The sequence below is a fragment of the Ammospiza caudacuta genome, chromosome 1, assembly GCF_027887145.1.
Source record: "Ammospiza caudacuta isolate bAmmCau1 chromosome 1, bAmmCau1.pri, whole genome shotgun sequence".
Classification (NCBI taxonomy): Eukaryota; Metazoa; Chordata; class Aves; order Passeriformes; family Passerellidae; genus Ammospiza; species Ammospiza caudacuta.
The window spans coordinates 130,281,019-130,353,107 of NC_080593.1; the positions used below are offsets into that span (position 1 = coordinate 130,281,019).

General features: G+C 41.3%; 2 protein-coding genes across 3 annotated transcripts; both read right to left on the bottom strand.

Moving 5' to 3' along the window:
• Positions 1 to 8,096: 8,096 nt before the first annotated feature.
• Positions 8,097 to 33,011, bottom strand: FZD6 (frizzled class receptor 6). The gene is made up of 7 exons (XM_058804487.1): positions 32,979 to 33,011; positions 32,129 to 32,509; positions 15,130 to 15,326; positions 13,213 to 14,230; positions 10,733 to 10,881; positions 9,076 to 9,504; positions 8,097 to 8,595 (listed from the first exon to the last, which is right to left on the bottom strand). Exons 2-7 carry the CDS (start codon positions 32,306 to 32,308, stop codon positions 8,439 to 8,441), a joined length of 2,130 nt encoding a protein of 709 aa, XP_058660470.1. The 5' UTR covers positions 32,309 to 32,509; positions 32,979 to 33,011; the 3' UTR covers positions 8,097 to 8,438.
• Positions 33,012 to 45,526: 12,515 nt separating this feature from the next.
• BAALC (BAALC binder of MAP3K1 and KLF4) lies at positions 45,527 to 68,189 on the bottom strand. 2 transcript variants are annotated; one of them, XM_058814103.1, is made up of 4 exons: positions 67,912 to 68,189; positions 54,406 to 54,575; positions 49,092 to 49,211; positions 45,527 to 46,436 (listed from the first exon to the last, which is right to left on the bottom strand). In XM_058814103.1, the coding sequence occupies exons 1-3, from the start codon at positions 68,075 to 68,077 to the stop codon at positions 49,107 to 49,109; spliced, it is 441 nt and encodes a 146-aa protein (XP_058670086.1). In that variant the 5' UTR covers positions 68,078 to 68,189; the 3' UTR covers positions 45,527 to 46,436; positions 49,092 to 49,106. The 2 variants fall into 2 exon arrangements, with proteins under 2 accessions (XP_058670086.1, XP_058670077.1); XM_058814094.1 differs by having other exon boundaries at positions 45,527 to 49,211.
• Positions 68,190 to 72,089: the final 3,900 nt, after the last annotated feature.

The following is a 72,089-nucleotide window of genomic DNA, read 5'->3' on the forward strand; positions in this document are numbered from 1 at the left end:
GATCCTGTTTGTTAGCACACTGGTTTGACTTCAAGCAGTAAGTATTTGTTATTCAATGTAGTTGTTATTCAGTCCTCAGTCTTTACAGTGTGAAATAACTGCAGGGAACCAGGAGCACCAGACTTAGGTGTTCATAAACATTACAGAAAGTTCAAGGCTGAGGATCCTGAGACAAAAGAGGCCCATTAAGGTAAGTGCCAAGACTTGGACTTTTCATCTTCCTTTAACTCTTATTGCTTCATACATTTCCCTGTTCTGAGGATGTCTGGGGATTTTGACTTTGGCTGGCAGCCTGATCTCTGCATCACTCTGTTGTCATACCCTGGGTAACACTCAGCATCCTTGCCAACCTGTCTTTGGTGCTTTTAACTGTGGAGTTCATCCTTTTAGATCTTGTTCACTTTAATACTGGCATTTTAGGGTGAGTTGTAAGTTGGTGTAAAAGGCTGAGATCAGGGAAAACTGTTGAATTTTTCAAATGGCTCTTTGCAGGCTGCCTGTCTGATCAAGGAGACAAAGAGCTGTCTGTACTGCTGTGGAAGAAAACCAAAGTAAGATCTCTCATGTAATTTATTACAGATTTAAGAAATTGATTCCAACTTCCACCAAAGAAGCCTTTGGAACTGCATAAAAACCAATAGGATTGTGGCCTTAGTCCTTTCTAACACCTCTTAATTTAAATATATGATTGATATAGCATGAGTAAGATTTTTTAAAAAATCCAAAACATCTCTCTTTATTTTTTTACTTTTCTAGCACAGATAGACCTATTTAAAAAAAAGTTCCAGTAGCTTCTGCATAAATGATAAAAGCATTATAGCCCCAGCAGTGCTTTGCAGGTACACATATTAACATTTGAATCTTAAAATATATTTGGGGCATGTGCTCCCACTTCAGAGGCTTGTCTGCAGAAGAGAATTCCTGTGTTCACATACATGAGGACAGCATTTTTTGAGTGTGAGGGAAAAAAAATCATGATGGTAAATGTTAATTCTTTTTTTCTGAATAAGCACATGGCAGTTTTAATGTTACTATAGGAAATGTATTTTTACACAATAAAAAACATGAGAGAATCAACACTTTTTGTTATTCATATTAATTATGTTTTCTATGGGGAGAAATATTTAACATTGTCTCTGACAAGTCAAGACCAGGACATAGGTCAGATACCAGTGACAACTTATGGAAACAGTTCCTTCCATTGCCGGCTGGGGTTCTAGGCAGATCTGGTTTTTTCTGTCCAAGTCATCAGTTGATTTATAGTTGCATTTGCTTGTAGCTGTGTTTCTACAGTAATAATGGAGGCACTGAATATTGTAAACTAAACACTATTCACAAACAGTCAGAGAGAGATAAACTTTAATAAAACTATTTGGGAGAACTGTCTGCCTCACTGATAAAGGATAAATCAGGACATCCAGATGTTTCCATAGTGCAAACTTTATGATGAAAAGCCCATACTGTTTCCATTAGCTGCTGGTTGCAAATTTCAGACCCTGAAGGGGTCTGGTCTGTGCCTCTGCAAGGCTGCTCCCCAGAGCAGCTGGCACAATCCCAGCTGCAGTCACGAAAACATTTGGGTCTGCAGGGACATCAGGAGCACATCTGGCTGCAGCAGGTCCACTTGGGTTGGGTTGTTCAAGGACTTGTAGGATGGTAAAATTAAATTCACTGGGTGTCCAGTGAATCATCACGTGCAAGGGGAGAGCTGAGTCTCAGGAGGAACATTTGCTCATTAGAGCGGCTGGGAATCAGCCAGTGGTAGAAAAATCACTTGGCTACCTCATGAAACCTCAATGAATAGAAAGGCTTACACAGAACTGAAAAGCTAACTTTCCTTAAATCCTGTGCTAATAAAAGGTTATTAGGATGTGAAATACAGTGCTCCATTCAGACAAGAAGGCTTCTTCAAATGAAGGGCACAATCTGCATTTTTCTACACCATTCATCAAATGCACTGCCAGAAGTTTGTTCTTCCAGTTTTGGAAGGTAGTAGCTCGAATTAGTGATAATCCTGAAATTAAAGGAATAGACTTTAACTTTGAAGGTTTTATTTTATTTGTGTCCAGTAAAACCTTTGAAAAGAAGTTCCTCAGGATAAGCAAGCTATGAGCAGGGCTGAGGCAGGGCTCTGCAGCCCTTCAAGGTGGCTTACAGAAACCAGAGGTCTACAGCCACCATAACAGGCACACACAAAATGCACAGAAGTACATGAAAGATTTGGTCAAAGAAACAAACAAAATTTGGCCCATTTGCACAAAACTCAGAAGAGAGACAGATGAGCAGAGCCAGACAACAATGACAGAGGGGAGCACACGTGATCACTGCAGCTCTGCTTCTTGGATGTAGTGGTGGATCTTGAACCTGTGGCATTCCTGTCACCTGGCTCCCCATGCCCACACTGACCTCAGTGAAAAAGTGCCATGGCTTGAGGCAGGCAGGGCTGTGGAGCTTCTGGGCACCACCTCCAGCATGTGCTCACTCACGACCCACTGTCACTGAAAGGGCAATACATGGACAGGGGCTGCTGGGTCAGGCACAGTGAGGTTCACCACAAGTGGCTCAGTGAGGTCATCCTTCAGCCCTGAGGATACTGAAATAGGTAAACTCTTGTATTTAAGTTGTTTTATGTGCTAATATAGGAATCATATTTGACTTGCATCAACAAGAGACTGATACAGTGGCACTGGAAAGGATCAAGCACCTGAATCCCTGGCTCATGTGGAGATGAAATTGTATTTGGCCAGAACAGCAAAAGACCCGCCAGGTTCCTGTGAAGAAAAATGTGGTTTTGAGCCCTTCTTTAAGTTATATTTTTACAGCAGGTGCACATCTAACTATGCTTTTGTGAGGCATAACGTAGTGCTGGTTTCCTCGCTTCTATCCTTGTAACTTTGCTGTAATTACAGCACCTCTTGGTTGATTACAGATCTTATTTATGAGTCCATCATTTCCCATTGTCAAATAGAGCAGCTTTCAGGATGTGTGCCCTAAAAATGCTGTTGAAGTAATATTAATTTAAAAGGCAAATTCCTCCTTTTTTTTTCCTTTTGTCTGTGTGTGTGTGCGTGTGTGTGTGTATGCATGTGTGCTTTCTTGGCTTTTCCTGCAGGTTTGGTGACTGTCCATTTCTCTCCATAGAGAACCTCATCACAGCTGTCAGCATCTTTAAGTTTTCCTCAGGATAATCTTGCCTACTAAAATTTTGAGAAAAATGTTAGGAAAAGTTTTAGGAAAAATAAATTAACTTGCATGGTGAGCCTTGACTTCAGCCAGCCCAACACATTTGCATCTTATCCACCCACTGGCACATCACACCTGTCAGTGCCACATCTCCACATTTCACAGATTCATGTGTCTAGATTATTTATCCCTGCAGTGCATCCACTTTACTTGGAAGTCTGGATCACAGCCATGCCTGCAGGAATCTGGCAGGAGGAGAGCAAGTCCCAGACAGGACTGTGTCCAGTGGGCAACACCAGTGAATCAAACCCAGTGCTCAACTGCTTCAGCTTCATCAAAGCCTCCATCTTCAGTCATTCAAGACTTACCTGCATTCCAGATAGATACCTGCTACTGGATTTGGGTCTGGAGGGAATGCTTCCCAGAGAGATTAAGCCTTCAACTGATAAATAATTGACTATTAATTTCTTGTGATCCAATTTCATGTGGTAAGGTAGAACATCAGGAAGATAACTGGGACACACATTCTCTTCTTAGTCCTTCATACACAACCAACATGGAACATCCTTTTTCCCGTTAATCCTTTGATGGCCCTGTCTAATCATCCCCCCCTCACCTCTCTGACAAACCTACTCAATGGCAACAAAACATCTTCTTGTTGTTTCTCTTCACCATGTATGGCAAAAATGAGTCCTAAAATACCTTTCTCCTTAAAATACCTGATGTTCTCTCATGACTATCCTGCTGTACCATGAGAGTGCTCTCTGTGAGGGAAGTCAGCGTCCCTCCAGATCACCTCCACCCAGTACTGAGTGCCTGTTTAGCATTGCCCTTCCACAAAAAGTGCTTTCTTCCAAACAGCAGGAACTACTCTCCTCTCCAGCTCCTGTCTGTGCTAAGAAACCAGCTCTGTCCCGTTTAATGAAGGTAATTTGTTTAAATAGCTCATTGGCCATTACTTTATTTCAACTAAAAAAACTTGAAAGAAAGCAAACTTTTATTTCATATTTTGTTTCAGTGATCAAAGTTTGAAATGCAGGGAATAAACATTAACAAAGAGCTCAGATATAAATGTCCTGGCTTGTTTTTAATTATAATTTAAATTATAATTTTTTAAATAATTTTAAGATTATACTTTTAATCTCAAGTGCTTTTTAATAGGAACTAAAAGCCAGTTAATAAACAGAAGTGGATTTCATAGACATAAATCAGAAATACATTCTGAGCTCCACTTCTAGGTATACAAAGCAGAAAGCTAATGAATGCATTGTATAAGTTGCTTTAATTAAACTCCAGTCCATTAAAAAAATACAAGTATGATAAGTGTAAAGGCATGAAAGAATAAGTGCAAAAAAAAAAAAAAAGAAACTTGCAGGAAATAACATCTATACTCATGAGACTCTGAAATACCTTTGGTGCCAGCCATCTCAATTACTGCAAATACCACTGGTTAATACTGGCAGTGAGCTTTACCAGTGAACGCAGGCAGAGAGCAGCCAGATGCCTTCAAAGACTGATCCAACAAGTGGCCAGTGTGAAGGGAAGGATGCAGAATCTGTCCTTTGATGTGCAGCCTTCTGAAACAGCATGTTGAGACTGGGTGGTCAAACTCCACAGCAGAACAGGATTTTCATTCTCTTCAGCTACTGCATTTTTCAGAATGCTAAACTTATTAAAGAAGTTCAACTTTTCATATTACTTTTTTTTCTGTTTTGCTTCTGAATTGCAACTGGATTTGACTGTTTAAACCAAATATATTCTGTATCCTGTAAGGAAAAAGGAGCTACAGTTCTCTGTAAATCAGCTGAAGAGTTGTCAAAGAAAATTGTGTGATACTTCAGCTTGTTAGTGCTCCATCGCTGAATTGTTGGGGTTTTTACTCTAAAAAAACACCAGGAAGTTTTAAATACTGCAGGGTTTTGTGGTTTGTTTTTTTTTTTCTTCTCTGGTAATAACACATTTTAAATGTTACAAACATTATTTTGTTTACCTTTTAAAACTTAGACTTATTTTTTCAACTATATGCATAGATTTACCCTCTAGGTAAAGTCTACCCTGGTTTTCACCAAACACATTTAGCAAAATAGAGCAGTAAGATACAGTATAAACAACATGTACCATAAAAGTACCATATTGGTAATTTCAGATGCTGTTTATTTCACAAATCAAGTATTATTAGATATGCTAAATTTATCTTGTCCTTTGAAAGATTTTCTATGCAACCTGAAAACTCAGTGCAATGCATAATTTGAACTGCTTTATGACATCTTCATTCACAGAAAGACTCTTTGGCACACATAATTCCAGGTTTGGAGAAGCTGTCAGTATCCTGTAGTCTAGCTTCTTTCTAACAGTGGCAGCAAACAAGACTAAAATGGCTGTATCAGTGTAAATAGCTGGATTTACAGTACATCTTCCAGAAGACTGCAAGCCTCCATTAAACAGCTTCAGCTGATGGAGATCAGCTCCCTTCCCAGGGAGAAGTCATTCTCACAGGTTCAGAACCGCCCTTTGAGCATGAATGGTTTAACTTCATTCAGATAACAAGAGGAAAGCAAATAAATACCTTTTGTTAGAGAAGCTGCTTATGAGATTCTGCACTGCCCCTCACCATAAGGCAGTCAGTCTTCCAGGCCCTGACTCATCTCTGTGCCCCTTTTCTCTCAGTTTCCTTCTCCTCATCACTGCTGTGAGCATGCAAACAGAGCCTTAACTTCCCATTCACTGCTTGGGTACTTAGTGGTTAAAGCACCCAGAGAGGTCACAGCCTCTTTGCCTGCAAGGATCATCTGGGAATTCCGAGTCTGTTTTTTCTGGTGCAGCTGCCCTGGAACACACAAAGTGCTACAGTCTCAATCTAACACTGATGAGTTTCACTGCCAATGTTTTGATTATTGCTTCATATCTCACACTTCTTTGATAATTTACCTATTTTTAAGCCCACAGTATTGTTATAACTTCAAAATTATTTGATTTTTTTGTAGAGCAGTTACCACAAAAGGAAATTTGTTTCAGAGCTTCCTAAAAAGAGGGAATAGCACTAAAAATTAAAAATCAGTATTTTAAGAAGGTGGCAGCATGGGCAGTCTGGAAATACACATTCTACATAATCTAAAGGAGGTCTTTAGAGGTCATGAAAGAAAAGATGCTGTAAACATTAGGATGAAAGAACTAGTTCAAGTTCCTCACCGTGTTCATGTGCACAATTCCCAGCATTGTTCTCAGTTTCTCACACAGGAGAAATAAAAACATTGCAATACTTACTAACTCACACAGCCCTACTAAAAAATACTTGGGGTTTAGGTGCAAAAATACTACAGTAGTGGGTAGAGCAACAAACATGCCACATGTAGTTACTGAGAAATATCCACTCAGAAGCTCTTACTATACAACAGCATATTTTATTACTAACAAATACAATAAAAACTACTGAACATGTGTATAAAGTTACCTGGTTACAAACAGAAGTAGAAAAATGAAGGGTATTTAGTGCACCTTTTCACAGGAGGTTTTTCATATCTTTTTTACTGTCCACTCAGTAGCAAGAATTCTGTGTACTTTTAATGGGAAAATTCTAAAAGGAAGAGCATATCCCATTGATGACAATAAATTACAAATGCTAAAATGCAGATACTGTAATATAAAGGTAAAGAATTTTCATTTTTAATGCATGATGGATAAAACAAATAACTTTGGTTTATCAGAACCGTAGTTCCTGTTGTTCCAGCACTTACATGTCCTTTGTACCACGCAATTTTCATCGTTCCATGCATCACCATGAATGCTATCCCAGCTCACAGTAAATTCTCTGCCTAATACCATAACATCGAGACATATTCTTATTAGTGGTCAAATGCAAGATGCTGGACAGTTTTACAAAATGCACTGACATTTAGGTTTAGAAAACAGCAAAATCTGTCTCAAAATTATCTCAAGTAACAAATCCCATTGGGTCTTAAAAAAACATTGACTCAAAGTCAGACAATGAAATTGTTATCCACATCAGCAGTACTTCCTCCTGAGAACCACCTAGCATAGGAAAGACTATATGTATTAAGGCCTTTTTGATTTAGAGAAAATATATTGCTGTAGCATAATCAAAAATTAGGCTTTGTAGAAAATTAGGCTTTGGAGGAAAAGTACTAAGGCTGTCTTCTCTGTAAATAGATTGTTAAAGAAGCCTGCATATTTATAACTCACCAGTTATTTGCAGCAGTTATCTGGAAGATATTTCTTTATAGCATTTTTAAACAATGAAGTTACTCACATAGAAACAGCACAAGATGAGCTGTCACTGCAGCTCAGGACAAAAGCCCCAGGCCTGCATGTCAGGCTGTGCCCACTGAGCCCAGGAGTCTGAGGTGTCCCTTTGTCACCATGCCCTGGATCACCAGGCCAGGAGAGGCTCCAAGAGGCATTTTTCTGAGACAGTGCTGCACCTTCTGCAGCATCCCTGCAGCAGGGCCTGCCCCACCCCAAACATCAGTGCATGGTATGGGTAAAGGTCCAGCCTGCTTTTCTCAGAACTGTGTCACATTGGCTGATCACCAGGGGACTGCTGGCTTCAGCAACACCCTAAGGGGAGCACGGGAACTTTCCCAAGTTTGTACAATACATACAAAACAGCAGTTCTAAAGATTGACCTTATGCAGTCACTTATTTACAAAATTAATTTTTATGTACAAAATAAACTGCTATAATTTCAGATTCCCTTTCATATTCAGTGTACAAGCTACCATAAACCAGTGCTATAATTGATACAGCAGGATGTATAATTTAGAGTGTTTAGAAATTTGTGCATCACTTACTTAAGTGATACTGTTGTTTAAGAGACAGTAAAAAAAAGAAAAAATTAACAAGTTTTGAAAAATATTGAAGAGGCTGATGGAATTTTATACCTTGAGAAGTAACAGTGCTTTTGAAGCATTATTTTAATGCAATTCATTACAAAGTGTTCTTTATATAAGGAATAATATTTGTCTCCCATCTTTTTCTTACATTATTGCCATGTCCTACAGAACTTCAATTTCCATTAGTCCTGGACAGGATTAAATACAGTACATTATTGCTAGCTGTCCCCACAACAAAACATAGATTTATAAGTGCAAAGCAGGATATATGTGTTTTTTAATAAGGCACAGAATATCCATTATTTCCAGTGTAACAAAGAACTCATGTCAGTTTTATACAATGCAAATGTTCATAAAAATTTTCAGTCTTATGCAATACAAATGTTGATATTCATTGTCCATCTTTCAAGGATTGGAACTGTTTCCTGAATCCAACTCTCTTCTGGTGTCTGAAGCTGAGTAGACAAGTAGTGATATGGAAGGTGACTGTGGGACATCAGGTATTTGGGAACAGCTCCTTTGCAGTGAAGGAGATTCACTAAAATCATTTTTAGGAGTTATTCTGTAAGTAAAGAAAAATAAAAGACAGCAAATTTTAAGCACAGTTTAATTTCTATTACACTGGAAAAAAACCTGAGTAGTGAAATTGTAATATATATATTCAGCTGTATGAATGCAGTACAGTTCTGTACACTTTTCCAAGCCTGCAGTCATCATTGTTCTTTTTCAGACTCATCACCTCTCAAAGTGATTGCAGTGCAGACACAGGTTTCTTGAGGGTCACTGTTCAGCAAGGCAAGAATATCCTACAAGCTGAAGCTCCAGCACACAATGCTTAAAAGAAAAAGAAGAACCCTACAAAAATACAAAACAGCCCAGAGGCTAAACATACATGGCCACAGTCTGCAAGTTCTCTTGACAGCTACTGAAGGTCAGGTGCATCCTGAGAGTACCCTGATTCTTCAGAGAGAAGAAATAGAACACTTAGAGAAACAGTGGTAATATGTAGAAACAAAGAAAATACTGAGTTCAGGAGCCTTACCTTCCTTCACCTACTCTCTTAACACTCTCAGCCAAAGTACCCATGTGGCAGGTGCTGTCTGCTTTGTTTCTCCTTTCCAGCTGATCCACGGTCAGTTTAGCGCTGGGGAACATCTGATCTCCACTGGTTTCACCCTCCTCCACTCTTCTGGCAGATGCTCCATCTGCCTCCATCTCCTTCTCAGATGTCTCTGGAGAGCTTTTAATTTCTGCCACAGTTTCTTGGCTCAAGTAATCATGATTAGTGATTGCTACTGCAGAAGTTCCATGATTTGTTGTGCCACCTGTACTGGTCCCCATTGACTTTGAAATGACTTTCAGTCTGTGTGAAGTTGACTTGTAGTGCTTCTTTTTATGTTTAACTTTGGAATTGTGCCTCAAGAAAAATTCACATGATTCTTGCAGCACCCTTCGACTCTCGCTGATTGGACTGGAAGAGAGTACAAACACATCACTGAACAAAGAGGATAATGTTAGCTATAATATAATAAAGAGTAGCACACAAAACCTTGAAAGAATAGCAACCAGTGATGCAATCTGAGCTGGGTGTTAATGAACAAAGGGAAACAAATTGTATGTGAAAAGAGGAGGAAAAATCATAATGGCTCCAAAGTAACTGTCTGTGGAACAAATAAATAAAGCACATTTCTACATTTCTTAGTTCTGCAAATAGGTCCAATGTCTACAGTGAATTAATGATCTACTAGAGAGAAAAGAAGAATTAGCTCATAAGCAGTTGCATTACCAACTTTATATATGGAGTCAACCTCCTCCAAACGAAAAAATATAAGCATATTAAAAATAACTTAATTATTTTTAAATCCTTGTAGCTAAAAGCAATTAACATCTGAAACACAAGCAAAAATTATACAGGAAATGGAAAAAGAGGGGAGAGGGAAAGGAAGCTATAGATTCACCATTGAGGAATGGAGATGTAAAATAAAAAGAGCTTAGAGGCTACTGCCTTGGGAAAACCAAAGAAACAAAATTATCTAAAGCCACACTATCATTTATAAGTAACAGATAATCTGAAAAGAAATAATTAAGACATAAAAAAGAATTGAAAAAAGCAACAACTATAAGAAATGGAGACAAAATTTATAAGCTATTTAAATCCACAGATATAAATTTGCTTAAATTAGGTAATGAAACTGAATTCTTCTGTTTAATTAAAAAAAAAAAGGAACACTAGATTAATGCAATAAAAGTGGTAGTAAGGAGGGTTCAATGAATATTAATTTCAAAAGAAGACAAGCCTGGCAGAGGAGAACAGAGAATATTATTACTGCATGACAGTAAACGTAGTACTAAGTACTGTGTCAAATGAAGTGGTCACAACACATGAAAAGAACTAAACTGATGGCTGAAATTATCTTTCCTCCTTTGACTGTGAACCAGATCTGTATTAGCCAACACACCTTCTGCTCTACAAAAGAGAAATCAGCAGAGGAAAATATTTTCTGTCTTCTTGAGACTGTTGTTAAAGGGTCACTGTGTATTTAAAACTTCCCCAGATTCCAGTGGAATTCTGCCGATGCCCAAAGCAGCATTTATAGTCTGAGGACAACATTTTGATTATCTCAGCTATATATAAAAATACATGTCTGAAAGGCAAATTTAAGTATATGCTTTAAAAACAGAGAAAAAAAAATTCTTACTCTCTTTTGCGGTTTCTGTTGAAGAAATTGGCCCATTCAGAGCAGGTCTTTTTACTTCCCACCCAGAACACTGGAGATATGCCAACAATTAATGTCAGCAAATATTTCATCAGAAACAAAAATATTTCTGGTCTTGCTAGTGCCTTTGCCTAGAAGATAAAAAATTTAATAAATGCAAAGAAGAAAATATACTCATTGATTTATTTTTTTAAATGAAGAAAACAAATACATTTCTTAAACGAGAGACTTTCTCCTTATGACTGTTGCTCTTTGTTGAGGCTTGTACTGTGGACAAACATCAGACATGTACAGACAAGTCAGATGTGTTCAGCTGAATATACACACAGAAGAGATCCGTCAGAAGGAATTGTTTTTCTTTTAAATTGAAAGGAAAGGTAATTTGGGGAGTAATAGTATTAGTAAAAATATTCTCCAGAGGCAAGTGTGAAAGATTTATCCCTTCAACTTAAAAGAAACAATAAGTGGATCACTGAACGGTTTGGGTTGGAAGGGACCTCAAAGATCATCAACTTCCACCCCAGCTGCCACAGGCAGGAACACTCCCACTGGACCAGGCTGATCAAAGCCCCATTCCAGCCTGGCCTTGAACACTTCAGGGATGAAGCATCCATAACTTCTCTGGCAAACCTGTTTCAGTGCCTCTCCACCTTCAAAGTAAAGGTTTTCTTCCTAATATCTTCCTAATCTAAACTTACTCTCTTTTCAGTTCAAAGCTATTCCCCTGTGTCCCGTCACTACATGCCCTTGAAAAAAGTCTCTCTTCCTCTTTCTTGCAGGCTCCCTTCAGGTACTGGAAGGATTAGTTGGGAGTTAATCTGATTAGACAGCATCTTCAAGGAGCTGCAGGGAACTACACAGCAGTTGTTTATTGCAAAATTAATCCACCTATTTGCAGAGCTGTATCATAGGAGCTGAGACATTTAACCCAGTGAGAGATTATTATCTTTAGCTGTCATGCTGCAAGTTTAATTTATGCCACTTGTCTTATCTGCTAGACCCATCTATGAAAGCCACTATTTTTGTTAGCCAGGTAACATAAGCTACTTCAGTTTTTATTGGTTTTAATCTATGTAACAAAAGTCTACAAGCCAGCTCAAATAAGCCAAGGCCAAGCACACCACTTTGAGCTATTCCACAATTAGCACACACTGTCTATCATAGGGACAGATCCCACAAAGTAGATCTTTTTGTAATATTTAATGTTGATATTTCTTCCTTCCAATGGGTTAATTAAAGGCTAAAAATACATGCTCTGTGTTATTATGCCAAGCTGTCATATTTAAGCACCACAAAACAAATTTATTGATTATTTTTAAAGCATAAAAGTCTTGTTTTCAAACTTGTATATTCTGAAGCATTTAGGTTTATACAGAGCTCAGAATAAAACCCACTGAAGTCAAAATACACTTGTTAAGAAACAGCATTGGAAGCCAAAATAACCAAGTAGTCTGTGAGCTGTGCTACTCAGCCTACACTGACTTCAATCCAGAGGATATTAAATGGTGTTTAACAATGAAAAAGGTCAATCCTGATCATTCCATAATGCCTGTATTTCTATTCCTCATTTTTAATGATAGTTTATTCCAGCAAAAAAACATAGATAGGAAGTGTAATGCAATGAAAGATGACACCAGACACTTGCATTTTTTAGTGATGCTGTCTTCTTATGTATTTGTTCTTAAATGGAAAGAAATAATACTTGTCAGTATACAAAACTCCCTGCAACTGCAGCAGATTTAATCTACTGAACATGGGCAGATTTTAAATTAAAAGTCTTTCCAAAGAAGTTGGATTTTAAGAGGCAAATATTAAACACAACCACCTCCACAATTTTAGTTGAAGTTTTTTCTTTATTTGCTTTTTTTTTTGTTGTTGTTGTTGCTTTTTAATAAAGAATTCTTTGCATTTCTGAAAATCAGCCTGCAAACTACAGCTATTGTGGAAAAAACATATGGGAAATTTGTTCTATAATTTCACATGGTTTACACTTCTATACTTTAAAGAAAAAAAAAAAGTGATTCTAAATCTGTGGTTATAAGCAGCATTTAAAATCCAATTTAGTCTAAATTTTTAAGAATCCTTATTTCAGCTTCAATTAAAATTGATGAAAATTCAACTTATGTACTCTGATACTGAGCTTGGCAATGAAGTACTAAGCAAATGCTTTCAGAAGCAAATATTGTGAGGAACAACCCTCCTCCATCACAATTTCTAACATGAAGTTCAAAGATCATAAAAAGCTATATATTCTGTTAGAGCTGCAAGTTGAATTTAATTGCTGAATGCTACCAATTAGATTAAAATTTTCAAAGCAAAAATAATATTTCATTGTTTTTTGACTTAAAAAGGAACTAATCACTCCATGTTTCTGAACAGATTACTCACTGCATGGCAGATATGCATAAGGGTTTTTGCTAATTAACTTTACAGTATTATTTATAAAGGAAAACGTTACTTGCCTGGTAAGGGCAAGGAATATGGTACTGGTCACAGTGGTCAAACACCCAAGTGGTTTCCCAGATTTTCCGATTCACCAGCTCATAAACGTAACATCCAAGAAGGGCTACAAGAGGCACCAAGTACAGCCCACTGAAAACCCCAATGCGGATCATGAACTTCTTGAGCTTCTCCTGGTTCCTGCCGTCGTGCTGAATGACCTGCCGCACGTGGTTCAGAGAGATGATGCCGGCTAGAAGGAGGGAGAGACCGAAAAACACACAGAGGCACAGCGGCAAAAGCACGAAGTACAGCGAGGCGTCCAGGTCGTAGAGACCCACAAAACAAACTCCACTGATATTGTCCCCTTCCACTTTGTTCATTGCAAGGAGCATAATGGTTAGAAAACCAGGTATTCCCCAGGCAACTGCATGGAACCACATGGCCTTCTGTGCAATAGCTTCACAGCTCCATTTTCTTCCCGCCGCAAGGAACCAAGTGATGGTCAGAATCACCCACCATATAGTTCCTGCCATGGTGAAAAAGTACAAAACCATGAAAAGGACAGTACAGGCTTTGTTTTGGGAGCCAAGAACAACCGTTTCACCAATTTCTAACTTCTCATCTGCCTCATTACAGGCAGTCCTGTTCCCAAGTAAAAATCCAATAAAGTACATTAGAGAGACTATGCTGTAACAGACAGAATAATAGATGATTGGTCTCTCTGGGTATCTAAACCTTTTGACATCAATCAGAAAAGTTAGGAACGTGAACAGTGTAGCACAAAGACAAAAGATTGAAACTATTCCAATAAAACTTTTTGCCACATCCAATTCATAATTCTTGAAGTACATATTGGGACATGGGGGTGCACACTGATCAATTCCTAGAAACTTGTAGCCTTGTCCATTGGTAGTGTGTAGGTGTCGGGGACACCAGAATCCATAATCCCTTCGGATCTGGCTTGGGGTCTTCTGAGTTCCATGTACATTTGTGGTTACAGCAGCAGTGGCAGGAGCAGCCTCATCACAATTGATTAACCTGAATAAGTAAACAGAAGAGGAAATATCTCAATAGCCCTCATTCTCAACTAGAATTGATGCCTTAGGTTTTATATTTTTCAGACTCTGTACTGCTTTAGTGTGTAGTTCTGAGCTTCATATTATGAGACAGTAAGCTCTCTTCACAGAGCAGCTAGACAAAAACAATTCCTTTCCTAGCTTGGAACCAAGGACAACTACTCAAATTTCAGGCCCAAGAGCATAAACAACGTGGACTGAAGAGAGAAAAACAAGAAGGATGAGACTTCATAACCTAAATCTAAAATTGGACAATTAAGTCCCCAAATGAAGTATTAATTGTCCTCTATCACGTGAACACCTTTGAGGAAAAGGTGACACTTCAAAAAAGGGAGTTTTGGCAGGCAGCACAGGAAAAGCAACACAAGACTAGGCTGGCACATTTAAACAGTTAGGAGCAACGGAAGGTTTCTACTATGCAATGTTCTGGGTCTGCTGAAATACAGAATATTCTACATTCCATTATCTTATGAGCAGTTACTTCTAAAACCCCTAATAAAGTAAGCATGATCATCCCTAGTTTAGAGATCAGAAACCAAAGCAAAATCTATGCTGTAACATGTAATATTTTAAACTTTTAGAAATGTACAGTGAAAAAGCTACCTCTTGCCAGGATGTGATTATTGAAAAGAACTGCCACAGAGCTTTGTTGCAAAAACTGTCACAGGCAGAAAATGCAGGTGATAATTTGAATTACAAAAAAGTTTTAATAAAGAAATGGACCCGTGCACAAGCACTGCAGGGTCAGCATACTAAGGAAATTACTGTGAGGTGATATTTAACAGTCTGCCTCAGATTTTCAACTCAGTCTGTGTGAAACATAAAAATACCACTCCCACCACCTGTCAATATGAAAAATACCTGGTACATTCCAGCTCTTCAGGCCATGCAATTCCAAAAGTGTCCATCAACTGCTTACAGTCAGAATACACTTTCTCACAGAGGCTTCGACAGGGGTGAATCACATGAATCTGATCTAGGCAGGCTGGGACAAAGGCTCTGCACAGAAATGTGTGGACGTCTGGTGAACAGTGAAGATTCATAAGAATAAGGAAAGGCTACAGGGAAGAAAAAGGCTTTGGTTAGCAATTTTTAAAAGAAAATTCAAAGCATCAAAACTAACTTTCGTCACTAGGGCTTACATTTAATCCTATGTAGGTTTTGAAAAAATACTAGAAAATAGTGTTTGTTCAGCAGTTCTGAAAAAGCAAAACCCACTGCCTTGAGTGGCAAGAGGCTCTGTTGACACTTCCAGCCCAGCCCTTGTCCCAGGATCTTGGACAAGAATCTTTGGATTTGGCTATCCAAACTTCATTTTTCCTATGTGACAACTTTGGAAATCTGAAAGGTATTATGAATGCCCAAGATATTTAAAAATAAAGTAAAACATTGAATGTCTTTGTACACCAGTCAGCTTCTAAACAAATGCCCTGAGGTTTTCCAAGGTGTGTCTGTTCCTGTAGTTCCTGTTAGATTACATTTTCAGTCCTAAGTGGTGTGATATAGTCATCTCTCATGCTAATTAAATTTAGGGCTTTTTTTTTTTTGTTAACGAGGTCAAAACATTATTTCTCATTTTTAAACGTCTCATTTAAAATCTCTCTCAACATGACTGAGAATTTCTTTGCCTGGATTATCAAGTAACAGGCAGTGAGTAACTGATGACTGTTCTTACTAAAGAATTCATAGAATCAAGTTTAACTTTTTCTGCTCAATGCATTCAATTGCTTATTCACAGTCAGACAGGCTTTCAAGTAAAAAAACCCCAGCCTTTCCACTTTACATTTTCTCAGCTTTATTGTTAGGGCAAATTATTTTGCCCAAAATACTACTGTATGTGCAAATGTTATGTCTGATGTTAAACAGGGATAGTGCATGCAATTTTCAAAGTAGGCCAAGCTTTTAGTAAGATTTTTGTTTAGTAAGAATTTTACTTAATTATTTGCCATCAATATTTATGTCTTTCAAACATTCAACCAATGGCTACAAAAGGAAAGATTAGATTGAGTCCAGAACAGTATCCTTATTTTTTTCTAGCTTTTAAGCATTGCATATCTATCTATCTATCTATCTATCTATCTATCTATTATCTATCTATCTATCTATCTATCTATCTATCTATCTATCTATCTATCTATCTATCTATCTACCTATCTATCTATCTATCTATCTATCTACCTACCTACCTATCTATCTACCTATCTCTCCTTACTCAAGAAGCAAGTCTTAGTACTGAACATGCAGTTTAAAAGAAAAGACATTGCTAAATAAAATTCCCTTACAAAATGGAATACCTACAAGTCCTTAAAGGACCTTGGTAATAAATACAGGAATGTATAGGGAGGAAGGAAGAAGATAAGGCAGAGCAAGAATAACACACAAGTGCTTTATGACAAACCAAAAAATGCGGGCAGTACCCTTCAGAGCACTCCAGCTGTGTGCTGCATCTGCACAAGCCATTACAAGAGGCACACATTAGTTTGACCCCCTCTCTGAATGTCTCCTCTTGAGCTGCCTTTGCTGGAACCCAAGATTTGAGTATTTCATGACAAGGACAGAAGTGCAGTTCTGGTATACTGTGTTCCAGTTCCACAAATTGGATTATTTCCTAAAGTCTGCATCGCTTCAGATGAAAAAAGTACTCAGGAGTTTACCTTAAATGAATTAAATTCCCTTTGCATAATTATGATGCTTCTTTTCTTCTCAATTCTTAATTTGTATTTGCTCTGTTCTTCCTGGAACTTAGGATAAACAACATAGCCTGGGTAGTCATATTCAATTGTTACAGAAATTGAGTCTATTTTTGATATTGTCTTGCAGAATTTGTCTTGATTGTTCTGAATTCTTCCTTTTTGTCACCCACAGTTCACCTCATTCAATAAGAAGTAAAATTAATTTTCTAGAGCAAATTTTAGACTACCAGCCAAAAACTTTTTCATCAATCTTATCTAGAAAAGTAAAGGTTTTTTAGAATCTCAATATTTATATCAATGAAACTGAGTTTACCTACAGTGATATTTTACCAACTATTTTTATAAGCAACTTGACAGTTTCTAAATAGCATTTTCCAATACAGATAATAGGCTTACATATTTTAAGCCTGCTCCTTTGATACAGAAAATGAGCATGAAGAAAACATCCAGAGAAGAAAGTCAGGACATAAAACTAACCTCTACCACTCTAACAGAGTTTCTGTCATATGAAGCAACCTAAAAGCTAAAAATCATAACATGTATAATGATATTGTGTATTAGAGGCAGATAATGAATGACAAGACAAGCAAGAATAAAATGTTTGCATTTGCATAAAGAGTTTTACTAAAGCATATTGTCATTGTCTAAACACTCATTTAAAGAGTATATTTTATTTAAATGAAAAACCACCCTAAATTTGAAAATTTTTTATTTAAATGAAAAACCACCAGATAAATTTAAAATTTTTTAGGAAGAATGCCATGTTTAGCCTATAATGTAATCAGAGCAGTATTCCAAGGACTTGGCTGCCAAGAGTAACTGTTCTTACAATATTTCTTTTATTTCTTTCAGCTTGCTAAAAACATTTACCTTCTGACACTTGAAAGTATGAGCACAAGAGCAAGAAGTTTGATGCTCTGAAAACACAAGCTGACCTTCTGAGTCAGACCATTCAGCTGGACACCTCATTTTCCCCTGGCTGGGAGCAAGGGGGCTGTAATAAGACAAGCTGACATCTCTTCCAGTTTCCTACTAGCAAGGGTTTAGGAAACATGCTGCACATTGCAACACAGCCACTGTGTTGAAACCTTTCTTCCTAAAATGCATCTTCTCCCTTTTTCAATCATTTACGTTTGAACCCTTTGTTAAATACTACAGCAATAAGTTGCCCTGCATAATTTAAACAGACATTGGTAAGAAAATACTGCATTTTATGTTTATTGTAACTCCTGGTTTTGCAGCCTAATGTGTGTTTTGACAAACAGGTAAAAGATTGCACTATACTTTTTCCTTTCCATTTTGTCTTTCTGCAATAATTTTTATAATATATTTTTATATTAGTATAGTAAAGCTTTAAATTTTGATTTCTGCTCCTTTTCATAGTATACTTTGTCTTCTATTTGCCTTGACTAAATTTGAAGACTGACATCACATTTCCAGTGACAACAAAGACTTTCTGAGTGACAGTAACTGGTAAAATACTGTGCCCACCCAACTAGTACAGACAGTGGGTGTTACCCTTCCCCTATATTTATTACTCTGCGGGTTATTTCCCCCCAAACTTATTATTCTGCATTTCCCTACCCTAAATCACACCTATCATTTTATTGTCCAGATGCTTCTAGTACATGATCTCTCTGCAATTCTTTAATCCCATTTTGTTTTCTCAGCAAATTCAGTACCTATCCCTCTTCTAGACCCATTTATGAATTAGTTTGTTATCAGAAGTTTCAGTAAAAGTAACAAAGGGGAACCATTCTAGAGATTTATTTGGTATAGCATGAAACTATCAGCTCAGGATTTAATACCTCTTATTGGGAAAAAAACATTTATCTATTTATTTATACCTACTTTTCTTCTTGTTCTTTAAGCAGGCATTGGAAAACAAAGTCTACAATGGGTTACCAGCACAGTTTCTTAAAAAAATATAGGCTGTGAACATGCTTTTGGAAACTGAAGTATATATAATCTCAATTATCCCTTTCAACAGAAGCAGAGAGTCCATCAAAAAACTAATAGATTTTACAGCCAACGAGTTTTCTCAACTAAAAAGACCCCCCCTATAAAACGTAAAACTTTGCCTCAAGCACACACAAATGGGATTTGAAAAATACAGATATAATTTCAGCAACTGCCTACTTTTACCATTTAAGAACATCAGAAGTGTTAGTGAATTGTGCCTGGAACTCTGCTAAAATGAAGTATCTTTAAGTGTGGGCTTCACTTCCAGCTAGCCAAAATGGAAAAGTCTGCTCATAGAAAATAGTATGTCTGTGTTTCCTGATGGACCATAAAAGCAAATCTTACCAAAACCAAAGTATTTGCTCCTCCAGCTTCACAGTCTGGAAGCACAAAGTAAAGCCAAGATCACAAGCTCACTGACAGTAAAATTCAAGGACACTTTACCTGAACTGTGGATGTCCCAACCACAAACCACATTTTACCCACGTGGTCAGCTGGGTAAATTGCATGCATGCACATGCTGGCATCCTAAACCTGCAAGTCTGGGATTAAACTCACAATCTTATACCATAATCCTCCCCTCTTCAGGAAGTTCAGGGTCTGCATGTGGCACAAACAAACAAAATTCGCTCTTCCAGGAAACCAAGGCACTTGGCATTTTAAGCATTAGCAACCACTGCCCTGTCATATGAAGAAGAGATGAAAATCTGCACACTGGGTGATGAGAATGCTAAAAATAGAGTGAATCTACACTCTTGAAAAAACAGAAAGGGAGCCTCACACAGTCAGTGTATGTTCAAAAATATAAATTCCCATCTTCTTGACAATGGGAAACAAAACTCAGTAAATGTAAGACAAACTAGAATACAGTAACAATCTTTAAAAAAAAACAACAAAACCCAAACCAACAATCTAATAGCAGCTGTAAAGTCAAAGATGATGTAGCCTGTAACAGCAAGAGGGGCATGCCTCAAGCACTATCAGTGAAGAACCAAGGACTGTGGGATGCAAACTTTCCACTAACAAACATGAACATCTTATGAAGTCCTAGGATCCTTACAAGGTGTGTCTATGTTATATTATCTCCAGCAGCAAAGACAAGCTACCTCAGAAATCCAGTTATGGTGTGGTTCTGCAAACAGTAACACCACAGAGACAAGTGAAGACAAATGGAGCAAAATACAGAAAAAATGTCTGAGTGCAAACATGTCCTTAAATGTGCTTTGCCAACAAGTAAATTGCAACCTAGAACTATATATGGATCCTGTGCTCACCATGCTTCTCTGTTTTGTGCTTAGCAGGCACAACTACTAACTGCAAGACACAAGAGAAACAAGTTCATTATTACATGCAAACTTTTCAAATGCTCTGCTGTACCTCACTTCAGTCTGATCCTAGAGAGAAGCATTACCAGAGATGATCAGTCTCTGGGGCTCTGATGCATGATAACTACCAGCATATACCAAAACAAGTAAGTGAAAATACTCTCTCTGCTGATTAGTGTCACAGAGACACTTTCATAATATAGAAAATTGTGGACTGAAACATCAAGGTCTTTGTTACAATCATCCATGGCAAACCTTCAATGTAAAAGACAGGAAATACCTTGAATTGCTGAGACACACAGAGGACTTGAGCTTTTGTTCAGCCACTGGAGTCAGATACCTAAGACAGTAAAATCCTGCTTTCCCAACCACTGGGCTCTACCCACCATGTGAAAGCATTTAACTTCATTAATCTAGTTAACATTGAGGTTCACTGAGTTAAACAATGACAGACACTAACTGTCGTGGTGTTAAGCCACGTCACCTCTTTGATACACGTTTTGATTAAAGGAACAACACCACAACCTTGTTGCTTACAGAACTCTCTATTTCAGTCACCAAAGCAAAGGCAGGCTTAAATCTGTATTTCTACAATTGTACTCCACTGTGTACCTCAGATTCCTACCTATACTAAATATATAGTTCTATATATTCCTACCTATACTAAATAATACCTATACATTGCTACTCATGTAACTATGTATCTGCTTTACAGGGAATAACAACCACCTAAATAATGAATAATTAGAGTCATAGAACATCTCAGATTGGAAGGGGCCCAGAAGGATCACCAACTCCCTTGCTTCTTGCAGGGCACTTTCATGATTAATAATTAAAAATTAATTGTTAATAATTTACAGTACCATACAAACAAACCTACTATCCAGTCACTACAGAATTGAAGTATAGCCTCTAAACTCTAAACCAAATATATTTATAAACATGTAAGTTTTCAGATGTGATAGGAAATACAGCCACTGTCAATCACAGTGCATATAAACTATCTCAGAAGAGGAGACAGTAATTACTCTTTCTACTCCCAGAGCTACACTAACAATCTTCACAGTATCTTTAGCCACTTTTACAATGATAATCTGTTTCCATTAAAAACAGTGGAGCAAATATGGCACGGCTGATTTAATCCTACACTATTGTTACAATGGAGTTATTCTCAACTGGATGCAAACAAGATTAGCATCACACCCAGAGGGATTAATGCCTTCATGCAATTCCTAGACAGGCTGGCAAGGGTGGCAATTTGTGATGGCCATAGTGAATCAGCTGCCAAGAACCTCCGACTTCTAGTTCACGCACAATTAACTAAGTCATGATAAATAAATGTCCCAACACATGAAACTAAATGAAGGATGAAATGTACAAGTCCAATAGATTCACAGCAAGGTTGAGAAAAGACTAGGTTTTTCCCATTGGAAGTTACATTGAGAAATTTAGATCAAAGGCAAGTTAAATACACTTAATTTGGTATGTAAGGATTTTGCAGGAAGCTGAGGCAGTTTAAGTGTCAGTGCCTTGTTGCTACATGCCTGCTAAAAGCTGCTTCTTAACAGAACTGCAAAACAGGAACATGGGAATGCACAGAAACATTAGTGCAATGTCAACCACCCTTTAAACCAGCAAGGAACACGGTATGAGCTCATTTGAGAGCCCATATACACCATGTCTCTACCTGAGCTCTGAGTAATAATCAACTACTGCAGCCAGCAGCAAGTATCAGCTGTAATCTCTATTTTCTCAATTCAGTTAAAACTTCATGGGTAAACCAACAAAAGTTTTTCAGGACTAAAAGTCACCATTTATATTTTAGCTATAAATGCATATAAGATGTATATTATAAATCTGAATACTTTTAAGTTTAATATGCATTATTATTAAATGCATCTTGATTTGACAGAGGTAAAAAGAAAACCATCAAAACATACATGAATTTGACTTCTACTTTAATAAGCTGCTTTAAAAAAACAGCATTACTTTCTGCAGCTTCCACAATAAACTAAAAGTACACGAAGTTGTGTTTAATCTAAAAGCTTTTCAAACATTTTAAAAATGTAACCAACTTAACATTTACATAGATAAGAATGAAGTATTTTGTCAGAGTACAAAGTAAGTTGCCCCGTTAGTTTAAAAGACAATAGTTTGTGTTTCCTTCTCCAGGAAATCTGAAGTTCAAAGAGCTGGTAGAGGCTGGGGGTGGTGCAGAGAAAGAAATGGGCAGTAAACAAGCAGTGGGACAAACGATGCCGTTCTGCAGAAAGATGTTTGCAAAGATATAAGCTTATTTTTTTCCTTCAACCAAACAGCAAAGGCAAGACATGCACTTAGACTGTCAAATTATATATATATATACACACACATGTGTCTGCATATACATCCTGGTCTGAACTTTTATATTAGCTATTGAAAGGTTATGGGAATATGAATCAAAAATTCTACCAGGGCAAGGACAAAGCACATGGGGGAATGGTGTCAAAGGTTGACAGGCCAGTAAGGCACTCATGCACTTTCAAAAAGAGGTGAGACAAACTCCATAAAACTACTCCAATACCACACCTTGGCACTAAGGTTGCCGTTGACACTATAATGGGCACAGACACAGAAGGATAAAGCAGGCTATTCTGCTTTTTTACTTTTATACACTCTGAATGGTTTTGTACTAACCATACAGAGCTGCAAGATATTCTGAGTTGGAAGGGACCCACTAGGACCAAGTCCAACTCAAGAGAATGGCCCACACAGGGATCTAGCAACAGAATTTCTTTCTGTAGTAAAACAATTTCATTCCATATTTTCTCTTTAAGTATTTTCACATGCAAAATAAAAATACATATATACCTATATTTTTTAAGTATAGCAAAGGTTATAAACAATATAGACAGGAATTTTACATCTCACTATCTGAAATAAACTAAAGTACAAGTATTTCAAATACTTTTCAAAATAGCTTATGACCAAAATCCACTGCCTGTTTTTGTTCTAACCTAAATTATAGCTTGACCTAAATTATAGATATTCCAGCCTCTGCAATTTACAGTCCTTAACAAATATGAGAGCTTTTTCCCAAGTGTTACAGAACTGAACTATTTTTACAAAGATTTTCAGTTATACATCGTATCTGATTTAGGTTTTGCGTAAACTGGACAGCATAAAAGACAGAAAACTGTAAGTTAACTGAAGGAAGGTATACTGCAGGCCCTCAGACATCTGAAGTCTAGACAAAGCTTCATTACATCTGGACTGCAGTAGCATAAGAATCTCAAATCTTAAATTCTCCTTGTATTTGCTATGTGTTACAGGAGTATGTGGATTTATTGCTAAACTTTTGTGCAGCATTCAATGTAAAGGATTACCTGTAATAATGTTGATAGACAGTCTTATCATTAAAAAAGCCCCCCATTTCTAAGAAATTCTGGCAGAAGTTATTACTGCTCTGGTTCCAAAAGTCATCCATATTTATGCTTCCCCTTCTCTCTGTGAGTGTGGAGACACACTTCAGCACAACAGCACCACCCAAGTTACCAGAGTAGTAGACCTGCACCATTTCTTTCTTGGCTACTGCATTTTTAAGTCTTAAATGAAAACTTTAGTAGTCTTTAAAAAAACAACTGTGTTATGATGTAGGAGATATCAGTCAAGTCATTTGCACATGCTGAAACAACATCAGTTGGTCAAATGCACAAGTCATTTGACCAAGCTGAAGCCCATGAAGCTGCAGTCACCTACCTCAGCATCTGCAATCATTACCTCTGTCTGCTGCTTTCACTGCTTCCACTTGGTCACGCTTTGAGACACTCCCAGTTTTGAATGCCTTCATTAGACACAGTTTCCTCATTGTTAGCCCACAGTGCTCATCTTGGTGACATTCCCCTCATTATCCTCCCTATTTCTCCTGTTCTAAAAACGTAAGGCCACCTTTTCTGTTTACGTTATGATTTGTGGGCCACGACAACCTTCGACACTTAATGTTCTGTTTGTAGCTCTGTGCATAATCCCCAGCCAGATCCCCCACCCAACTGGACTCTTAGAATGGTGCACCTTGTACCTTCCTTACAAGAACATCAGCTCAGGTGAAACAGTATGCAGCAGGGATGTGGCATCCTAGCAAACAGGTATTGCTAGGTCACCATGAGGCTGGATGGGTACAGTCCCTCTCCAGAAAAGCAATGCTTTTAATTTTGTATGCAGGAAAACTGTGTGGAGAGTTTGGCCACTAAGTGCTTTGTGGCAGTAGCTACTGAGTCTAAAGAAATCTGGTTATGCAGGCCCTCTGGGCAATACAGCATGAGCCAAACTTGGAAGGATGTGGTCACTCTTTGAAATAACTTGATCTACCAGAACTTTAAGTACAGGAAAGGCAGATTTTTTTTTTTCTTCCCAGGAAGCTCTTGTCTAGAGGAGAGGTATCTTCAGTAAGAGGACATCCTTACTGTCCTACAAAGACTGATCATCCAGGCCTCTCTCCCCCCCATATACTGTAGCTACTCACACAGCTCTTACACACCCCTGCCCACCTCTCCCAATAGCTATGCAGAAATCTAGCAAGTCTCCACTCGTCTACCCTACACAGCTCAGAAGAAGAGGGCAGACATATGCATCTTTTACTCTGGCAGGCAAATTACCAACGTGCTACAGCAATCACAGATGCACACAAATACACAGAGAGGACCCAAAAAGGCAACCATGTGACAAAGGAACTATGTTTGCCCCTAAGGGCTGGTGAATCAACAGTCAGCACTGAGAGAGAGAAAAAGGCAGCAAATTTTGTGGTGCAGTTACTCCCACCCCCTCCCTGTGGAATACATAAAGAACTAAAGAGATGACACAATAGTACTTTTAGAAATTGTCTGCTTTAATCACTGCACTGTCAAACTAGAAAAGAAACCATGGACATGTGACCACATTCCCCATCCAATGTGTATTTTTTCTGGACCATTTGCTTTTTATGGTCTTTATCAATGAAGGCATAGGTAACACCTTGTAGCCAAGCTACCACCCTGAACATCCATCCTGCAAATGGAAAACTAAGCCTGCATTCCACCTCCACCAGCACACAACAAGGGCCTGAGCTCCATCCAGCCTCCTGACCCATGCAGCACTGTGGGCAAAGAGCATCTCACACCCAAACACCACAAAGCTCGCTTCAGAAAGACATCAGGATCCTCTGCCATTCTTAGGCTAGATTTGTAGATGACAAAATGAGGAGCCTTGCAAAGATGTCCCACAATGTACCTTGCTTCACCAAATCCTTCAAGACTGCCCAGTTGCTCTTTCCAGAGCTGCTGTGGGCCAATGCACTGGGTGTGAGTTGTTACCCAGTTGTTAATCCCACACAGTTTGACAGCTCACAGACAGCAGAGGGCAGACAGTGTGGACCACCAGCACACAACAATATAAAATTTTGTCTTACTTGCCTACTATTAAGGAAAGATATGTGAAGATGACCTTCAAAATCATGGTCAGCACATCACCCTCAGCACACCTATCCTACCTAATCTAATGCTAGGTTTTACTAATGACCACATGAAGTTCACAAGGTTCCACTGGGCAGCAGCCACTTCCACAAAAACACTAAGACAATTTGGAAATTGCATCTGTGTCTCAAAGCTTTGTACCCACTGCTGACTCTCCCCAACACCAAGGATGATGTGTTCTCAGCAGACAGCTCAGCTCCCAGGCCCTGACTCTCCTCCATCAGTGAAGGCAAAGTAGTCAAACTCAGTAGCTCTGTTCCTGCTTTCATTCTCTATATAAAAAGTTTCAGGGAAGCTGTTCTGTTCATGCACAGGTCCTCTAGGAGTAGGCTACAGCCACAGGACTAAGTCCATCACTACCTTCATTTACCCAGTGACTGCAGACTTGAGCATGGAGAAGAGAGAATTGGAGACAGGGTTGGACTAAGAAACCACCTACAGCTTGCAGCTGCACTTGAACATTAACCAGGGCACTGCAGAAGGGACAGACATCTGCAGGAGACAAACAACAAGATACCATGGTATTTCTCAGAAGCTGACAAAGATCTGCAAGACAGCCTTCCAAAGGCCAGCTTCAGACCCCATGCACAGTGAAACTGGCCAAAATCTAACCCAGAGTAGAACTCCTCGGTCTCAGGCAGCAGTCAGGTAGGAAGTGTGCTGACAACTTCACCTACTGATCCACTCCTGTAACACCAAATTACTTGCCAGAGGAGGCATAACCTCTGAAGATGGATAGAGAGGAGGCTCTTGGAATCACACTGTCAACACCATCTCCAAGAACCCCAGCCACCATCTCTTTGCCAAGCAAGCAGTATTTTGGACCCCCATGCATTCTAAACAGCATCCTTGCAGAACAAAGAGCAAGGCAGTGCTATTCACATCATCAAGTGGGCAAGTCCTGCTGCTCAGAGAAAGCAGCAGCAGATTTTGCAGATGACTGATATGCTCAGAGCCAGGATAATGGGATTACACAGATTTGCCTGTTTTCAGTCAATCTGCACAAGCCAATCACACTTGAAGGGCCTCAGTACTACTGAGGTAACAAACACTTTTTTAGTGGCTGTAATTTACTGCACCCATAGGAATCAGCAAAAATGGTTTATGAATGTTGCTATAAGCACCACTCTAAGAACTAAGCATGATGTACGTTTCTTTGGAATACCTGAGAGCAAGAGAGTACAAAAAATGAACATACATCTCAAATTTTTACGTTCTTTTACAAAATTACACAGATAATTCACGTTTTCAAACCCAGTCAATGCTTTTCTGCAACTTCCAAGGTGATGTTCAAAAGAATTGCTCATGTCCACTATTCCATATTTCTTGAGACATAACCAACAGAGAAGTCAGTTGCACTGTCTTGTATTTCCTTTGATCCATATGAAGTATATACAAAAATACTTTGGCATCTGCCAACTTGCATTTAACAAGCATCAATTCAGCTGCTTCATCACCACAATCTTTTGTGACATGCACTACACTCTGAGAAGCTAGAAAAGAAGTTTGTAAACAGTAACACATGATGTTCTAAATTTACCACTTTTTACAAAGGCCTCCCCTGCTCTTTAGTACCATGGTAAAGGAACAACAAAAATGTTACAACCAAAATATGAATTAAAGACTCCTTTGTGCTTGTTCCATTGGGTCAATATCCACACCTCTGCACACATTTCTCCACTTTAGGGTCTGAGGCAGCACCAGGGACAAAACATAACTCCAAGCAGATCAAGAATACTGATTGTTTTCCTAAAAGATGCTGAGATTTAAGCTTCAAGTTTCAAGTATTAGTGTTTCATGTATTACACCAAGCACTGCTCATGTGGAGCACAAGCAAGAAGCAAAGATGGCTGTCTCTAGAGATTAAGTAAATTCACACCTGTGATACTTTGCAGGCTATCCCAGTAATAACCTTTTCATAAAACACCACTTATTTGCCCTAAACTCCCAACCTACAGTGGTAGACAGCTTTTTCCTTCCTGTGAGTACACAGACACATGTATCAATTCATGCTTGCAGACACCAGGTTTGCAGGATTTTATAAGTATTGTTATATTGAATTAACTGCAAATTTGGATTTAGTGGAAGCAAATGAAGCCATTACATTACAAATTTTAACTCATGCAACTTCAGTATTAAACTTTGGAAGGTACTTTTTAACCCCCTCTAAATGGCTTTGTTTCAACTGACCCCAGTTGTCACACAATTTCTGCTACTGCTGCAGCCAGCTGCATTTAACCCTCCACAGACATGCACACACATATTCTGGCACATGCCCATGAACTCAGAAGTGAATGGAAAACTCACTACTGAATCATTTTTTCAGTCTCTCTGAGGTACTTCATAGTTCTCTGTGCAACATTTTCCAGTGTTTTCTACAGTCTGCTCTAAAAGCTCACTGGCAAGCCTTTTCCCTTTGTACTTCTACAGGCCTGGATCTTGCCCACATCAGGAAGGCTTAAGGGCTTGTCTCCTGTGGATACATTCCAGAACTGCAGCAGAACAGATTAAGAGATATGAATGTAAGTTACAACACAGGAACTCGCTGCCTTGATGGAATAATGCCTTCAGTTGACAACCTACACCAGGATAGTTAAAGTAGGAATTACTTTGGAATTCGAAGTGACTTGTTTTTGTGGACGACCACGAGGGGGAGTTACACCTATTTAAGTACAGCTGTAATGAACCAGATCTTCTGTTATGTCCACTTATTTTCCTCATCAGACAAACCCTACATCTTCCACCTCCCAATCTGAACCAGTAGTAACAAGAACAGTTACTGATAAACTGCTTTGAGATACAGAGATGGTAGGCATCTGCAAATAATCAGATTCCACAGTCATGCAGCTGTTTAGCAAACATACACAAAATGTGGTTTTACTTTCCTAAAGCCACCATCTGTTGTGTACACAAAACTAATCCAAATATAAAGTAAAACTCAAGAAGCCAAAACTCGGTCTGTCAAGCTGAAAGCTCAAAATTAAACTAAATAAATAAACATGTGAATGGAGGGAGCAACTGGAACTTACATATTTTTTTATTGCAGAAAACGAGATCCCAGAGGGAATATCCCCACTAGCCAGAACATCCACACCAGAGGCCCTAGGACTGAGTTAGTCATCTTCTTGCTCTAGTGTTGCAGTGTTCTGGTTTTAGCACATCATTATGAACAGCTGATCCATGAGGCAGAATTGTAAAACCATCTATCAGCTGCTTTCCTTGGAGACAGCCACTACTGAGACAGTAGCTCCACATCATCCTCTTCTGGAGGATTACTGTGAAGACACCATCCAGAAATACCAATTTAACACATCCCCAGCACAGCTCTTCTTGTTATACAACACTCCCATGCAGCAGTTATACAACACCACCATGCACTTCAGAGCAGGGCATGGTGAGTTACCACTGTTTTGGAGAGTGAACTTCACCTTGGGGTGAGACTTGTCCCCTTGACAAATCATCATCCTTTTGGGGAGCAAACACTCCCCAAAGATTCTTAGAGGGGGTAGAAACGTAAACTTGCACTAACACTAGGGCTCTCTGCACAAAATATTTTTGATTTGTGGAAGAAGCCCCTACATTATTCCTTAGGATTGCATGATCCTACTAAAAGTCAGTTATGATACAGGGAGCAAAATACTGCAGGCCTCAACCTCAAAACCCTGTGAGATCTTACATGCAAATATGTAAATCTCATGCCCAATTTTGAGAACAGGCAGGGGGAAGGGAGGGGGAAGAGCAAGACAGAATTAAAAAGAAAGCCTTTAAGCATTCCTGCTGAGGATCAAAGGAAAGCACTTCTATAGAGTGAAAACATGCCATTAAAATTCTTTCTTTGGTATGAATGAAGTTTGGACTGAAAATTGGAAAAAAAAATTAAGCTCTTAAAACAACAGAAGTCTCCTCCACCTCCTAACACACTGCCTTGTTACGGCTGCAAACTGAAATTAAACACCATTCCAGAAGTGAGTGACTCCTCCTACCCTGCTGCAACACTGAAAATCCCCCGAAAAGCAGAATCCTTTCACAATCCTGAGAAGGTTAGTTGCAATCAACTATGGACAAACTGGCACCATTACTGAATGATACGAAGAATGACATCAAAATATGTGACACTGCTACACACTGGTCCCTCTCAGAAAGAAGGCCCAGCAATGAAACACAGTAAGCTTTTACCATATTAATGCCAAATCTAACCACTAGAAGTGGATTCAACATGAACTTCATACAGAATGGAGCAAAGACTATTTCACCTGTAAAGCAGCTGTCTAAAAAATTCTCTTTGACCAAGTAATCCATCATCACTGCTGGACCACAACAAAGGCAGGCAGCCCACCACACAAGAGGCAGCTCAGAAATGTCTGCACAGCACCACAGTAGTTAGGAATATCAAATTAGAGGCCAGGCAGTGGGAATGACAGGAGACTAGGAAGCAAATCAGAGAGGGTAGGCAAATTAAACCCTAACAGACACTGTTGTTCCCTGCAGCCACCCAGCCAGTTGACTGAGTAGTAATCCAACACTAGCAGTCAGGTTATAAGGGTGACAGGATGGAAAAAGAGAGAAAACTTCTCACTACCACACAATTCTTAATGAAATAGCTAACAAGAAGGAAGTTGGTAGCTATATGCAAGGCAAGCCATGAATACTTTCCAGGAGGAACTCCCTCCACACATGCACTAGGCACAAGTTACTGATAGCTGAGAAAAGTCAGCCATGGCAACCTAATAAAAATGGCTCTGTGGCCTCTCTGCCCTAGCAGCAGCATGACTGGAATGTCGCCCTGGTTTTCTAGGATTTTCTAAGCCTTCTGATCCAGATGTCGCAGATCGACACGAAGGGACACAGGCACACACCGCTCTCAGGTGAAGGGAAAAAAGGAAAGTTTTATTCTCTGACTCCACTATTTATAGTTTTACAAGGGTGACAGTGGATTGGAAGGTGACAGTACCACCTCTGCAATGCCACAGGTCAAACCAACAGTCCATCAAATCTCTCTTCCTCCAGAAGGAATGAAAAACAATGAGTTGTTTACAGAAAAAGTGTGTGGGAAAATTCACTACAAGAATGTCAACATCAGAAGGCTTAGAAAATCCTAGAAAACCAGGGCGACAACTGGAAGGCACAAATGCATTGAGCCAAGTGCTGGCTCCATGGCTGCAGTTAACACACACAGTCAGAAGCAGCAGCGTACCTGAGGAGATAAAGTGGCAGACACTGCAGGAAGCATTCCTGAGAAGTGATGGCTAGAGAAACACTGCACAGCTCACAGCTGAAGCCTACAGCCTACCTTCCAACTAAAAAGCCCTCAATTTCTCAGAGATCTGCAGCAAATTCAGTTGCCTGCATACAAATGGCTTAACATTTGATACCAGAATTTCCCACACATCTACACTGGGTTGACAAAACCAATGTGAGACCAAAGCCTGTGCTATCCCAGGCTGGCAGGGAATTGTGATCATCCCAAGCAACACTAAAAACATGTTTCAGCAACTGAATCAAGCCCCTCCTCCAAGCTCAGTAAACAGTATGCAAATAAGATTTTAGTAGCAGTACCTTCAACACCACATATAATTTTTTTAAAGACAGAAACTTAATATTCACCTCATTTCTGTTGCACCCTTTGCATAGCACAAGACACTGAGCTTTTCAAGACCTGTGTTAAGATTTTCCCCCTCTCTTACCACTGAAAAGCCATTATTAAAACAGGTTCAAAACTTGTTTTACAAGCCTCTCACCCAGAGAGGCTCTCACCCTTCACAGGTATTGCTATGGGCAAAGTCTTTCCACAGCATGGCATATTCTCAGGGGAGCCACACTTACAGCTAGTTCAGGTAAGAAAAGTGCTTATTTTCAGTTCAAAAGAGTAAAGTTCTCTTTCAGTCAGAAGTTTCAGCATCCAGTCAGAAGACATCAGAATGCAAAAGCCACAATGGAGAATAGGGCTAAGAATAACTTCAGGTGATCCTCCTTAGTAGATGTAAGGTGACAGAGGAGCAAAGAGCATCTTCTAAATATCATTTTTGCACTGAGTTCAGGCAGGCCAGGATATCATAAACTATTTCTCCTGAGAATTTCAACAATTGTTCTGTCTAACAGTAAAGTGCCTGAGCTATATGTGATCAGCTCTGCCAAAATGCTCTGAATAGCCACATTGCTGTGCTACACCCATTCCTCTTCCACTCTAATACAGGATCTAAGGCAGGGTGGAGGGAGGAAGTCGGTAGCTCCCTTATATAGCGCCTTACCAGGAGCGCCACAACACTCTGAAGGCACATCTACTCACTAAACATTACCAGTCTTGTCATTCAGTGCAACAGGTATCCCAAATAGTTTCTGAATGACAAATTTGTTACATACAATTTGGGGGGGAAGACGGGGGTGAGAAACTTACGTCCATTTTGCGAGCAGCCGTGTCCTGATCATAGTGTCCCATGAGGTTTGGGAAAAAAGTCATATTGTAAGGCATTCCTGAACATCTGGAAATAGTAATTGGCTCACAGGTGAATAAGCTGTGCCCTTCCACCAGAGCTAGAAGTAAGCTGCAGATCGCAGAGAACACAAGTGCTCCCATTTTGTCAGGATCTCCAACTTCAGCACATCGCTCTGTTCAGTAGTTAGACAGACCGGCGTTGCACAAGGATAAAAACACGCATCTTCCTCTGCCAGCTCCGGCGCAGGGCAGCAACGCACACAATCAGACTCCTCAGAGCTGCTTTAGCTATTGTCCCATTTTAGCCGAGCGCGACTTTGTTAAATCCCTTCTTCTTCGAGTCTGCACGTGCAAAGACGGGACAGAGAAGTGAACAGCAGAAACAACCCGACCGCGACCACCCGTCCGAAGGCCGAGCTCGGCCTCCCGGCCGGCCTGCAGGCGAGAGGGCGGCTCCGGCCGGGCCGGGTGCCCCCGCGGCGCCTCCCCGACCCCACACACCGCGCCGGGGCCGCGGCTCGCCGCGTTCGTCCCCCGCTCCCGCCCGGGCCCCGGAGCCGCCGCCGCTCCCAACGCCCCGTTCCCAGCCCCGCCCTGGGAAGCGGCGCCCGCGGGCTCGGCAGGGCAGTCGGGCCAGGACCCGGGGCTCGCCGGGCGCGGCCCCGGCGCCGCATCCCCGCCACGCCCGGGCCGCGCCCCCGCCGCCCCCTCACCGGGACCCGCCCCCGGCGGCCACCCCGCGGCAACGCTCCGAGGTGGAGTCGCTGCTCCCTGGGACGAGAGAGGGCCCTGACCCGCTGCCCGCACTCACCGGTGGCGGCCCCTCCGCGATGGCCGCCCCGCGGCACCTGCAGGATGTGGCGTCTGGCGGGCGGGGCGGGGCGGCTGCACCTTCCCGCCCCGGCGGTGCTGCGGGCCGGTGGCGGCGGGCGGGCCCCCGGCCGGGGCTGTGAGGAGCAGCGGGGAGCAGCAGGGAGCAGTGGGGAGCAGCGAGGAGCAGCGAGGAGCAATGAGGAGCAGTGAGGGGTAGTGAGGAGCTTTGGCCCGGCCATGCGGCCACGGCCCCGAAGTCGTCCGTGTTGTCCCAGCGCGCCTCGCATACCGGGGGAACCCCGGCTGAGAAGGGCTCCGGCACTGCAGCACAGACGGAAACGGCGTGAAAATCCCTTCAAACTGACTCGGCACTGGAGTTTTCCTAAACATCTCTTTAACGCACTGTATAAATTCTGTAGGCAATTTACTGAGTGTCGGGTGTCGGGCCATGAACCTGTCCCACCACTGGAAGCGATCTCGAGGATTGTTTCCAAACGCACCTCGGCCTCTGCCAGGCGGGAGGGCCCCGCGGCAGAGGGCGGCAGAGGGCGGCGGGCCCCGCGCTGCCACCTTCAATGTCGCCTTCACCGCCACCTTCACCGCCACTTTCACTGACACCTTCACTGACATCCTTGCTGCCACCTTCACTGCCGCCTTCACTGTCACCTTCACTATCACCTTCACTGACACCCTTGCTGCCACCTTCACTGTCACTCTCGCTGCCACCCGTGCTGCGACCTTTACCGCCACCCTGGTTGCTACTTTCACTGCTAGTTTTCCTGGCACCTGAGCTGCCATCCTGCAAAAGGCCCGAATCCTCAGGAGATGATGGATGCAGACAGTAGATGAGGCTACAGCTGAGGAAGAGATTGATATTAGAAGTCGATGTTCAACAATTGAATTTAATGAAGGAAAGGGAAGTAATCAGAAATATTTGGTGAGGAAAGGGATGCTGTGGTAAGAACAAAGGAAAATGACTATTCAAATGAAGGAGGAGCATTGTGGTGACTTTGGTGCTCAGACTAGTGCCGTCTTCCAGAAATGCAGCTGGAGGATGTGTGAACTGTCCTCCCACTGCTCCCACACCCGCTGCTGGCTGAGACCACACACACCAGACAAGTACTGGCCAGTAGTGCTCAACTGTGTTCACAAACACAGGCCTGAGCTAATGAGAAGTAAGTATAGAAATTCAGAATGTTACTAAGCAGAGGTGACCGAATTTCTCAGCATGGAGCCATCCAAGGTCTCATCAGGCTGTTGCTCAGCCATGCAAGTTGCTCCATGCTCCAGGACTGGAACAGGAAACACCAGATGCCGAGACATGCAAACCAGATTTAGGAATGGTTTGATGATGTTCAGGCAGCACTGCTTCTCTTCTAATGAGCCCCTGGATAGTCTGTGCAGTCTGGCACATTCATCCAGAGAATCCCTCCATGGATTGTGCTTGGAGAGCATGAAACCTGCATGTGGTTATTCAGAAGACAATAAGTATCTGGAAGCTCTCTATTCACGCAGGTACTTTGTGTGTCATTGCCTGTGTCACCCTAAAGAAACATAAAACTGCTCCATGTTCCCTTACACCAAACCATTTCAGCACTTCTGTGAATCATGAGGAGGATTATATCTACCTGCTGCATATTCACATAGTTCTAGCACTTGAGCACATGGAGTAACTTGATACCTGGAATTAAATTTGCTGTACAAACAAGCAAATGATGCTAAATTAAATGTTATTTGCAGGTTGTGGAAGTTATTGTACTTCACTATTTGATAAACCCATCTGCATTATCCTTTGTCGTTGCTCCATTTCTCATCTTGCAGCTATCTTCTGTCCTAGTCTCTCAGTAGCTCTACCTATCCTGGAAATACTATATTTTTCTTTTCATGAGCTCTGAGAGGCCACATACTCCAGGGGTCTGGAAGTGAGAGCCCCAGGAGCATGGAAGGGACAGTTTCCCCACTCCACTTCTGCAGAAGTTCTTATTGGGAAGTTCTTGATCAGCCCTTGCTGAAGTTCCAGAGTTGCTCTCAGCTCTGGGAACAGCATCAGACACACTGAAACCTTGCAGAGACAAAGCATGTTCAGTGCAGATTCACACTCCACCAGGTTTCTAATGAACTCTATTTCCTTTCTAGTTCCATTGACTAAGGCATTATATAAAGTTATGGCTTAGTTTGTTCCATCAGAATGCATTTTTAACATAAATCTCTGAAAACCAGATATGGTTAAAGTAACATTCTTTTCCTTCCATAAAGACTCTCATGTTTTTATTAGATGACAGGAAAAGGCAGAGAACAGGAAGCATGAAACCTGTCTTCAGTCACTCTATTAATATACTTTCTTTGCTCAGAACCTAGTTGTTAAGCAAGTTATTCCAGAGGCTGGTTCTCAGAGTGTGATCTAAATATATTTGTTTCTGTCTCTATTAAGGTCTTGAATAACCAGAGGAGGAAATGTGAGCACTCTCTTTGGTATCTAGCAAAGCACCATGTGCTCAGCTGTATTGCTGATTAGGGATGCAGCTACTCAGATGTGTAAATATTTTTCTTACCTGGCACTGGAGATATTGTTAACATTCCAGTTAATATTGATTTGCTGATATTCCCTGGCACTGCCTCAAATAATTATAGTTTAAAATTTTTACTGCAGAGAGTATAAGGTATTTAAAGCCTTATTTAAATCCTAGGTCATCTTCAGATGTCTTTCATCAAATTTAGCAGAAGGGAATTCAGCAGTCATGCACAGCAGATCCCTTCCAAGCTCTGCTTGCTCCCACCATCTTTGCAATGGATGTTCTGGAACAGGCTTTGTGCCATCCCCTCCATGCCCATGCTCCCTCCAGCTAGCTTAAACCCACCCTCAGCAGAAACATTCACATCTTGTCTGGGCTATGAGCTAAAGCACCATTTTCTCCATCCAATTTTATTGTGGTGACATCCCTCCAGCCACACAAACAGCAAGGTGACCATGTTTACCTGCTGCATGAACATGTTGGTGCCCCATGTGTTTGTGGAGGAGGGATCTCCAGCAGTGGCAGTTGTCAGGAAGAAGCCTTCCTCTCCCACACCAGGATGATGTGTATGGTGGTAATGCTAGAGTCTGCACACTTGTACATGAGCTTTGTCCTCCTGACACATCTAAAAGTTTCATAATTGAATTGCACTGAAGGAACATCGTACCGAAGTTTCACGTAATGTAATTTAAATGTTACAGATTTGCCAATTACGCAGCTTGATGTTGGCTGATTCAGTTATAAGGCTCATAATGTTCTTATTATTCTGCATTTAAAACACATTATTCATAATTTTTTGGAATTTAAAAGGACTAAATAGCCAGTAGATGGCACCAATCAATCCTGTTGTGAGATTTAGAATGGCAAAGTGTAGTTCTTGTCTTTTTTTCAAATGCATTTTGGAAATGAAAAAAACTAGACAAAACAGCATTACTGACAAAATTTTACTTTTTAACTTACAGTAATAGTTTTTGAACAGAATGTTTGTCTGAAGTCAAAACCCTACCATGTTATTGAACACATAAACTTGTGAGGAAGAACATAAAAATTTATTTAGAAAATCCAGTCTTTGATGGGTTAGTCCCTTCTGAGTACTTCTGCAGTCTCATTCAGCTGCATCAGCTTAAATCTTGTTTATAACATTTTCTTCCATAAAGCCTTTAAACTGTAACTCACCCCTCTCAACTCGCTACAGCAATGAAGACTAGAGAAGGAGTCATATAGAGAAAGACAGAATGTTGGTGCATTGCTCTGTATTAATCTCATTACTGGGTACTTGGAACCCATGTCATGTTCCTCCCTGAATAAAGAATGTTATTTAGACTTCAGTCCTTCAAAATATTACAGCTGTGTGGGTTGTGGCACCCACACACAAGAAGATGTTGATTTCTTTGATGTAAGAAAGATCTCAAGAAAGATCTCATCTTTCATTTGTCTGTAAATGACAACACCATGCCTTCACAGCATTGCTTTAATAAAACAGTGATTATGCTAATAGTATTTCTTTCCAAACAGGTTACCTCACCTAGCCCCGGATATTAAGCACTAAACAGGAAGTATGCTTGTAAAGAGAAAGCTGTCCTAACAGTTTAAGGCCAAGGACACTTCATTCCTTGTGCACCTTTAGCAGCTGCCTTCACTCCTGATCAATCTGCAGCCCATCTGGGTGGGGGACAGTAATGGTAGCAGCAGCAGTGAGTGTTTTTCTTGCCAGAGCCCCTCTTGTCCCATTGTTCCTGTGGCTGTAGTGGAACTCACCTTAGACAATGTCACACAGACTGGGGAAAGAGAAATCTGTGTTTCAGAGCATGAGTGATTTCCTATGGAAAAGACTGATACAAACCAAATCTCCTGGAGCGGACAGGCAAGGTATAGGTGATTCTGACAGCAAAGCAGAAAATCCTGGCTTAATGAGCTATATTGTAGCTTTGAGTTTTACTCCCTCCAAAAGACCGACCCATTAATTTGAGGTGAACTGTCCATTTCAGTACAATGTGCAATTATCGAAGCAGAAGTGTCACACATAGGTAAAACCTTACAAAAAAAGGCCTTGTAAAATCATGGTTCAGGGCTTGTTACTTCAGCTAAGTATAGCTAACAGCTAGCCTGTCCCATGAGAACCTGCAAGCACGTCAGCCATTGCTCATGGAAAACCTGTGAAAATAAGAAGTCTATCCCGTGAGAATCTGTGAAGAATGAACGTGAGCATCTGTTGAAGAAGATGGCCTTAGCACATACACACACGAGCACCTATGAACCAATGAATTGAGTGGCAAGAAAGTTACTAACCAATTAGAATTAAACACAAGGCTTTTGAAAACTGCATAAAAATAGGCTGTGAAGATTAAAGTGCAGCTTTTGCTGCTTGACTTTGAAAGTGTCGTGTCCATCTTTATCTTCCTCACAGCTACACAGGAGTGACTTCACATAGATTTCCAGTGCTGTTCTTTAAGTTGGTAGTTCAAGATATTTATTGAAATGTGAGCATGCTAGAGATACAAGAAAACCATAGTTTTGGAAGTTCAGAGGCACCTACTGCAAGGTGATTCATGTCAGCCTGTAAAAGGCAGACTAATGAGCATCCACAACAGTGTTCCAGGACATTGATAATTATATCCACCCCTTAACCAGCTACTGTATCATCTCTCCTCATCATACTACTCCTGTGCTGCAGGGATTTCCCAGGTTCTGGTGAACTACATAACAGAGTACCTTGTAAAAATAAAACAGATCTGCCTGTAAATACATCCTCTCAACACCTTCTCCCAGTGGGAATTCTGGAGTAGCAGATTCACTATTTGCTAAAATATGAAGGAAGAAGTTCAGGTAAGAAGCACAAATCTTTCATTATTATTGCTTCTCAATTACATCCTGTGGAATAAAGTTGTTGTTAATGTGTGGAAAATTCATTGGAAAGTGTCATGATCATTGTATGCATTGCCCTTACAAACAGAACAGCAAGTCATTTTCTGTCTTTTTTTAGTCACTGTTTATGACAACAAAAACTTATTTTAATAATGGTTTTAATGCTCAAAAATAATATTTTTCCTAAGCTTGCTTGCAGGTGCTCCTAAACTATTATAAATAGAAGCATCATGCAGAATACTAAGCATGTTTTCAGCTGAGACATACAGTTTTGCCTGAGATCAATGCACAATACAAAAATGAGTCACACTTTAGATCTTATAGTAAGTATAACCACGTAAGAACTAATTTCTCAGGTTAATAAAACCTGCTACACTCCAGGAATTGTGTCAGCATAACTTTTAAATTAGGATTTGCAAAACAGGGTTCTGAAACCAGTTACACCATGTTCTGGGAGATAATGCTGACCACTTTTAAGGCTTCCAAATTATATAAACCTCATTTTCTTAGCCTCCTTACATGTTTTTTCATCCTTGATGTTTAAGATCAACCATAGTAGAACCAGTCAATGTCTGGAAACTAAGATTTTCCATCCAGACATTTGTAGTCAGATGATGGAGACAACTGTGTGAGTGTGAAAGCATCTCAAATACAAATTATAGCAGAAAATAAAATCATGGAATTATAGAATGGTTTGGGTTGTAAGTGGATCTTAAAGATCATCTCGTTTCAATTTCCCTGCCATGGGCAGGGACATCTCCAAATAGACCAGGTTGCTTAGAGCCCCATCCCACCTGGCCTTGAACACCTGCAGGGGTGGAGCAACTGGAACATGGAATATTGTCAGGCAAAAACATTAAAATAGACAAAGCCAATAATGAATGAGCTAAGAAAGATTTCAGTATGCATCAGTAGTAATCACAGTAGGTCATAAACAGAAAAAAAAGCTTCATTAGCGAGGGATTGAGTCTAACCATAAAAATGTTTTTCTGACTACATCTAGTTAACATACAAATTTGTCTTCCCACTTGGCATGCCAGAGTTTCAGTAATTCACAGATATCATCAACTGTGACAGCAGACAATTTGGGACACAAGGAGGCAGACAAGGGGCTAACCACTCTCGTGTATTTTTACATGACTTTTATACAAAGATTTCATATTTGTGCCTTCATTTCCCTTCTCAGACTTTCTGACATATAACTGAGTGTGTTCAACTTGAAGGTGAAATAGGAGGCCAAAAGTCAGAAATTAAAGCTTCAGATAGAGAAGGAAGGCCAGGAGCCAACAGGGACAGAGGGGCACGATTCTCTGATGCATAAGTATGAGAAGCAGAGGAATGCCAGGAGGTTCTTTGCTTCTCTGAGAAGAGTGTACGGCCTGCTGGGTGAGAGTTTACATGCTGGATGGAAATGGAAATTGTAAAGCTCAGCTGTGGGCAATTGCTAAGGATCTTACAAAGCATCCAAAATGGCAAAGCAAAGCAGAAATGTGGCATACAAGCAAGAAGAAAGGGGAAGCCTGAGATACCAGGTGGGATTTATGCCTCTCTGTGACACAGGAATCCTAACCCACCCTTCTCAGAGCCATCAGTTCCTGGATCCTAGAGACCTTCTGAGAAAAAGGAACATTTAGGATTCATGGGAAAGTTCTCAAGGCTTCCCTCCCAACAGCAGCCTAATCATCATTGTTATCTTTGTCCTCAGAGGACCCAAATTGCCCTTGAATGAGAGAGATGTCCATGTCATCTTCCATGGAGCATGATGTGATGCCCTTGTCCTGCAACAGAACACAATTCAGAGCCCTCCAGTAGCAGAGGACAGTAACTTAGCAATGGATAACTGCTCATTATTGTATTTAACTGTTTTCCAAGTCCGACTCAGGGCTTTAATTTTAGTCCTGCACTGCAATAAATTGCATTCCTACCTGTGCTGGGCCATATGGGCACAAAAGACCACAGTGAGTCACCCTGTGCCACCAATTGCCATCTCATGCACTGATGATCCTTTGCTCAAGCTGCTTTTAGGCAGTTTCAGAACCTTCCAAAATGTTCAATGATCATAATATGCTAGAAGTATACATTCTTCTGGAGCCCTGTTTTTCATGGTTGCATTTAGGAAGTTTGGAACTATGTTCTATGTCTGGTCTAATTTCAGAGTGGTATCGTTCTGTAGAGCTGATACTTTCATGGTGGAGAGTGAAGAAAGGCAGAACAATCCCAGTGTGGTAGCAGAGGCCATAGGTCTGCTGAGCAGCAAGATGGAAAGTTTGATCATGGTTGGGAGCCACTCCAGACCTAAGGATACTGACAACACTTAAGAGAATAGGCCAACCAATCCATGTAAAGAGGAGCATGGACATCCAGAGATGGCAACCCTGTTTACAGAGGTCAGAAAGAGAAAGATATTCCATAGCAAAGGTATTGTAATACCCTTTCAAAATGTCAGTAGAGTAAAATCAATAGACAAGTAAAAAATCAGTTTAACTCACCCAATTCAATTTATGATGGAAATTCAATTGGAATAATGTTACTAGAATTTGTCAGTTTGGCCCTTGGATTCATAAATCCTTCATAAATTCAATTGTCCTGTGTCTTCTTTGTGCATCACCACTCAAGCAGTTATTTGCTCTTGAACAAAGGGACTGAAATTAATAACAGACAAAGACAGCATTTTTTTCTATTCTCCTCTTTGTGCTTGTATTATATGAACATATGCCTCATATTTTGCACCAAATTGATTCAACTTCCTTAGGAAAACTCAGATGAAGCTGTTTAAGCAAGTGTTGTGGAGTAATTTATCCTAAAAACAGATACTAACAATTTCAATAGAAGTTAATAATAAGTTCTGTTATCATATGAAAAATTTAATGTATTCTTTTATTTATGCAGGTATAACTAGAACAACAATTTAATCCAATGAACCAACATTCCTTTAATTTCATAATTTGTATGTTTCCCTTGTTGCACTCTCCTCTCTGGGCCTTTTCTGGCAAGATATACATGTTGCTGCATCTCTGCCAAATGCATTGTGTCTTTTCTTCAGCCACTAGCAAATACAAGGTTTCTACACTCCTGTGAGTAAAGTGAATAATTTAGCTAAGCTTTTGTTTGAGCTCTACAAGAACTGTGTGAGTGAAGCTGTTGAATGCCAGGAACAAGTTCTCAAATCTCCACCAATTCAGAAGAATCTAAAGTTGCTTTATATTCAGGAGCTCTAGCTGTGTCAGTTGAAATGCTGCTTTTAACCAGGATCTGAATTTGAAAGCCATAAAAAGGGAAGAAAATCAAACCTGCATTACTAGAGCTTTCTGCTTTGGTACTAATTTGTAGTGAAGTAACATGGTTTCTTCTAGATTGTGGACTATTGTAGGAGAACAGCAGCAGCATAATCCATGTTGAATGAATGAAACCAGAGGCTCACTAATGAACAGAGCAAAGTAATTTTTTGGTATAAAAAATATTTATAAAATATTGTCTAAAATTATAGAAAAGTTATTTTTATGTTGTATAAAATTATATAAGCAAAACTGTAGGAAAAACTACAAATGCACTGATTTGAGCCCACATTTAAGTTACTTTATATCACAGTGCCAATATATATAGTGTATAGAGTGTGCAAGCCACACTCACTTTGAAGTTTTTATGCTAACAAAGTAGACAATGGGGTATGCAATGGCCTTAGTAGTATGAAAATCAGCGTCTCTTGAATCAGAACTTACCTTTGCTAAATGCAACCAAAATGGTCTGTTAATGGAAGGAGAAAGATATCACATAGACCTATTGCCACAGAATTATAGATATATGGAAGAAAATCACAGAGTAGAAAAAATTTATACTGATTTGCTCTGGTGTACTCAAAGCTTAAACTTGTCTGTCATGTGAAGATGGAAGTCATTATTTCTTTTGATCTCAAAGACATCCCAAACACCCAGCAGAGGTGGGAGGTGCTCTTACTTTTCTAAGAGTACAACAGGCAGTCTGAGAGCACTGTCAAGATATATTTTATTATACTACACATGTCAAAAAAGTGGTCACCTGGACCTGCTCCAGCAAATCTCCAACAGGTTCTTGAGAGCACAGAAATATATCTGAGCGGCACTACCTCTTCAAGTATGTGGGATAAACCCCACATGAATTTGAAGAGAAACAGTCCAAACAACTGAGCAGATATAAGCAAGGGTATCCTGAGCTAATAAGATCATAAATTTGCAACTGAAGATGTCCTGGAGCAGCACAGTTTTATTGCAGAGGGAAGTGGTTGTTTTGTTCCTGTGTGTTCTCCAGAGGTGAACTTGCACATGTGCCACATGTGCACAGATGGTCTGGGACTAGGATCCAGGAGCAGGTATTGAAACCAAGAGATTTAGCAGCATAAATTCAGCCTGTGATAAAAATGCATCTGTAACATGAAATACCAGCAAGAGCTTATTAGACAGAAATTAAAAATACCTATATGGTAAAGGCATAAGAAATTATTTCTCATCATGGATGCAAGTAATCAATGCATTGTAAGAAAAAACAGCATACAGACAGATGAGCAGCAGTGACGACACCAATTTTGTGCTGGAAAAAAAATATATACATATACCAGTATATATTCTGGAAGTTATTCTGTTATACTTGTTAAATATTCTTCTAAATTGTCAAAAGATTTCAGGCACAGACCTGGGACAGAAAATCCTTATCAGATATGAAATCCCAGCTAGAGCAGGAATGGGTATAAAGTGTTGGCTTCCACAATGGTTTTAAACATGTTAGCTCATCTGAAAGATGGTTTTGAGTCAGAAATATGAATAATGAATATCATTTGCATAGGACACCATACATGTACATTAATATGCACTCCCTACATCCCAACAGTTCCCAGAGGTGATGATACTGCTTGGGTGGGGTTGTGGCTGTTCAGTGAGTTAATGAGAATTAATTTTGTCCCTGTGCTTTCCAGTTGTGACCTATGGCGTGCCAGAGCTTTAGTTTTCAGACCCATGTCTGAATTGGTAAAATTATGCTCTCAATTATACAATAATGTGTCCAATAATGTGCTGCAAAAAAGCTGTCATATTAATAGTAAAGAGGAAAATAATAAAGTGGAAAAAATCTTCTAGGAGGGAACTAATTTGAGGGCAAAGGAAATGCTACTGCACTGCAGAAGGGCTGGTTTAGGGAACTGCACAGGCCACAGCACCTAATGTTTTAGGTTCAAATCAGTCCTTGAGTCGAGCAATCTGAATATAAAATCAGTCCTCGAGTCGAGCAATCTGAAAATGAAGCCACTCACAAGTGTGACCTGGAAAGTTCTCCCTCCCTTACATGAACAACCCCAATATTTAATTTCCTGGTAAAACCAGATGAACATGACTAATTTCATGCCTTTTGTATTTGACAGCTCTTCATAGCTGATAAAGAATAGGCTGCTGCTTAGCTATGGTGCCTTTTCTTAAGTTGCTTTTTGACTGTGAGCAATCTGTTTTTTCTATCCAAGCAGTAATACCCCAGACACGTTTCCCTGTATCCAAACATGTGGGTGTTTTGCAGAGGTTAATGGAAATTAAATTAAAGCTGAATAATACTAATTATAATGCAAAAGTGTGCAAGCAAAGCTAATTAATACAACTGGCAGCATAGCTCAGTCTTGCCCTGTGACATCACTCTCTTTCTCTTTCTCCCTCAATCCCATTTTTTTCCTAAGCAGGGACCCACAGCAACCTAAAGCTACTTGTTTTATACAGTCTTGAATGGACAGATATACAGCAGCATCCCACTTTTTGCACTCAGGACTTAAATGATATTCAGTCCTCCAGAAATCAATGAAAATCTATTATGTTCTCCCTTTTTTCTTCTTGCTCATAAACATCCCAGTTCTACCATTAGTATTTCAGTATTTCCTAGATTTTAGTGTTTGCTGAGTTTTTCTGTGCAAGGAGTTGTTGCAAATAAACTTGGATTTTATCTTGATTAAGTGACATATGTCAACAAATGTAATTTCTGGTGGACCACCTCACTTTTTATCTTATATTAATGACCCAACTTTGCCATTAGTTTACCAAAGGGCAGAAGAATGGCTTTTAACTATGGATAGTATGCACAGGTTACTTGAAAAAAAATTGAAAATCAGAAGGAAAGATTTGAAAACTGGAGGGTGGTAACAGGGCAGAATGAGATCTTGCATCCCTGCATCTTACAGTACACCTTATTTCTTGCTAGCACCTTTTCCACATGCTTCACTGAGCCAGTCTAGAAAGCAGGCACCTGAGAAGGCACTGGTGCAATGAGGGATGCTTGGCCTGAGGACAATGAAAGTTTAATGTTTCAAAACTAAACAGTGTATTGAGTTCAAAGGCTCCACTTGCAAGGTATTGTCTGATCCCAGATTTTGAATCATCCTGTTTGTAGGGTTCCCATGGGCTGTTTCACGCCTGAGCGCTGGACTACAGCTTCCTTGTGTCCCTAAATCCTTTTTTGGCACATCCCAAAGCCATTCCTTTGATACTATTCTTCCTTTTCCACAGGAAACAAACCAGTTGTTGTGTCAGCATCCTGGCCAGGAATCAAAGAGAACAAGCAACTTGTCAGGCAACACCCAGGGCACAGACAATTAGTATGGGGAGGATATTTCAGCAATTGCCTTTTTGCTAGTAAGGAAAAATATAGCGAAAATCTCGTGCAATTTTGGAAAAAATAAGAAGCATCATCTGTAAAAGTTACGAGTTTATTTCTATGGCAGAGGTCAAACAACACCACAGCTACTTTTCCATCCTGTGCTCTCCAGTTCAGGCAGGAATAAGAGCTTTTTTTAGCTAGGTATTCTGGTTGCCTCATAGCTGCCTCATGGCATCTTAGCAGACAAAGTGTCTCAGATTCCCACTGTCTTCCACTTTAGCCATGACAGCAACCCCAAACTCTCCCATTTATATTTACAGAGGTACAAATGTATTTTGATCTCATAATCTCTCTTTGGCAAATACACCAGTTTCTTATGGGAATATATGTATTTTGCTTTCTTTCATATGACCAAGCAGTCCATGAGCCACAACCTGAGGACATCAGATACAGAAATATTCTGATTCCATGAATAGCAGATGTGCCATTCATTACACCTTTGCCCTCTTTGAGCTCAGCTTTAAAAGCCCAACCAGAAACACAGAAATGTGAAATAAGTGGAGTAATAAACAGACACTTTAAAAATGTTCTTTATTTTATTTTCAAATTTAAGCTCAATCTTCATTAATCTGTAGAGAGTACAAAAATGTTCCCGTTAGTCTAGTTTGAATTTAGATGTATTTGTAAATAAAACTAAGCCTGCTTTTTCAAATACCATTTCTGTGCACAGATGATATATCTCATTCTTTTCATAAAGCATGTAAAACAAATTTCAGTTCAAACAATAAAATATTTTACACTTGGGTATCAGAATTACAAACAGAAATTAAAGGTTCTCAAAAAAATGTGCCTGAAGTGCAGAAGCACACACTAAAGACATTACAATATACACATGCAGAGACATGCACAAATAAATATGTATATGAGCATACTACGAAGATCAAAACTACATGTGTCCTGGTTTTTATGAAATCTCAGTAATTCTACCAACAAGAATGCATGTTTAATGCAGTACTCATATATTGCTTACACAATAATTATAGTCTTCTATTTATGTCAGTACAAAATCATTTCAGTCACACATTAAAATTGTGTGTCTTCCTTCAGTGTCCTACAGTGATGCTGAAATGATGAAATACATTAAGGAATCATAAGGCAGAAGATGAAGGAAGAGTGTAAGATAAAGCTGTACTGAGTCTTTGAGAACATTAATTTGCCTCATGATGAATTGGTATCTCTAAATCCTCTCTCTTTAGACAATATCCTCTTGCTTTTGAATGATTCCATTTCTCACATAGTGGAAGAAGATCTATCAAGATATATAGGAAAATCCTATGTATATATTGTGTTAGAATTGTGGAAATGTGACAAAATTCCTTTCTGTTTAAAATCTGAACTTAGATAAATCATAAGAACTCACCATGTGTTGGCAAATCATTCCAGCAGAAAGTGTGTTGTTTCAGTGTGCCTGTAGAAATCTTCACGGGCAGCCAAGGGATGTAAAATAAATTACGTGTCAATAATGCCTTTTTGGGGAAAATTACATTTAAAAAATCTGACATATAAGACAGACATGCCCACAGGTCCTTCACCTGAAAGTCCATGTCTTTTAACATGGTATTTTATTTGATGTCTTTGAGCCATTTATATTTGAAAGATGATGCTCAAAGAACAGACCCTGTAAATAAGACTCCTCATTTCTAGGAAGGCCACTGGAGTGAAAATGCCCATATGATCCTTTGGGCTTGCTTCTTCCACTAAAACTAATGTGGGAATCTATTATGAGGACTTTAAATTGTCTAAAGTGGTATACCCTAGATTCTGTCACCCTAATTATACAGAGTGGGGTATTACTTTATAAATTGGTTGTTTCTACTTGTGGTTTTCTCTAGTAGAAGGAAAGTAAACATAAGTACATCCCAATCTGTGTACAGAAGCAAGATCTACATATCCACAACATGCTCTTAGTTTTATTAAGGTCATTGCAAGCTTGCACATCAAACACTAAGAAGCCACCTAGGACAGAATGTAATTTCTTTTCAGTTACTAATGCCTAATGAATGAGAACAGTAATGTATTACATGGGGAGTGTGGGTAAAATTGCTTATTACTGAACAGGGCTTTTACCACAGAAGTTGGATCCAATCTTTGAATGTCATAAAGTTAATTTTCAGGATATAAACAGGTTTAGGGGATCTTGGAGTAGCTCAGGAACATTATCATTAGCAGGCCAGGGCAGGCAGCATCCAGCACTCTGCAGCTGCTGCCCCGATGGGAGATGTGGGCAGCAAGGTCTGTGCTGCTGCCCAGATAATTGTGTACCAAGGCCATCTCCTGCAAAGCACCCTGTCACAGCTCATGCTGGGAATGGAAGGCTCAAGAGCTGCCTCCCTGATGGCTGCTGGCGTGAGCCAGGGCTGCCTCATGTGCCATGCAGCTCATGGGCTTCCTTCTATGGTGTGACCCGAGCCGTGTGACACATCTGCTCAGCAATCCTCACGAAATAATTTCTTAGCTAATAAATACTCTCACTGACAGGACTCCTTTGTTCTTGCATCTACTCACTCTAATGTGGTATCCACCCAAGGCCACAATCTCTGGAACAGCTTCTTACCCAACAAACCTTCCCTTTTGCCTTCCTTCAAAATCCTGTTTATCCTTAAACACATCAGGATCATTAATCACTTTCTGTAGCTTTCTTGTATCATATAAGTTTATACTGCACTCTCTCTGCCAGTAAATCCTTTCAGAATATGCTATGGTATGCAAAATTCTGGCTCTAACTCTGGATTCCAGTTTGCCTTTTTGTTGGAGTAATTAATAAACAAATCCTATTGCATAGACTTGTTGTACAACAAGGAAAGTAACTCACACACATAAGCAGCAAGCTAATAAAATGATCCTAATACAGAATAAACTAGGGTTCAGTTCACAATTCTATTCTTTTATGCTTGTTTTGAACAGTTCTTTTGAATGGCTCTTTAAGGATACTAATATACATCCATATATATATATATATATATATATACACACACACACATATATATGGATGTATATTATGGATATATGGATATATGTCTGATAGAGGAGGCAAATAAATTTACCTCTTTTATCTTCATAAACATGCAAACTCACAGAGGATATATATTATTACTTCCATATTAAGAAGTAATATGTTGAAATAATTCCTAGACTTCACTATACTGAACATTTATATTCTTTTTAGATATATATTTATTATAATCATAGAGTACTGTGGCACGGTATGCTCACAATGTATTAAATAAGTTCAGCACAGTCAATTTATTATATCTTATCAAAGAAAGTTAACTTTTTGAACTGACATTAGAATATGACTTTAAAGATTGTGGTTATTTTCTTGTAATATTAATGGTAACTTTTTTCCTAGGCAGACTGGGCTTCAACATAATCAAAGGGGCATTTATAAAACAACCAAGGAGCCACAACTCTACTTACTAGTTGAGACTAGGACCTTCAAGTAAGGCTGATCAATATGAAAGTTACTATTTTTAAGACCAAAATTATGTCAATACAAACAATAAATTAAAACTAAGTAATTGAACATTTACTATATAAAACATTACTGTATGAGTTAACTATATTTAACCTATATATATAATTGAAAAGAGATTTAGTGGAAGACTAGACTTTAGTCTCACTTTCTTGAGATGTCTGGGCTTGTGTTTTAAAATATGTGAGAGCTTTAAATGAACTCTGGGTTTAAATGTCCACACTCAAAACAACTTTATGACTAAAAATTCAGATTCATTTGTTCATTTCCTGGTTTTAATTGTGATGAGCTGTACCCCTTATTATCCAGCCTCATCTTAATAGCAATGTGGAACAGGACATACACAAGGGATAACATGAAAGTCAGTAAAAAACAAATATAATGGATTTTATGTGTACGTCTGTGCAGTGCCACTGCTTTAGACAAATGACTATGTCTGTTCTTTAGACAAACACTGTAATGCCTACGGTGCTTGCAGCTGCTTCTGGAGGCACTCAGTAGCAGCTGCCTGCTGTATTCAACCTGGAACACGTGGAGATCTTCATGTCTTCAGTGAACTGACATTTAAAGTGCAGTGAAGCTTTGTTAAGTCCATCCTCACCTGCAATTTTCTTCATTAATTGGCACAATTCTTTGTTTTTCTTCTGTCACTTTGTCTGATGCCTTTTGTAATGTTAATGGCGACTTCTTGTGTGGATGTTTTCTGTGTGTCCCATTTACTCTGTGAGAGTTTTAAACAGTACAGTGAGTTCCACAATGACAGCAGAAAGAGTCACTGGTGATTAACCCCTAATTTACAAAAACAGTTCTATGTAATAAACAGAATGTCTCCAGCATCCTTCTCACAGCACTGTGGTGCAGAGCAACTGTCTCATTCAGCGTGGACACAAGCTTTTATCTGCTGCAAAGGCAGTGGATGTCAGTAGGCTTTGGATCAACATTCTTGCCTATAATTATCATCTCTGCATGTGTGTACTGTAAAGGCAGAGCAAATAAATCTGGTTTCAGTCCAGAAGTGAAAATGAGAGATTCCTTTTCATGTCCCTGTGAATAGTGCATCATTAGCTGAGCTTGAATTTTCTGTACTTGATTTTATGTTTCTGACGTGAAAATATAGTTTTAAATTACCATTTCTGCCTGCATAAAAGATCCAAGCACAATATATACCTTTCAGAGATTCATCAGTTTATTTTCAATATTCAAAAAAGTCAATCTGTCTGAGGCATGCAAGTGCATCCCTAATTTAAATTTGTACTTTTCCATCTCCCAGACTGCTTGTTGCCATAAGCAACACACCATAATGCACAGGAAACTGGATAGGTCTAATAAAGTGCACCCAGATCTGGGCTGATAGAGACACATAGCTGGGTTAGGTGGGTTTGATTATTGCATTGCCAGTGTTCCATGAGACTATTTGTCAGTGTAAGGAATGCCAGGTAAATTAGACATTATTTACATGGTAAGAGTGCCAGGTAAAATAACATCTGATAAAGTTCAGCCATTGACATAAATGGAAGGTTCATATATATCACAGAGAAACACCTGGAGTTAATTTGTTGCTGTGTATTATTTCACATTTCTGCAGCCTGAATACACCAGCTCCTTTGCCATTTGCTCTCCCTGTGCTACTGCTCATGCAAGTCCTTGCCAAAGACTACAATGAGAATCAAACCAGATTATTGTCAGTCAGGGACATAATCTGGGTACCACCTTTTCTTTGGGGGGATATCTGACCAACCTGTTACCTTCACTGGTATTACCATTCCTTTCTTTATTACCGTCATCATCATCATCAATCTTTTACTTCTAAATTGTTTTGACATTACAGTCATGAGAGGATAATAAAATTTCTCTGACTCAGCGTCAAACCTTTCCCCCTCCAACAGCACAAGCTGTACCCTGCCATAACCAGGTATCAAGGGATAAGGCAGATGGCTGCTTTAGAGCTTGATGTTGGAAAAAGTGAGAAACAGAGAGGTGACATGATTTATCCCCTGCTAGCCCACAGGCTGATGGCACAACTCAAGCCTTGCAAGGGCACCATGTGCTGCATTGCACTGTATTCCATAGCATGTTGAGACAAAAGGAAAACTCTATTAAATGTGAATGCTCAGGGAGATAAAATGGGTACATTTTGAGCTGCAGGGGAAAATCACCTTTTCAACTCTAGACATCTAAACTTAAGGTGTTCACATTACATGCTCACCTTATGGTTCCCTAAAAGTGGAAAAACAGAGATGCAGAATGGCAGACCAGAGCTGGAGCCTAAATTAGATACTACTCTTTCTCTCTAGGCATATATATTTCTTTTTTTACTATAAGAAGTTTAAACAACTTATTATGTACCTGCATTGGATGTGGAGAATAATGTAAATGCTTTAGTTATATCAGAATTGTTTGGCACTGAGCTGCAACAGCAGAGATACGTGTTACTGAATGTATCTCAGCTAGAAAATGCAGGAGGGTATCTTCAAAGTCATGGGGCCTCAGGGCAGGAACCCACACTTCACTGAGTAGTACCATCACAGTCAACACTCACATGATTAATATGTTGTGGGAATTTGCCCGTACTTCCTACTAAGTGCAATACAGAAGTAATTTTCCATTCAATTACAAAATTAGACAATTTTCTCCAACAGTAGGACAGGTGCAAACTGTAATTATGAATTGTGACCAAGTCTTTTTCAAATTGGATTGATAATTGTGTAGTTCTGTTCAACCATATCCAACCTCACCAATTAAGATTTCTCTGTGGGCTAGGACAAGCATTTGGGCTTTTCATTTACAGAAATCCCATGGCTCTAGATGTCATGCTGCTGTGGAATGTGCCCCTGTCCACCTGGAGGTGCAGTATCTCATGAAAAGATACAGCAGTATCTGATGAAAAGATACAGTATCTTTTATGTCACCTGGGAATATCTTTGCACTATAGCAATACAAAAGATAATAGTACAATGGAGCTATAAAATAAATAGACATGTACTGATGTGTTGTGTGTTGGCAAATGCAAGGTGACGTTCAATCCAAATTCCCTTTTTCATTTGCTCAGACCCCTTGGTTTAAGGATGTGACTCTCAAGATGGGACAGCTTCTGATGGGGTGGGTGTAGCTGTTCTGCCACATGCTGTGCTGAGGCACTTTCTGTGGAAAAATGTCAAAAGACAAAGCTCAGCGAGGAGGAGTGCCCACACTGGCAGTAATTCAACAAACTGTGCACGCCTGAGGAGCAGAGACACCAGGGGAGCTTGTTCATGTCTGAGAGAGTCAAGAAGCAAAGGATGGAATTGCACAGAGGTGTTGCAGTCATTCTCTGTTTAAAACAACACACCTAACAGGACTTAAGCTGAAGGAATGACCCAAATGGCCAATTGGCCATCCTCCAGAATGACCCAAAGCTGAAATTTGCTTGAACTTGAAAATACATCTTCCTTTTCAAGCCCCATGTAGTGTGCTAGCAAAGTAAAACCTGTACAATATTTGCATGTGTATAAAGTTAGTCAAACTCCATTTAAGTGTGAAATTATGTCAACTGAAACTCTTTCCCCCATCATTGAAGAGAACAATATAAATATGACTTAACAGGGGAGGGAAGTCAGAGGAGACTCTTCCTTTGTGTCCTGGGATGCTCAACAGGCTGTACCCTCTCCTCCCCCATGGGGACTCCTGTCAGGTAAGCTTTATTCACAGTAATACTATTGCTTATGCATTCTGATGTCAGTGCATTTATCAACAGCACTTTGTGGACCTTACTGTGTCCAAGAGGCAAGAAATTGCCCTGTTTGTGGATGTGGAGTCTTAGTGAGTTTGCCCAGACTCACAGTGCAATGCATGTCAGTTCTGCACCAGGGACTGCACTCCTGACCACAATTACTGGGCCGCCCCTCTGTGCCTCTGGCACCCTCCCAGACCCAGAGTGCCAGAGTGCTCACCCAGAAATATTGTCTGTGAAGGTCTCCCAGGATCTCAGACAGGCAGGTAATACTGAGTGAGGAAGGGAGGGCCCCCAGGCCCACTACATCTGCAGACAACACAGAAAGCAAGGGGGGAGTTTGCCTTTCTGATTTTTTTACGTGACAGAAGAATTGGTGTAGTCAGCAGGATTGCCACGGATAAACAGTTACAGAAGTATGAATGTGCTCCTTCCCAGGCAGGAAAGATATGGCCCAAAAATTCTGGAAATACAAAGCAATTATTTATGCAGTATTGGAGGCTCACTTATCTTACATGCAAAAGGCAATTAAAGAGTCCTTCCCTCAAATATGTTATATATAGAACATGCTGCTTTGAAATCAGAAAATGGAGTATTAAAGTCATCACTGGCTTTTGAGAGGGAAATAAAAGAAAGATTGGAAACCCAATAACAAGCTTATAACTGAGAAACATAATTTTAAGGATCTATTTGCTTCAACAGAGCATAGGGAAAGACAATTATTGTAGAAATTAGGTAGGAAAAAAGCACAGCAGTGTGAAACAAAATCAGGGAGAGGAAACAGAGGGCAGAAAAACAACTGAATTGTTACTATCTTTGGAAACTGAGCAGCTGCACAAACAGTTGCAGAAAGAAAAGGAGATAAAGCAAAAACTGGAAGAAAAGGTAAAAATTATGCTTAAGAGGGCTGCCATTCCAGCCAGCATTGTACAGATAAGAAAACCAATTTCATCCCTTGGAGAATGGTGAAAAGCTGAGGGGACAGTGGCCACCCACCATTGTCTGCAGGAGACTGAATGCCAATATTAACCCTTTAACTACTGCTGTGCCAAATTTTGTGGAACTGTAATGCAAATTCAGGGAGTCACCTATTCACAGAGGGCAAAACTGGACATAAAAGAAAACATAAAAGATGTTATTTATGATTCCACTCTGGAAATACCTCAAGGCTCAATTCATGCTCACCCAGAAGGAAGTGCAGTGTACCTTTGACAGATTCCCACAGGGATTTAAACATTCACCCATGACTGCACATTCTGTGATTGCCAAACCTTTACAGTCTCCCTCTCCCTAGATGTGAAATTCCATGATATTGTAGCAAGAGGAGACTCCCCTGAAAAAGTAGGGGAAGCAGCAACAGCAGCATGGCAAGCACTTCTCAAAGTAGAAATTGAGATTCCCCCAGAAATGCCAAGGGCCATGTAAAGGACTTTATCTGCTATATCTGCAGATAACCCAGAAGACAAGGAAGCCGTCCTTCCCCAAATTTTTAGTTAACACCTTCTCATATGAGAAACCAAGGAAGCAGTAAACCAGCCATAGATTTTGGCTTTCTTTAGTCTGCAGCAGCTCAGCAGCTGCTGTGCAAACAGGGCAGGAGTGGAAGGAAGGCTGTAGGAGGCAGGTGGGTGGGTAGGCAGCTGTGGCAGGAGAAGGCTGGACTTTGGTATAGCCCCAAACCTTGTCCTTACAATGTATACAATGTACACAACGCATAAGTGAGGGGGAAAAGGGGGAGGAGCTGATCCAAAGCCTACTGAAGTTATTGAAAAGACACCCATTGACTTTTTCAAGTTTCATGTCCAGCTTTGAGTGAACCAGGGTTCATGCAGTGCACATATTTTAAGCAGAACAGCAATTAAGGGAAAACATGTTCCTTTTCAGATAATTAATCTAAGTAGTTTGTATGATACATGCCACAGCTGGACTGAGTTGGAAAGAAATGAGCATGGGGGCTTTTTTTTACTGTAGCAAGTGTGTGTTACACTGATTGACAAATAAAACATCAATTCTGTGGCTGTTCAGGCATGAAGCATTGCCAGACGTGCTCAGCTCCATCACACCATGCCTGTAGTGCAGCCTGGCACCATTTTCTCACACCTCAAGACACTGAATACAGTTTAACTGCAAAGAGAAAAGCTGTCACAAAAGTAACTTAGACCTGGTTGAAGCTAGTGCTGGGCAATAGTGACCATAATTCTCATACCTCAGTGGTCCTGAAGCCATTCTGTCTCTGTGCTGTAGTTCCCATGCTGTGGACCATGGGGTTTGCACACTGAGAGCCACAGTTGCTCCTCTTCTCAGCATTCAGCATTCCAGCTGTGGCTGATGCTGTAGGTACCCCTGTGTGAGCCAATTGGCCATCCTCCAGAAGACCTAGCAGGGACACATGGAATTGGGCAGTTAATACTGAGGAGCAGTTTGAGCTGGCTCTGGAGTGCCTCTGTTTTGCCTCATTTTGTGGTGGTGTCAGTGATGCAAGGTGTGGTACAGTACCCCAGTGAGAGCAGTCTACCTCCCTGTGGCATCTTCATCCTCACACTTTACATCATTTGGCCTTTTTCCTATGGTCCACTGCTCTGGGAACCATTGGCTCAGGAAATCTTGGGAAAACAGTCAATGAGGGCAGCGTGTCAGTGGATTTTTGTCACCTGCAGGTCTCCGCTGACTTCTCTACACACACACCTCCTTGCATGAGCAAGAGTTGAACTGAAGACCCAGAGAAGGCCCCCTTAGATCTGTTCCAGTTCTGGGAAATGAAGGGGTTAGATGTGAGCATGGCAGATGATACCAATATGGATGAAAGGCTGCTTTATGCATGGCCTTGCTTTACATATTTTTTTCATTTGAAGTTGAGAAATTTAGAAAAAAATTATTTCATGTTGTTTTGCCTATCAGCCATCAAATAAATGAGTAGTTTGCTTTCTGCTCTAGCTGTGTGCATACACATGAATTGTACAATATGATATTGGACAGCATAGATGAATTTTCCCATCTTACTGCATTAACAAAAACCAGTTGTTTATGGTGGGTGCAGAGTACTCAACATCTGGTTGCAACAATGGGTCTGAAATCCAAATACTGGGGGTAAGTGGGGTGGATGACTGTTGCTCTCAGTTTAGTTTTTGTCAAAGCTTATTTATGAAGAGCTTTATGTTAAAAGAGAAACAAAGAAGGCAAATTTACTAACTGGCAATGCAGGTATCAAACCTAGAAAAATTAAGGAGTCACAGACACTAAATGAGAAAAAGTATGTGGGAAAACAATGACAAGCCATGGCTGTATGAAGTGACATTGTGTCATCAAGACCTTCTACATTAATCAGGCAGGAATTCAAGTGCTGTGTTAAAGATATTAAAAATGAAGCAAAGTCGTGAATTCTTTCTCAGAAATCTGTAAGAAAAGATGATTTTTCAGTAGAAAGCAACATTTGTCAGTATTAGCTAGCAAAAGAAATGACTGAATTCAATAAAGTTTCACCCAAATATTCAAAGCCTTGGTCTTGAAAATATATAAAATTTTGTGAATAAAAGGTCTTTAAGATCTCTTCTGACTCAAGCCATTCTATGATTCTGTGAGTTAATGTCTGACTACAAACTAGTCACTGCATTTCCCTGAGCAGTCAGAAGATGGAGGCAGAGTATTCCAAAGACACTTTAACTTGCAATGGTGGTAACTAAGAATGCTGTCATGTAGGTTTTGATTGAAAAAATTTGAACTGAAAGTTGAAAATACTATAATTTATTTTTCACAAAAATACTTCTGTCTTTGGAAACTGCCTTTTCTGCTAGATATAAAAACTGGTGTCGTTCTTGTGTCCAAGTTTAGATGCAACTTCAGTAAGGCAACAGTAAACTTCACCTCTCCTGCATCTCCCAAAATTCCCCTCCTAGCTGTGTTTTAGGCCTTACCTCTCCCTGTCACTGGGCAGGACCGGAGGAGAGGCACCGATGCCTTGGTGCAGAGCAGCGAGTGGCACAGGCTGGAGCTGCAGACAAAAGCAGCTGCCGGGCAGGGAGATGGAGAGGCAGTGAGCCACTGTGAGTCAGAGCTCCAGCCAGGAGCTCACTGCTCCACCTTGCAGTGGAGCTCTGAGAACCAGCTTGAGCACAGCTTTCAACAGGCAAACTGCACAGGAATTACTCACTAATTCCATTAATTGAGTCTTTGACATTTCAAACTTCCAAATGATGAGTTTTTCCTTCTGTGGAGTCATCCTATGAAATTACTTTCCACCATGTATCTCTTTGGCCATCTGGTCTCTGACTAAATTGTCTGGTGAAACATCTGTCAGCTAAAAAGCCATTTTGTTATTAAGTCCAATTGTTAATTTATCAGATTGTGTTGCATCTTTTGATCTTGCACAGAAAAATTTTTCTTACATTAATCCATTTCCAGAGGCAGATGGAAAACCTCAATCCTGAAAATGTATATCTGGTTATACATCAAATATATATCTGCCTACAGCTGGAGGTGCTCACAGGCTCCTTCCCTCCCTCTCCTTTACCTGGGCTTTCCTTCTCCTTTGGGAGTGCTAATAAAACGTCTCTCATTATGGTCTAGACTAATTTCCAACATGGACACAGAAAGCATTACTATCAGTCTCATTACCTAGCTAAACACACCTGGAGTTTTATGATGAGTGAAATGCATCATTTCACTTAATCACACTGAGGAGCAGCAAAAATATTTAGGCAGACTAAATAGAAATCCTCATGAAAAGCATTTAAAGGTACATGAAACATGAGCTGAAATGAATCCTCACTTTTGCTTACCAAGGTTCAGCAGCTGGAATTGAAGTTAAACATTCCAAGTAGTACCTTGCACATTTGTCACCATGATATTTTCTGAAAAATCCCTTCACCAGGATTTTTCTCCTGAGAAGCTGAGAAGCCTCAGAAACAAAATGTAAACAATAATTATCTGATTGCTTGGAATGTGGTTTGGAGGCTGCTTACCAACAGGTGCATCTTTGATTGGTTCCCTGTGAATTGTTTTTACTTAATGACCAACCCCAGTCCAGCTGTGTTGGACTCTCTGGTCACTCACAGGTTTTATTATCATTCTTGTCTACCCTTCTGAGGTCTCCTTTTTCTTTTTTTAGTGATAATGTAATGTAATATAATATAATATAATATAATATAATATAATATAATATAATATAATATAATATAATATAATATAATATAATAAATATATCAGCCTTCTGAGAACTTGGAGTCAATTCTCATCTCTCACCTTGTCCTGGGGACACACAGCACTGCAGCACACATTTATTTTTTAAAATAGTGATTGACTACTGGGATAATTTACAAAGGCTTAGGCAAAATGTCAACCATTGGAAAGCTGTAAATTCAGTCTCAATGTCCCAAAGGTGTGTTCCTTGTGGGAATTAACTCAGGGAAGTCCAGTGGGCTGTATGGCCTGGTGCCATTCCCAGCCTTACAGCATAAATATACAGGAGGATACTGCTGACGTAACCAGTGTAACTATGATCATAAAGTGCTCTGGCTTTAATGTATCTGTATGCATGTGAAAAAGTCATCACTCACATTTATGTTCACTCTAAAATGAAGGCAGTAGCTACATTAAAACTTCATGCCATCAGCCATCAATCTTCTTCTAGATAAATCCATTGCATTTTTCCATCTTTTCCACACACAGTGTAAACACTCAGAAAGCATTCAGGCATCAGCATTGTGCAAATGTCAGATATTAATGCTTTTAGTACTGCAAGTGCTTGAAACAATTCTGATGGCCCCCATGGGAAATGCTAGAAGTTTACTAAAATGAAAAGTGCAACATGAGGACATTATCCAAGCAAAATGTACAGAGACAGAAACACAACTATATACACTGTTTGGAAACTGGTAAAAAAACCCACAATCAAAATATTTCAGTCAGTCAATGAAGAATGGGCTGGTTATTTTTCTCTCCAGTAGCTATCGTACATCTGGACCAGCTAGCCTAAATCTTCCATCTCCCAAGAGGAGAAGGAGCCAGGAGGAGGCTCAACATTGCTTTGTTTTAATCAGCTGCTTCAAATGTGAGGCTCAGTTAAGCAAACAGCAATGCAGAGGGGCTCAGTGAACTCAGGAAAAACTTTAAAAGTAAAGTCCTGGCTCACAGCCTCCAGCTGTCCATGTTAATTGGTAAAACACCATTCCTTCATCTACCTCTTTCACTTACTTTTAACCTGTGTTTTTCCTAAACAGAACAGAAAAGGCATTGTGGCAGTCTAGGGAAGCAGACTGGTGTTTTATTTTGTAATGTATTCATCAGAAGATAAAATTGCCTCATTGCATTATTTCGTTGTGCACAGCAAGGGACCAAGGCCCTTGTTTCGTGTGAGACAGCTGCTGAAAAATGGACCCACACACCAGAGCCAGAGATCTGCTGCTGTACAACAGAGAGGAGGGGTGCTGGGTGCAGGTCAGACAGAAACCCTTACAGTAAACGGCTGGCTTTGAGCACTCTATTCCTGAGTCTTAAATATTACAGATTCAATTGAAGATAAATTCCAACTTTCAATCCCAGATTTCTTTTCACTGGAATCTGTTTTAAACTGCAGGGACATTTGAGGGAAAAAAAGTTGGAACGAGCAATACCATTTCTGTTTCTATGAAGAGATGTATTTCGAGAACTGATTACAGTTAAAGAAAAGAGAGATTTTGGCCACTTCAATGATGAATTTCTGCCTAGTAATTCAGCATTGAAGTGCTTTATGTGGAAATTTTGGAAATTTTAATCAATGAACAACAGGGCAAGCTGCACTCTGAACTGTGTTTCCTGTATGCAATACATTGCTCTTCTGCTTTGAGATTGGCAGGAACCTTTGCTTAAATCTAATAAAATTTTTATTTTTTTGCTGTGAATTCTACATTCCTAAACTGAAAAATGCATAATTAGAACTGTCTGTAAAGTGTAAATACACTCCCAGGGCAAAGAGAAAACAATTTTAAAATGTCCTGAATCAGGATATGAAGACTGGGACAGGGCAAAGAGTGCTGTTTCCACAAAAAGAGTCATTTTGCAGAGCAATTTCCTTCTCAGCATTTTGCAGGCAGGGTTGACAAAACCACGACTCAGGTTTCCTGCTCAAACACTTTCAGGCACTCTCCCTCTCTCACCATCCCTCCTCCCACCACCTGCTGCAGAGACAGAGTAAAATCCCTTCCTTTAGTTAATGACAGACCTTTGGCTCTCAATAACTAGGAATATTTTTGCCTTTGAAGATTTCGGTGCTGCAAAAAAGAGGGTTTTTTTCACAGGGAAGCAATTTGGAGAGATGGTTCCAGTTCATCTTTCTGCAAATCGTCTCTATTGATGCTCAACAGCATTTCTGCTTCCTGGTGCTGTGACAGCTGGGAAAGTCTTTCATGTAATTCAATCCTGTATGGGACATTTTCAGTGAATTTTCTTTAGCAGTGGGTAAATTATTATACTGGGGTAACCTGTGGTTGATCAATCCTAGCAGGTCTGCCTTAGACTGTAGGGAGGGTTTATCAAGGCTGTCGGCCACTAACTGAATGGATGCTAATCGAAGCCTGAGAGGTTTTGTGCAAAGATGATCACAGTTTAGGTTGGCTGGCATTACAACTCTTGCAGTGATTTGAGAAAATCACAGAACAGACAGTGCAATGAAGAGGCTGCTGGGGAAGGAGGAAGCACCTGGAGAGCCCTGTCCAGCCCCTGCCCTCCCTTCTGTCACAGGGCTGGAGGTGGCTGCTCCCCCTGAGACACCAGGACTGCTCAGGAGGCTTCATGCAGTATCAGAACCACCTACTCTCAAACAACATTGAAGATTTCCCAGCAATTGGGTCTGATACCTCTCGCAGAATAGCAAGCTGAAGGGTCATAGAAAAAAAATTCTCATCTCTCAATTACCTTTGACACTTTTACTTAAATTCTGCTATCTATGGATGCATCCTTTTTTTTTAAGGCAGTCAATATTTATTAAAAACCAATTAATTTAAAAATACTTCCAGAGGTGGTGGGGTAGATTGCTTAGCATAATCAGATGGGCCAAATAAGTATTGGTGCCATTTTTTAACTGAAATGTGAAATTAAGCCATTATTGCACTATCAAATACAGCAAAGGTGAAAATGTGTGGAATGGAAGCATTAACAGCTAGGGTTGGGCTGAAAAATACGGTCATTACAAAAAGCTGTATGTATCATCTGAGTCTGATTTTTTCCAATAATTTCAGTGATCTCTTGTGGAGCAACAAATAGTGGTTTAGGCCAACACTGTAATCCTTGATCACCTTCTGCACCGAGCAAACACCAAGAATATGATTACTGTACAAGAAAATCCAAACAAAGGTTGTAGTGCAGTGTAATTTTCCTGCCAGAGAAGAGCAGAGTGAGAACATGTGAGAGGAACAACCCTGCAGGCACCAAGGTCAGCAGAGAAGGAGGGGCAGGAGGTGCTCCAGGCACCGGAGCTGAGATTCCCCTGCAGCCCTTGACGCAGCCCGTGGTGAAGCAGCTGCACCCCTGCAGCCCCCTGAGGTCCAAAGGGATGCAGAAATCCCCCCACACCTGTGGATGAGACCCACACTGGGGCTGTGGGTGCCTGGAGGAGGCTGTGGCCCTGTGGAAGAGCCAGTGGAGAGAGGGCCCTGCCCCAGGCTGGAGCAGCTGTCCTTGGAGGGCTGCACCCATGGCAGGGTGACCCACACTGCAGCAGTGCTGGGAGCACAGCTGCCCATGGGAGGGACTCACCCTGCAGCTGTTCACACAGAGCTGCTGCTCCTGACATGGACTCACTTTGGAGAGGTTCATGGAGAACTGTCTCCTGTAAAAGGGACACCCCTCTTCTCCCTGAGCAGCAGGAGAAGCCTCAGGTGATGAACTGACCATAAACTCCATTCCCTGCCTCCTTGAGCCACTGGGGGAGGAGGTAGAGCTGGGAAGGAGGGCTTATTTTACTTCTCATTATCCTGCTCTGATTTTGTTAGTGCAGTAAATTCATTTCATATTGCTAAGTTGAGCCTGTTTTGCCAGGGACAGTATTTAATGAGTGATCTCTCTCCCAGTCCTTATCTCAACTCATGAACCCTTTATTGAATTTTCTCTCCTCTGCCCAGCTGGGAGGGGAGTGAGTGAGTGCCTGATATCTGGTCCAGGTAAACCCACAACAGTGTGTTGAATGGGAAATGGCAAAGGCACTGCTCTCACACATTCTCTCTCCTCTGTCCTCTCTCCAGCTGCTCTTCTGCAGGTTCTTCCCCCCATTACTTCTTAAATATATCTCAAAGGTGTCCCCCCGACTGCTGATGAGCTAAGCCTTGGCCAGTGCTGGGTCCATCTTGGAGTTGCCTGGCTCCTCAGGACATGGGGAAAGCTTCTGGCAGCTTCTCACAGACACCAACCCTGTACCCTGCTCCCACTACAAAACATTGCCACACAAACACAATGCATTATTATACCCAAGGTCTGGACTAACATGGAAAGGGAATGGCTGCAATATGTCTACAGTCCAGAAGAACTGCATTTATTCACTTTCACTGTAATTCTGAACTGTAATAAGGCTATCTCCTGAAAATATCACATCAGAATCACTGCTATAGTTGTTTATTAAACATACCAGATTTTGAAACAACCCATTAATAAAAGAACATAAGGGCATAAGAGCACAAAGAGATCCTGATATTCCTATGTAATGCGCTGATCCATTTTTGTCTCTTGACCGAAAACACATGGTTTATTAAACACTTCTCTGCAGCCCAATTCACTAAAAACACTCTGCTGCATCGGCTTCTTAATTGACAACCTGATGTTTGCTTATTTATGTCTGTGGAGCTCTTGACTTTACGTGCACCTGGCGAGGGCGGGAGCGGATGACGGCAGCGCGGTCCGAGCCAGCATCGTCCCGTTGTCACGGAAACCGGAGCTGGCACGGCCCGGCCCGGCTGCCCTGGCACGGCACAGCCCTGCTGCGGCTGCCCTGGCACGGCACAGCCCGGCCCGGCTGCGGCTGCCCTGGCACGGCCCGGCCCTGCTGCCCTGGCACAGCCCGGCCCGGCTGCCCTGGCACGACACAGCCCGGCCCTGCTGCCCTGGCACGGCCCGGCCCGGCTGCCCCGGCACGGCACAGCCCGGCTCTGCTGCCCTGGCACAGCCCGGCCCGGCTGCCCTGGCACGGCACGGCCCGGCCCGGCTGCGGCTGCTCGGGCACGGCCCGGCCCTGCTGCCCTGGCACGGCACGGCCCGGCCCGGCTGCGGCTGCTCGGGCACGGCACGGCCCGGGTGCCCCGGCACGGCACGGCCCGGGTGCCCCGGCACAGCCCAGCCTGGCCCTGCTGCTCGCAGCCCCCGCCGCACACCGCCCAAAACGGACCGGCCAGAACCTCCCCGCCAAAGGTTGCCCCTGAAACGCCGCATTCGGCATCCTGAGGCCCGGCCCAAGCCGAGCTGCAGTGACGAGCCCGGTCCGTGGAACGCCCGGAGCTGTCAGCCACCCGGGAACAGCGGAGCTGCCGCGGGAGCCAGCGCTGAGCCCCAGAGAGCAGGGCACGAGTCACTCACCAACACACAGGCATGTCAGTTGTGCAAGATAAACTGTTAGCCAGCCACACTGCTAGACGGGGATAACATTTCCCCTGTATTCCTCTGATTCTCTCTATTTTACAAAGGACTCGATTGCCCTCCCATTTCAGAGCCGTTCTGCAAATGTCTTCGCTGATCCTAAATTGCAGGTTTCATTCCTGGCAGACCACTTACTGCAGTTCTGTTTGCTGATGCCATGGGCAAGTCGTCCTCCTGAGTACATCAGGTGAGTCTGTGTGAAATATGGATAATGTTTTCTTTAATATGCTTCAGGAAAAAAAAAAACCTACTTCACTAAAGAAAAAGTGTAAAGTTCAAAGAATAAAAAGCAATTTTATAGCTGATACTGTGGGTAATGTCATGATAAAAAGTCAACAAGTAATTTAATAGCTGAGGAACAAGTCAGCCCTGAGGCAATCCGTATTCAGCTTTTCCATTCTAAGACAAGAGAATTATTTTTTACTTGGTTGCTACATCATTTAAAAATTAATTACTTTTATTTGCATTTTAATAACAGTCCCTATTAAAGACTGGGGTCTTACTGTGATGGTTGCTGTGGAAAAACAGTGGGGAGAGATCCTGTCTTAAGGGACTTGCAGCCTGTGGGGTAAATGGATTGTGAAGTCTCTCTGACCACAAGATAAAGACCCATATCCACTCTGTGGGGCTTTCAGGTATAATAAAGAAAAATAATTGAATACAGCAGCTAACCTCATCAGTGAAAATAGAAAGAAGTAGAAATAAAATGGCTTTAAACCTGCTTAAAACAAACAACATTAATTTTTTTTGTTCATATTGAATGTGTTTATAGAGTACATGTATGGTTCTGGTTTCTGGCAGTAAACTGTACATCTTAAATTTCTAGGATATACACTACATCTACATCTACATCTACATCTACATCCACATCTACATTTCAGCAAGTTATCCCAACATAGCATAACAGGTTGTGCAAGCATGTTCCAAAATACTTGAGAGTTTTTGTGTGCTTTTTGTGAATTCAACCTTTTCGCCGTGGTTTGCGTGCAACCCGTGGTGGCTGCCCTGGGGACTCATCTGTACCCACAGATTATTACTTCCTCTGAAAGTCATTACTTTGCTAACAGTTCCACTTAGCTGAATCAGACCCTCTAAAGAGAAAGCAATTTGTGCAAAGAGTTGCAAGGATCAAGGAACGGTTACTAAGCAGAAATGCAGCCTATTATTTCCCCCAGCTATAACCTACGCAGTAGCTCAGTCCTGTGAAAAGTTCTTTGCTCACATAGCAATGGATGTTCTTCCAAGAAATGGCTTTATTCTAAGGGCTCATTGTGATTCTTTCTTTTTTCTCTCCCTCACAGAAGCCACTCATCCTATGAACAGTATGTACACTTATTTTCCAGAAAATGCCTTTCAATTCCAGCACCTACAGTGCTTCATGGAGTTATTACTTTTCTATCCCTCCTCATCCATACCTGGTTGCCCTGTTCCTCATTGCCAAAGCCTCAGCAGTGTACTGCAACGCTATCAAGTTACATAATACACATTACTATATAAGTTACAAGCACCTATATTTGTGTCTGTTGGTGACTTCTCATCCCCTAAGTCACTTCTCATGAACCTAAGACCATCTCTCTTATTTTAGGTATGTTATAGCAATTAATACTGGCCTCTATGTCTTCCTTTAAAAATAGGGAGATTAATATACACTTTATAAAAATGGATGTAAAAAATCAAGTAGAGAAATTAACAAATACTCTAACAAGGGATCAATTGAAATTGGAAAAATAAAAAAGCAAACAAGAAAATTATAAAAAAACAATACTTTCCTATTAATTTAATAATATTTAAGCTTTCAAAATGCTTTGGTAAAGGTACAAACATTTGGCTACAGAAATACGTACAATTCCAATGAGAGCAGGCACAGAAACCTGAATGTACTGGATGAAAAAAGAGAAGCATATGATGAAATTTGTGGTGGTATGAAATTACTAAGATTGATGTATGGGAGTTACTAACCCTTTCCTCACTGCTACACTCTCTGATTCTGTATACATGACATTTTTTCATCCCTGAGTGATTTACTCCTCTTTATATTTTGATGTCCAATTCTGCTGTTTTTTCTACAACTGAGACATGTTGGCAATCACAACCACCTCTTACTGCTTTTGTCTTTTCCCCAAAAAAATTTTTTCCCAAAATATTTTTTCATCCTATCTCTATGTCTCTCTCTTCACAGAATTTCACCAGTTTATTCCAAATGAAAAATGACAGAGAAGAACTTCATCCTCTTTTCCCAACCTCGTTTGGCTGCCTCCTCCCTTTCTGTGTCCCAGTTACAGCTCCTTCCTGCCTTGCCTTGTGCCAGTGCCATCTCCCATCCTGCTCTTGTCCCCTCCCTTACCCTTCCTTTTTGTTTCTCACTCTGAGGTAGTTTTCAGTTCTCACAATAAAGTCACATATTCCTCTTCATGTCTTAAATCCATATTTGACCTCATTTGCCCCTCCAATTGCTCCTTCCTCTCCCTTTCATCTGTAAATCCACTTAAAGTACTGTTATTGTCCCTGGAGTACCTCTCCTTATCCCTTTTCCTTCCCTACCTCAAACCTTACCCTACAACAGCTCTCCCTGAAGTACTTTATGAATTTTGAGGCACTAAGTGGGAGCAATGTGTGTTCCTCAGGCTCCTTAAACTGCTGTCACTACAGCTCAGTTGAAGAGTGAATCTCTGTTGAAGAGTGAATTGTTTTTGCTTCTACTCTGTCCTTTCCTCATCACTTTCCTTCTGATTTCTTCTGCAAGGTTGTCTTGTAAAGCGTTTCATGCCTTCATCAGTCTCTGCTGGTCTCGAGCGTTGTTCTCTTCTCCTTGTCTCTGGTATTCTCATCTCCAAACATAAAGTCAATTACCCCATGTTTCTAGGAAGAATACTTACTGATCTACCTCTTTATTACCTCCTGTTCAGAGTCAGATCTTGAACTGTCTAGCTTCTGTTTATGATTAGGCACAACTCAAAGTAAACATGGCTAAGATAATGGTAAGTGTGGGTAAAAAGCTAACACTCTATTTAGCTTTCACTGCTGGCGACAACACTTACTTACAATTTGAACTTACTGCTCAGCATCATCTTGAGCTTCTTTAAATTTCTTATCTAATCTTCTTTAATATGGTATCTTATAGACTCATTCACCTTCAAATTCTCATGGTTTCCCATGTAACTACTGCAGAGTCTTTCTTTGGCCTTTAGGAGTACAATGTAGACCCTTTGTGACTTCTCCCTCCCTGTCACATTTTGGTCAGCAGAGAGTTTTGGTCTCCCTATTCCAGCTGGCCTGTGATGCCCACCCCACCTTTGTGAATTTTCACTCCTGCACTTTCATAATTTCTTCCTGATGCTTTGTTATTTTCTACAAAGGCTGTAAAGCTACTTATTTACATCTGAACCTGCCTATAGGCATTTACTGCTTTACATGGAAATTGTAATTATTCTGGGCAGCAACCATTTGTACAACGTCTAGCACAATGAATTTCTGGACTTAAGCTGAGATTTCTAGATACTGCTGCAATAGACAATAATTCTTAAATCAATTTAAACTGCACATCAGATCAGAGCTCCTCAATCCCTCTCTCATATCTGTCACTTCTATAACACCTCAGGTGCACAACTGGGGATGTAGCATACTGACAAGAACTGGGAAATTCAAACTTGCAGGTCTGCTCCTACCCAACCCACCCTCTGGTCAACTTTCTGTATAAGAGAAGGCATCAGAGGTAGTGTGGAAGAAAGCTGCCTCTTCCTTAATTTCAATTTATTTCCTAAGTTACTTGTGAAAGAAAAAGCCACGTATGGGTAGAATCTCAAGAACCTCAAGGACCGAGTTCTCTTCCCTCTGATAACATTGCTCCACAGCTGACGGCGTCTGTACGCTCTCGCTCGCAGCCGAGCGCGGCCGTGAGGGGTTCTCTAGAGCCCGAGCCGGCTCCGGTAGCCCAGAGCCCGGAGCGCATGGGGCCGCTCCCGGGGCCGCTCCCGGGGCCGCTCCCGACTCTGTCCGCTCCCGACTCTGTCCGCTCCCGACTCTGCCCGCTCCCGACTCTGCCCGCTCCCGGCGCTGCCCGCTCCCGGCGCTGTCCGCTCCCGACTCTGCCCGCTCTGGGCGCTGTCCGCTCCCGGGGCCGCTCTGGGAGGGCCGGGCCGGGCAGAGGCTCCGGGCCCTCCGAGCAGCGTCGAGCGCCCGCATTTCCTGGCGGGGGGGGCTGGAGGGCCGGGGTACGCGCTTCTCCCAGCAGGAACACGGGTACACCCCGCTGCATGCACACACACACCGAGTGTGTACGGCAATATACAGCGGGGATCGGTGCGCACACGGCGGGTGTCGGCGTACACACAGGATCTGTAGGTGCACACACAGCGTGTAGATACATACACAGGATGTGTACGTGTACACACACGGTGTGTAGGTGCACACACACGGTGTGTAGGTGCACACACAAGGTGTATAGGTGCACACACAGGGTGTGTAGGTGCACACACAGGATGTGTAGTTGCACACACAGGATGTGTAGTTGCACACACAAGGTGTGTAGTTGCACACACAAGGTGTGTAGGTGCACACACACGGTGTGTAGGTGCAGACACAGGATGTGTAGTTGCACACACACGGTGTGTAGGTGCACACACACGGTGTGTAGTTGCACACACAAGGTGTGTAGGTGCACACACAGGGTGTGTAGGTGCACACACACGGTGTGTAGGTGCACACACAGGATGTGTAGTTGCACACACAAGGTGTGTAGGTGCACACACAGGACGTGTAGTTGCACACACACGGTGTGTATGTGCACACACAGGGTGTGTAGGTGCACACACAGGATGTGTAGGTGCACACACAGGGTGTGTAGGTGCACACACACGGTGTGTAGGTGCACACACAGGACGTGTAGTTGCACACACACGGTGTGTAGGTGCACACACAGGGTGTATAGGTGCACACACAGGATGTGTAGTTGCACACACACGGTGTGTAGGTGCACACACAGGATGTGTAGGTGCACACATAGGGTGTATAGGTGCACACACAGGGTGTGTAGGTGCACACACAGGATGTGTAGGTGCACACATAGGGTGTCGCCAGCGCTCCCCTCCCCGCGGTGCCCGCCCGCCTCTCCCGCACTCACCGGGGCGAGGGCCGCCCTGCTCCCGGCCGGGGCCCTCGGCGCTGCCGCCCTCCTGCGGCGGGCTCTCGGAGTCCGTGTTGGTCAGCCAGGTGGACTCGGTCTCCCGCGTCCAGCTCTCGTAGTAGCGGGGCTCGATGGCGTCGGCCCGGCTGCCCCCGCAGCCCATGGCGACGCCCGCTCAGAGCCGCCGCCGCCGCCGCCCGGGCAGCATCGCCCCGCCGGGCACGGCCGCCCCGCGGCCCCGCTCACGCCCTCGGGCCCATCCCCGCTCGTCCAGCTCTCCCCGGCTCCGCTCTTCCGTCTACCCCTTCTCCCCCGCTTTATTATCTCCGCTGTCCCCCCGCACCCCACCCAGGCTCCTGGCTGTCCCCTCCCCTTCTCCTCCCGCAGCCCTCATCCCTCCCCTCCCGCTTCTCTCCCATCCTGCCGCCTCCCGGCTGTCCCCGATCTTTCCCCACCCCGGGGCTCTCCCAGAAGCGGGGCCGGCCCTGCCCTGCCGAGCCCCTCCGGTGCCCGATGCCGGGGCAGACACGGGGACAGCTCTCTCCTCCCCGGGCTAGGGTCTGCACGGAAAGGATTTACACGCACATGCCCCCGTGCCACAGCTGGCACCGCACAGCAGCCCCCGGCCCGGCCCTGCACCCAGCTCGTGTGCCCTGGCTGGGTCTTGGGCTCTACTCCACGGAGCCAGCCGTCCCCTCCCTGTTTCAGCCGGGAGAGCCTCGCTCCCACTTTGGTGCTGCAGTTTGCTGCTGCAAAATTGGGAACTGAAGCTGCAAAACTGAGTGCTCAACTCCACTCTTTCCTCTTGAATACTCATTCTGGGAAACAACCAAGAACATGAGACTCGTGCAAAACAGACTGTAATTTAAACTGATGCTCGGGTAATCGAAGTGACAGGCAGAGATTCTGCACTGAGTCATATTGATGGTGGTCGCAGTTTGTATTGCAAGAGCTGCTTCGCAAGGTCCCTGCAGGGTTGGAACCAGCCCCATGAACACTAAACACTGTGGGATCACATCCTGAAGGGGAGACTTTATCCCAGGTAAAGGTTTCTCTCCTGGAGTAATTTTGCAGTAGAGCAGCAGGAATGACTCTTTCCCCTGTGAGAACTTACAGAGCAATACAGAAGTCATGTTCTGCATTTCATGCCATCACCCAGCATGATTGTGAGCTGTAAAGTATTCATCCACTGAAATCCAAAATCAAGCTGTCCAGTGTTTTGGGAGCTGCAAGTAGGAACACAAAGTCTCTGGAGTAAGAGCTCTTGTCCCTAAGGCTGGCTCAAGATCTTTATGAGGATCCCACAGGCCTTAGCTCTGCATCCCAGGCAGTAGGTCCTGTTACTTGTTCTGAAGGGATTCAGGTCAGGCACTGCTGAACAAGCTCCCAAATCACCCCCTGTGCTTCCCAAAACACATGACCACTGAGGTGCTTCTAAGCAGTTTCCCAGCCAAATACTCACTCCCAGCAATCTTAATTTCTGACTGAGATCTGCTGAGATCCCTCACCCACGTGGGGGCTGCCAGCATCTCTTGTCCCCATAGTTGTGCTGCCAAGGTCCCAGGGTGACTGGGGCAGTGATCTGAACTACTTTTTCATTTCTGTGGTAATGTTTTGCTGATTAAAAATACATTACTTTTTATAAAAAGCATTAAAAAAGAGATTGTATTTCAATCAAACTGCTCCCCAGCAAACAGTCCCCAGGCCAACGGGATATAGCGGTGTCTGAGCCAATAAAGAAACCTAACTCACATCCTGACTCCCTTCCCAGGAGCTGTGTGTGCCCTGGGTGAGCACGGGGCATGGCCCAGGAAAAACTGCCAGACATCCCTGAGTCTTCAAATGAAAACCTGACCAACACATCAGTGTCTCACACTGTGACTGTGCAAAACTTCCTAGACCAAGAGCTCTAAATGAAGAACACACTGGAGCACAACCTTGGGGGAGCCTTTGTATATTGTTTCATTTTAACTTGAAAGTTTAGGGGGCTCTGGCAGCTGCTCCCTGCTGGTATGTGTGCTTTCACATCACTTTGATTTCAGTTCTAGCTCTATTTGCAGGAACTTTGTCTTCTGACACTTATTTTTCCTAGCAGTTTTCAAACCCTTGAAAAACCAATGGCAGAAGAGCAACAAAAGGCTTCTCTTTCTTTCCTGTTATTTCTACCACCACTGGAGAGGAATTAGACCATAAATGTGAAGTGGAGTCTTAAAGCATTACATTGAACCATGTTCATTTTCCTTGCACTAGTATTTCACATCACCTTTCAAATTTCCACTTTTGGTGGAGCGTTGAGAAAATTACTGCTGAAAAATAATAATGGAACTATTACAGATTTCATGTTTAAACTTCTGGTGTCATTTTGATTTTGAATTTAAAAACATACTTTCAAATAAGATTTTTTTGTATGACCAAAATAAAATGTTTGTTTAGTCTAGTAAGTAAATGATTTTGTTTTATTTTCATCAGCTCCTAGTGGGACTGAGAACTACTTTTTAAAACTGTAATTTTTTCCCCATAGCTAAAGGAAGTTTCATTCTTTGGTGTGTTTAAAATAAATTTAAGTGACTAGGAGAAAAAAAGATGTCTGCATTGTTTTATTAAAAGTGCCAAATACAATTGTGGGTACCCTTTTATCATAATTCATTCTGAATTATTGAACATGACTCCTCACTGCCAGGTGTGCAGGGCACAATGCTGATGGATCTGCCCATTCTGACTCCCTCCTGAGCTAAAGAGCAAACTCTGAGGCACAGAGCCATTGTGCAGAGGGTGTGTGCTGTGGCCATAAAATACTACAGCCTAGGGCAGGGGAGTGCATGTTGGCTGGCATGAAACAAAGATGGCATCTTTAATACAGCAAGGGAACAGTAAAAGGGTATGAATTCAATAATGTTAGCTTTGTACTGAGAATTGCATAGGGAAAGGAAGTGGGCAGAGAAGGAAATCTGCCTCCAGAAACAGAAAATACCCAGGATCAGTTGAACCCTTGGCCTGATTCCATCTCTTCCAGGAGGGTAATCATATGGGAACCACTCAACTGCTCACTACCCCTGTGAAGCTGGTGGAGATCAATTGATGCAGGGTGGGAAGAGGTTGATGGCAACGTGCAAGTGAAGAATTAAAATCTGCAGAACACTTAAGGGGAAAAACTTTACAATTTATTTTTCTTCCTTTACTTCAGCACCTGAGGTGGTGTAGCCTAGCAGGAGAGGGATTAAAAATGCAATTTTTTAGATCAAGTTTAATTTGTCATGCTGCTACCCTCACGCTTGGAGATGATTAAGGCATTAAAATCTGACCTCTCTTCATTAATTGCTAAAAAAGGGTGGTCTCCCACAGATCCTATTAGTGGAGCTTGGACTGTGCTTTAGCTGCTCTGGTTTTGTGCTGCCTTGTGCACACTGCAGTGATGCTTTTCCTCCTCATGCTGTCAGTGATGTCTGCTCCATGTATGCTGGTTTCAAAAAATGCTACTTGAAATAATGGGAGTAGGAAGTAAAAGGGCAGGGTGGGCAGGGGATGAACAAGGGAAGGGAATATCAGGGAATTTACATTTACATTTACCTCTAAAATACATTTAAAATAATGAAAAGAAACTCTTACTCATAAAGTCCATGCACAATTTTTGTAGGACCCACTATTAATTTTCCCTTTGGTGATACTGATTCCTTTGCATCCCAATGACCATTTCAGTGTTAGGTGCAACAGGAGATTTAAGAGATGTCCTGCCTCTCTTCATTTTTTTGTGTGGCATCTCTGCTTGTTTTATTAGATGGTATTAAATCTGGTTTCAGACCCCAGCTTTTCTCACAGATCTGTTCTCTTCACCCCAGAAAGTACCCAGCAGGTCAGTTTACTGACCTACCCAGGATCCCTGTGGTTCAAGAACATTTTTAGAGGAGGGAGAAGAATTTGAATTTAAAACTTTTTCTTTCTAGTAATGTATTCCATGTATCTGAGGAGAATGAGAATTATTTAGCTGTGTTATACACTCATTTGACATCATCACTCCAAGCTTGCAATATGCCTGGAAGCAAGATTGCCTCTGCAGCTTTCACGTAGTTTATCTGAGTAAATTATTGAGCCTTTCTCTTTACTGCTGTGAACACTTGAAAGATTTAATTTGCTTCCCTTGATTTCTCAAATAATTGTCTTTAAAAGTTTTGAAATTT

Excerpts from the sequence above, each read along its gene's own strand:
- FZD6 (XM_058804487.1), bottom strand. The coding sequence starts at position 32,308 with ATGGGAGCACTTGTGTTCTCTGCGATCTGCAGCTTACTTCTAGCTCTG. Across the intron at positions 15,327-32,128 it reads CGGCTGCTCGCAAAATGGAC|CCTTTCCTTATTCTTATGAA; the intron begins GTAAGTTTCTCA and ends TCTTCCCTGTAG. Across the intron at positions 10,882-13,212 it reads ATATTCCTTGCCCTTACCAG|GCAAAGGCACTAGCAAGACC; the intron begins GCAAGTAACGTT and ends TTTATCTTCTAG.
- BAALC (XM_058814103.1), bottom strand. The coding sequence starts at position 68,077 with ATGGGCTGCGGGGGCAGCCGGGCCGACGCCATCGAGCCCCGCTACTAC. Across the intron at positions 54,576-67,911 it reads GCAGGGCGGCCCTCGCCCCG|GTCTTCTGGAGGATGGCCAA; the intron begins GTGAGTGCGGGA and ends TGTCCCTGCTAG. Across the intron at positions 49,212-54,405 it reads ATGGCTTCAGGACCACTGAG|AGTAAATGGGACACACAGAA; the intron begins GTATGAGAATTA and ends AAACTCTCACAG.